The sequence below is a fragment of the Grus americana genome, chromosome 1 (assembly GCF_028858705.1).
Source record: "Grus americana isolate bGruAme1 chromosome 1, bGruAme1.mat, whole genome shotgun sequence".
NCBI lineage: Eukaryota > Metazoa > Chordata > Aves > Gruiformes > Gruidae > Grus > Grus americana.
The window spans coordinates 35,964,560-36,036,648 of NC_072852.1; the positions used below are offsets into that span (position 1 = coordinate 35,964,560).

The 72,089-nt window shown below is 40.0% G+C and overlaps 1 protein-coding gene across 1 annotated transcript; it reads right to left on the bottom strand.

Moving 5' to 3' along the window:
• Positions 1 to 5,266: 5,266 nt before the first annotated feature.
• LRIG3 (leucine rich repeats and immunoglobulin like domains 3) lies at positions 5,267 to 50,138 on the bottom strand. Its single transcript, XM_054835975.1, has 19 exons — positions 49,726 to 50,138; positions 42,345 to 42,416; positions 41,997 to 42,071; positions 27,319 to 27,453; positions 26,547 to 26,690; positions 24,204 to 24,347; positions 23,738 to 23,881; positions 23,181 to 23,324; positions 21,741 to 21,821; positions 21,012 to 21,083; positions 20,577 to 20,648; positions 17,946 to 18,109; positions 12,915 to 13,235; positions 12,121 to 12,402; positions 11,061 to 11,513; positions 10,693 to 10,851; positions 9,456 to 9,599; positions 9,088 to 9,363; positions 5,267 to 5,974 (listed from the first exon to the last, which is right to left on the bottom strand). Exons 1-19 carry the CDS (start codon positions 49,911 to 49,913, stop codon positions 5,730 to 5,732), a joined length of 3,315 nt encoding a protein of 1,104 aa, XP_054691950.1. The 5' UTR covers positions 49,914 to 50,138; the 3' UTR covers positions 5,267 to 5,729.
• Between the last annotated feature and the right edge of the window lie 21,951 nt (positions 50,139 to 72,089).

The following is a 72,089-nucleotide window of genomic DNA, read 5'->3' on the forward strand; positions in this document are numbered from 1 at the left end:
ACAAGTAACTCACCAAGTATCTGCAGCTCAAACGTACCCTGCGTCCTGCAGAAAATGGCACAGCTGCCCCATTCAAGGGCTGATAGAGTGGCAGCTCTAACTCCTTGATAAACTTACTGAACCATGTTACGAGGAGTAAACATTAAAATCTGCACGAGTTATTCCCTTGGAACAAGGGGATTATTCCAAACCACTTCACGATATGACAGGAACTCCAGCCTTCCTCCCCTGCATTCACTTTAGAGTATCTCTGTAGCTCTGACCTACAGTAGCTCTGACTACTTCCCTTAGATGTGGTGTGCCAGCACATTAGCAGCAGGACAGAATTAGATATGCCTTTAAGTCCTGGCACATCTAAGAAAATCAGCATGAAACCCCACCATTTATTGATGAACGGAGGCCAGAGCCCCAAATTCTCCATGTTACAGCAATGCAAAACAGAAGAGAGAGGCATAACCAAAACCTAAGGACATCAGTGTCACTATCTCCGTTACGGTCTTTTTCAGTAGATTTCTAGAATAAAAGTAGACTGGACACCAGGATTAGTGCCAAAAGTAATTTCTTTAACTAGATAGGAACTGATGTGGTTTTGCATCATTTTGCTGTAAAAGACACTGAAGCCTCACTGTTCAAGATGTTATTTCAAATGGCTCTATAATCAATATCTGGATTTTGATTATCCAGCAGTGGACCCAAACCATAAGTCACAGCTTCCCCATGCACATCTACAAAGGAAATGCTGAAAATAAGTAGGATGCACACTGCTATGGCAAATGAAGAGGTCTTTAGACCATGCTGCATACAAGGCTTTTGAAGCAAAGGCCCACAAAATCTCAAAGCTTGTCTTATATTTGGGGGATCTTATCACCTCTGTCAAGTAAGTAAAACCTTAATTTCCAGTGCTATCATATTTGAAATTCACAGGGTTTAAAACTGGTCCCCATTCATGTCAGAACACAGAGCATACAGGTGCTCAGACCAACTGCTGCATTGCATTTGTTGGTGAAGAGCCCATGGTCAGTGGGTATAACATGAAAGCACTCGTTGATGGCTGAGGAAAAGCGATCACGCTGAAGTGCTATCAGTAGTCCGTAATCTAGAGTAATTTATGGTTCTGTTCTCTGTTGTGTGGGAAATAAAATCCTGGACTCAAGTCACAAAGCCTAAATTTGTTTTACAAGCAGTGAACTTAAATTACTACCAACTTCGCTCTCAGGTCCTGTTGTCCCAAGGCATTCTTGAGTCACATTGATCACAGACATTCCGACACAGTGGACCCCATGGACCACACGACTCTGGGAAACTATGCATTGCACCAGCAATATTTAGTTTTGAACACAAACACAGCATAACAAATGGATTTTGGTTTTTGTCTACCAGAAAAGGAGATTTTTAGATGCAGTAAGACACAGCTCTCCAGGTGACATGCTCTCTGGTGCATAGCTGCTTTTGGCATTTTAGAGCACAGAGGGTAAGTGGAATTAAATACACAACAAGTATTGTGAAGAGCATGGGAATACCTTTGTTGTATTACAAATATATTGTATGTTTCCTCAATTACGCATTTGCTGCATATTCATGCCAAGAGCCTCCTGAAGCTGTGGCTAGCCTATCTCCCCTCCGGCACCCAACCACTACTGACTTACTGCCTTCAGCTACGCTGTGCTCTGCCAACCGAAGGTGTTTGTCCAGCCTGTAACCAGAATGAGAGGGCAAATAAAGAAACTGGAAACAGAGTAGTGTGGGTCACCACAGAGAGTCCCCAAAGTACATGGGAGCGGTGTTGAGCCGCAAGAGAAAAAAACAAGAAAGGGAGAGGGCTCCTCTGCCTTTTGGTAAGCAATAGGATGCGCACGTGCTGTTTCGGCCCAACTGCTGAACCCGAGTTCTTAGGCACAACCACCATGGGAAGCACTTCTCACCACAGCTGGGTGAGCAAAGGCACTATGGCTTTTGTTCCCTGCTGTTAACACTTCCCCAAAATATAACCAAGGAAGGTATCTGGTAAGATCTTCATCTGAGTAAAACTGTACGCACAAGAACTGCACCTTGTTATACATCGGTTCCCTCCCTTCACTGAACAGGTTGAGGCTCTCCAGTCCCCCCTTATTTTCTGAATAAAATAATTTCACATAGCTGCTAAACTAACATCCAACCAGCCAGGCACATTCTCTGTGACAAAGCAATATGCAAAGTTAGAAAAAAAGGGAGAAGACTTCCCCGAGAAAGTAAAACTTGTCACATCCGTGACAAGTCTTGCAAGTAACAAGTAAAAATTCTGCTTACATTTATACTTGAAAAGAAACAGGCTCCCCAATTATGGTCCTGGCTTGTGAGATTGGCAGAACACAAATGTTTGCAGTGTAAATCTTTGCAAATGTTTAATGGCTCTTGAATCTTAAGTCTTATTTTTAAGCTTCTTTGAAACAGTTCAAGGAATAAGACTTAAATGTTCAAGAGATCCCCGAGACTGAAGAAATGTTTGGAGACACTAATGGGTCCTCAGTTGGAAAAGTAGCAATCTTCTTCAGCAGAAAGCTTGGGCCTGACTCTTTGCCATTGTGGCACAGTCAAGATCCATTTACAGTTAAGTAAAGAACTCTATATGAAAGCATTTAGTCTGAAATACTCTAGCGTTCCTTAAGGTTTTATGTATTTGAAATAAAGAAATTTCAGTAAAGAAACTACGCAGGTATCCCCCAGTGCCATCTCAGAGACACCATTTAGGTTATTCAGTTAGGAAATGTCTGCTCCAGAGAGATTCTGGTAAACAAATAACTCCATTTATCTAAGATTATTACAATTATTATTCAGGGCCTGGAGAAACTAAACCTCAGCAATTGTTTGTATGAATTCACTAGGTAAAACATTTTGTTGCATGAAGAGGATGCTGCCTTTAAAGACCATTTCCCAAGCTTTAAGTCAGCCCATGACAAGATTCCAGTTGCCGCTGGTCACAAAACTGCAAAATGTCCGTTTTGTCATTCAGCAACACTTGTTTCTCATTCTGAGACTCTGAGATGCAGCGTAAGCTTTACTCAGTGAGACCGCAATTTAATTCCCCATCACATCAACTTACAATTTGGCTTTCAGCTGTGTAAATATCAAACTACCAGCTCCCTGACGCCTGGATCTTCAGAGGGGGAAAGAGGGGAAAAAAAAAAAAAAAAAAAAGAAACAAACACTTGCAAGCCTTTAAAACAGATGTTCGGTTACATCAGCGGTCTTAAAAAGAACTACTAAGATACTGCAAATATCTTGCAATTTACAGATTGCCACTGTATTTAAGCACAATCAACTTTACTAAAGATGAAAACTCACGCTGGCAGAAAAGAGGACTCGGGAGCGTTCCTTTCCATTTCTGGGTATTTAAGGCATCAAATCAAATTTTAGTCATTTGTATTTTTAGGATGCTAAATGAAACTTGATGGGAAGCGTTTAAAATTCAGTCACTGACCCTGAACATGTATTTGGGTACAGAGATCCATGTCCTTGGAAGATTAGGATCTTTATACTCTCAAACAGCAAGTCAAGAAAGTGTCTTTACGGGAGAAAATGAAAAAGGAATAAAATGACATTGCCACTGTTCCCAACCTTCCCCCACTACAGAAAATAAATTTAAAGCTTGTTTTTCATGATAGACCTTTAACATGGAGTCTTAAGGATAAACATTAATTCTGGAATGAAAGATGTGCTTACTGTTTTTAACTCGCTTTGGTTTTATAGATATGTCAAAAAGCAATCTCTGGTTACAAACACAAGCTATCACGGCCCCAGCTCTCCTACCCCTAAAAAGGCTAGGGTCACTGCGGGGGGAAGAAAAAGGAGAATTATTGAGTTAATCAAATTTAAGATTTCTTGCCTTATTGACTTATAGCTTTGTGCTTAACTCAGGAAAAATTAATCTCTTTCAAAATGCACTTAATTATAATCAAATACCCGTATCAATGTCTGTCACCGCATCAGCACATCTGGCAGCAATGAAGACAAATTAACAGTAAGAGTCAGAAAATCTGGCAATATGATCAACTAAAGCACGCAAAATCCATTCTCTGCACTTAGACCACCAGTGACTAAGGATGGATTAACTTCCTGTCTCTAATACTGGCGCCTAAATTAAAGGGAAATTGCATCGCAATCTGGGTACCAGGTTTCTGGCTACAAACAACAAAAAGCCCTTAGCTCAGCTCCACCAGGCAGCAAAACCTTTGCTCTAGCTTCAGCCATGATGTCAGTGATGGCCTACTCTAACAGCCGCTTTTAATTTAGTTTAAAAGAAATGATTTGGCAGCCATGTAAGTTTGCACCTTCAAAGCAGACAGATGTAAAAAAACAATGTCCTGTAATATTAACCATTTTGGAGTCTTGCTGCTTTAATGCAGCGACGACAAGAGGATTCACAGCTTTTTAAAATAGTAAGCATCTGTACATAGAAAACCAAAATACAGTGTTTTACTTAGTTTTAATTACCATTTTATAGTAAGCAATCCTCTCTGACTTCGTATCGTTAAAGGCATTGGGTTTGTTACTGCAAATTTAATCCAGCAAGAATTTACAATTGCTCAACTTGAGTGAGCAATTGAATAAAGCGCAGATCTCATCTATAACCAGAAAAGGGCAGCTGAATAAGGATCAGAAAAATGAGTTAAACCAAAGAGAACATTATGTTGCTCTTGGATTACCTTCTTATGTTGGGCGTGGAAGTGGTTGCAGAAGCAAAAAAGAAGGAGAAAGGGTATGGGAAAGCAAAGACTGGGGCATGCTCTGCATATTTGGCAAATGCTTAACAGTAAGCCACTTAGAAAAAGAGTGATGCTACCAGGCAGACATCCAGTCCCTTTTTCCTTCTTTTACTAAATAGCTTGATACGGATTTGTGCACCTACTGTGCATACCCTCCACCAGATGCACGCACACTATTTGCACACAGGCATGGGGAGAGTGTTGGTACTACAGCCTCGTGTGCATGAAAACTGAGAACACGTGCACACACATCTGATAGTGGGAATTCACGAAAGTGGAAGATTCGCGTACTTCTTGTGGCACAAAGAGAGCTTCAACCCACCTTACCAGCCACCAGAAGCTGTGGCAGGACCACACCTGCTCTTAGAAGCAGAACATACTTAACACAGTAAATCCAGAGATACAAGTCTTAGTCAAATAAAGGTGTAAACATGCAACAGAAGGCACCTAAAAATGCAACATTCCTCTATCTACAAACATAATTCACATTTTTCACTCTTCATACACTAATGTGGGCCACAGACCACATGGCAGCATATTTTATTAAAAGTAATGTGCAAATAAGATGCATGATACCTGCAAAGAGCATGGAGTTTCCATTTGTAAAAAGGTACAAGTAACAGTACAAAATTAGAATGATTACTACTCGTTTCAATAAAATGAAGTCTGACATAGAAATACATATGCTGTATTATTTACACCATTAATTTACAAAAGATATTATTTGCATAAAACAAAGCTATAAAATAATTAGAAATATAGTATTTTTATAAGGAATGTTCTCCCTGTATAAAAACATAGAGCATTTTGGCAATTATGCTTTATTTGAATAAAAATGCATTTATTTGTTCTGAATTCATAGCATCATGTGGTTTCTTTCTTCCCTTCTTCCTTTCCTTATTCCCTTTTAAATAAAATTCCACACTGAGGTAGTAGTATGTCAAAATATTTTTTGGTTCCAGAAATCAATGGCAGGTCCAAAAGGAGCTATGTATCCAAATCACAGGATTGGAAAGTTGAAGTCCTAAAGTTTTCAAAGGACTGTTTGTAAGTATAAATGCTATTTTCTCCTCTAGAAACTGTCCTTTCCTTTCCATCTTCATGTGCCTCTGCATTGAAGTCCAGTGAGGCATGAGGATTATTATGGGAGGTTTTTGGTTGGCAATTTGCTGGTTGTCTACAACTTGAAAGAGAGTCCAGCTGAGGCCTCCATAAAGGCTTTCCAAATGTTCCTGAAAGACAGTAAATGAGTAAGTACATACAGAAATACTGATGCTAACAGTTTTGTGTCTCACTCAGGGCTGCACACTAGAATGCAAGCCAAGGATAGATACAAGCAAAAGTTCACCAAAGTTTGATTTTACTTAACTGTTGTTTTACACCTTAAAAGAAAATATCCGTGTGATCACAAGCATAAGGCAACATTCTGCCACTCGAGACATTAAAAGCATTTCCAAAGTAAATGTATAGCCACACTCAACTTCATTACTTTTGTTTTAGTGACTACTCCCATGATCATTTTCCTTAGGCGAAGGTGGTGAGGGGGGGGAGGTGGGCACATGGACCAAACTGCAAACGTATCACCAGACACTTTATAATGCAAAAGTCAGAACAGACTTCCTATTTTGTTCTTCTGTGAACGAATGGCACGTGAAATGTGCCACGCAGTTCAGCAAAAATTAAAAAAAAATGAAAAAAACCAACCTGTATAGGATTATACCACATCCTCCCACTGCACAATCAGAATGCTAAAACAATCTTTTTCTCGCTAGCATCCCTCATTAATAATAAAGGTCCCACCAGCCAAATTCTCTATTCACACCTGTTCATGTCTTTGCCCACAACTGGCTAGAACAGACGTAGCCCAAAGAGAATTTGGCATTTCAATTGAATCTTTATTAATAATTGCCTGGATTCACTAGCCAGAAAACAATTAGTGTGCCTGTCACTCTTCACCACTGGGAAGGTATTAGAGTCAACCCCTCTGCAAGAAGGGCCTTCTCTTTTTTCACTGAAGATATGGCCGTTGCAAGTCATCGTGTCTGTAAGTGACACTCAGAAGACCTACTTTCAGAGGACAATGTGCCGCAGGCTGATTTTGAAGAACTCAGTTTTTATTAATAACTCAACACTACAATCATTAATAAATTTTGCACCCAAAAAGCCATATTTCAAATTTTGCTTAGCTGCTAGAAGCAAAGGTCTCACGTAAAACTGTAATCTGAGAAGTTACTAAAAATGGATTTGGACAAGGTCCGTATTTGCATCAATGGTTTGCAGAGCAATTTTGCTCCTAACACAACATGAAAGGATGTGCCTCGCAGCACCAAAACTACAAATGAATTCTGTCTTATAAAAAAAGTATTAAAAAAAAATCCAAGCTGTGAACTTTCTGGCTTATGTATCAACAGTGATGTTAATGCGAGCTGTCTTCTTCATTGTGATTGTAAAGGCCAAAGGGGGGCTGAATTTGAAGACAATGCTGAAGAAGCAAATCCACAACAAATTTATCAAGACTTCTTCCACATCCACCACCTCCAAGATCTAACCATAGGCCCTTTGAGTGAAGAGTGCTAACGATTACGAAGCATCCAAAGCAATGATGATGAAAGTTGGGTGGGGTACTAGCTCACAGAACTGACAAAAAAAGTAGCTCTGCATAGATTTTTGGGGCAGAAAGGGGAATATGAGCCCTTGAGGTTGCATTAACTCCTGGGTATACCCACATAGAGTGGAACTACTTTCTGCAGGAGACGTGGTAAAGCCCTATCTGCACAGTCCCACCACAGCAATAGTGGCAGGCAGCCAGGAGAACGTGTGTAGTCCCAGGGCCTCTGCCAGATGTCATGGCATCTGCAATGTTTTACAGTCCAAACATCTGGCTTTCGAAGGGGGAAAACTTCAGAGCTTCTACCTCCCTCCCCACCCCCTGAGAACAAAGAGCCCAGTGATGCACGTTCCCCCAGGTCCCCTCACACAGCCAGCAGACCCAGGCCTTGATCGACCACGCTGACACCAGCTGGGAGATGATCCACAGTACCAGGGCTGTACTTGGCGCTCAGATATCACAGGGATGAAAGCAGTATGTGGGTTTATATGCGTTTTAAACCAACACCCCAAATTTCGGGAGCTTCAAAGGTAAAGCAACACTTTTCTCCTTCCCCCAAACCTCTCCCTGCAATCTGGATTGAAGTTGTAAACCCTGAATTAAGCTTCAGGAACTCTCTTGTCATACACACCACGAGAAAAGAAGATAAAGAAGGGGTAGAGAGGGCATTTTTCCACAGTGCCTTACTTTGAAGGGTAAATAGTTCTGGCTCACTGTGTTATACAATATATCCTCATACACTGGAGTTCAAGTCTCCTCACCTGCCCTGAGCCCTCCTGGGACCCTGCACACCTTTTGCCTGTCAGGCAAAACTTCTGGTATGCCTGAAGTTTGTTAAGGTGTATTTAAGTAAGTATCCTAACATTTATGGAAATCTGCCAGCTGTATTAAGACAAAAGATAAGAATCATACCACTGATGAGATTTTTATGTAAGCGTGAGCTATTAAGATCTCCTGGTAATCTAAATATGCTTGTTACACAGTTTTACTGTAATCACTTTTCTGTTCCTGAATTTCAAACATTTGGGACATTGTATCTAATGGTCCTTAGAAGTCATGTTTCCTGAGAAGCAGCAGCAGGCTCACAGTTACATCCAGAGGGGAACCACCTCACCAGACTACCACATTTGACCTGAGGACTCCTTCAATGTATGTCAGTTCTGCTTCTGACCAAGCCCCAAGCTGCGCCCTTTGTAACACAGGACAAGGCCCATCTCCTGTCTAACTCCTGGTAGGATCCAGAGGGCACCCTGAGTTCTGGGGTACACAACTGTCCTCATGCACTGCAGTGGAGAGTGAGCCTATGTGTATAGTTCAGTTGTGCGAGCCTTAAAAAAAAAAGGATACTGCAGTATCGCAAGTTACTCAGGGACAAAGAGGGAGGAAGAAAACAAAAAGACAGGAACACATGCAGAACGTCACGGACAACTGTCCAACTGCCTTTCTTCAGAGACTTCCTGACTCTCCTCTCCTCCTTTCTAAAGTATTTACGTTCCACATGCTGTATTATCTTACTAAATTCACAGACACCAGCAAAGAGAAGCCCACTGAAAATTGCACAAAATTTTTTTTTTTCACAATGCTAGCTATATGAGTATCTAAACACTACTACAGAATTACCTACTGTAGGAGTGGGAAAGAAAAAGCTGAGAAATCAGTTTTGCTTAGTGTTGGAAGTAGGAAGCAAGACAGCAAGGATACCAGCAGCTTGAATAAAAAACAATAAGCAGAACATACCCATGAAAGTGCTGTTACTGATAATAGATGAGGGTTCCAAGCTTCTGTTTAAATCAAATGTGTCCAAGTTTAGACTTTTGCTTTTCAGTCCAGTTCCTTCATTTTGAGTATAAATGGAGTTAATCAATTTGCTACTTGTAGCCTGCATCCCAATTATGCCAACACACTGATCAAAGGTATCTTCCAGTGGAGGTGAGTATTGACAGCATTCCTTTTTCTTTAGATATCCAGACTCATAAGGGTCCAGGCATGCTGTTCTTTGGTCAGGGCTGCAACCTAAAGAAAATGAAAAATTGTTTTTACATAGATTCATCATAGCACAAGATCAAATTAGGACTAAAACTTTCCCCTCCCCGCCCCCAACTTACTTGCACTGTATGCTTCAAAGGCTTCAGAGCCATATGTGTTTCCTTTTAAGTACAAAGTCCCCGAAGTGCCCAGATAGTGGCATAGGAAAGGATCTGCCACACCCTCCAGGTCTGTTTCACTGCCGTTATCTAGATGGCAAATACCTTAAAAATAAAATCGACATGTCACCGTATGGTCTTTTCTTAAGCTTCAGCTTACGGTTTCTTGAGTTAAGTCTTGTTCTTATAAGAACCCCGTCTGTTCAACTAAATTTCATGGTGTAGAGCTTGCTTAAGTTTAACCTAACCTTTTGATGACAACTCCAATTCTAGCAAGTGTTCAATTAATCAGCTTGACAGAGAACATGTCACACTTTGCTTCATTATACAGTTTCTGGATAACAGAACAAACCCAGTCACAGTGATCAGAACCAGGGACTGACTTCCTCTCAAGCATGGGCAGCCAGGCTCATGCACTTTCACACAGCCACCTTTCAGAGCACAGAGCACTAATGAGAAAGTCCCAGGTGGAGGAGCCTGAGGAGTCACTGCCTGCTCGAACAGCGATACTGATTTTCAGCTCAATGGTTCCTGAAAGCTGCAGACACGCTCCACAAAGAGGCTGCTCCTCTCACTACCCTACAACTGCAGAACAATCTCATCACTGCTCCATTCCCACCTGCCCCAGCTCCTGACTGTATCTTGACACCAACCCCTTTCCAGCAAAGTACCTTTTCCTCACTAAACCAGGTATGTTCTGGATTCCTGGGGGCCAGATGTACAAATATTAAGTACTGCAGCTTTTAACTCGCAGCCACCTTAAATCCTTTATTGACTTGACCCTAATGGCTTTTTTACCAGGGAAGTTTAATCAGTTATGTTATACCAAAGTTACACATGCTATTACCACCCATCCCTGCATTCCATTACAAGCATCCTTTTCAAGCTGTAACAGAGGAAGACATGCTGTTGTAATTCCTTTTGGACACTCTGTTATGGAAAGGTGATCGTCAGTTTAAATTTACCCTTGAAACTAGAGAAAATCTTCATAATTTAAGCAAAGCCATAACGTCATTTGGATGAACAGAACCAAATTTATGTTATTATCTCATTGAAGCAATCCTAAGCAATAAATTTCACACCCTCTCTAACTTCAGTGAAGACATTTATTTAGTGTTATTTCTATTAGTTAGAAAGACAATAGCAAACTGCAGCTACTTGAGCAACATGGAAAATCTGCTTAACATTTTACACCTACCATTACTGTCCCTCTGCTGCAAGAAATACCCTCCCACAGAAGATGTGAGGAACTGATGATGACTGCCATTTTCGGATGAACCGTATCCATCCTGCCTTTCGGCCAGCGTCCCCTGGGATGACAGGTAACTTGGAATGTCAGCAGGCAAATTTGTTTCATCTGTGGGGTAGCAGAACACACACCAAAGCCATCAGCATACTTTAGTTTGCAGAAGCATTTTTAAACCTGTCAGCAAAGTGCTGAAGGTAACAAGCAGTTCACTCTTCTGACTCTGAGTCAAAGCACACAAACGTTCCTACAATAAAGTCATTGCAAAGTAACCACAAACATTTTTGTACATTTCCAAGGCAAACCTTCAGTTTACACACCTGTATTTGTGATGCTGCAATCTTCATTTCTCCTTCTGGTGTGGTAGATGATGACCACCCACACCAAGGAAGTGCCCACCACACAGCAAACCACAGCTATGATCACAATGCCAACTGTGGCCCATCCATCATCATCAAGCGATGGGGCAATGTTTTGAGGAGAATCACAGGTGGGAGTAGGAATTACATTAAGACGGATGTTGCCTCGTTCTGTTCCAAGCGTATTCGACATTTCACAAGTGTATTTCCCAGCATCTTCTACATCTGTATCCACAATAATTAGTAACTGATTGCCTGCAGCAAAGAAATGTCTTTCTGTTACCACGAGAGGGCTGTCATCCTTAGTCCAATTCAGTCGGGGTGGAGGGCTACCACCAGCGATACACTGCAAGACTGCAGTTTCACCTTTTGTTACAGTTCGATCCAGCAAAGGCCGCAAAAATGACGGTGTTTCTGAAAAGAAAGCATAAGCCTTATATTCTAAATGACCTTGCAAGAATGGGAACATGTCCCTTCACAGCTCAAGAGGAAAAGCTAAATTAAATGCATCAGTAAGGCCTAATGAAGCTTACTCTCATTCTCAGAAAAAACACATTGAAGGAATTTGAACTTAGAGCCTGCAGTTTACTTGTCAATTGATCAGACCTAGACGCTTGATTACCTTAGAAGGCAAAAAGGCCAAATCATACTTGCTCAAGACTGCAGAGAACTAGATTAAAAATGGTTAACAAAATGTCACGAAATTAAAAGTTAAACAAAATATCCTGCCTCTAAACAAAAATAACAGCCCCTTTTTTCCCCCCCGCATATCAGACATTGTATACACACTGAGAAATGTAACTAATTTTTATTATTTTGCATCATAATAGTGACTGTGTGCTAGAGTACATATTCCTAATCTATCTATCCGTGTCTACCAACACAAATTATTTCAGAGCATTTTTATGTCTATACGGCACTTTCATAACAATGCTGGTCTTAATCAGCTGATGCTTTTAGAAGTGCTTAGCAACAGCTCTGTTCAAGGAGAATATGCCATCAAGGATTGCCACTGTCTTACCTAGCACTGTTAATGTTGCGTTAGCTGAAATGCTTCCAGCAGTGTTTTGAGCTGTACAGCTATAAACACCTGTGTCCTCGATCTTTACATCAACAATGAAGAATACGTCATCTTCAGGCATTACATGCATGCGCCTCTTGCGTGCTGCAGGAAAATCTGTTCCACCATCTTTCTGCCAAGCAATCTGTGGGACAGGATGCCCAACTGCAGCACATTCCAAACGTGCCATTGCCCCAGCACGAATCGTTAAGTCCATCGGGATCTTTGTAAACGAAGGCAGCACTAAAGAAAAGTTAGTGACACCAAAATGAGTAAGTGAAACATACTTTTCCTTTTTTGCACAGCATACTCTTAACATCCTTCTTGGGCCTAAAAATGTGGGAGAAGTATACAACCTAAATTTATCAGTAGCCAAAGAGAAAGGGAGGGAGCTGTGAAGTATGTTAGACTACCTAGGTCTTACATGACCTTTCCATAGTACCTTGAAACAGAGTATACACTTAACCTCCTGTGAAGAAAAGATCAGAATTTTCCCACCTTTTTACACAGATTTTGTCAGATTTACTATAAATTGGGTTTGTTATTTGTTTTTTCCTATACTATGGTTCAGCACAATGGGGCCAGATGTAAAACTGAATGGTGATCTTGGAACTAGATACATTTTAAGAAATAATCTCAGCTTATTAAGGGATCTTCTAAAAGACGCAGATGATGAGAATAGAAAAACCTGTGTTTACATATCTTGATTAAAATCATTCTACTTTAAGTCCACAAGCAAAAAGTAACATACTTACTGTTTACTGTAAGTTTGGCTTTGACGGAATAGGATGATCCGAAATGATTTGAAATAACACACTGGTATTTCCCTTCATTACTGAATTCAACATTACGCAGTCGAAGGATGGTAGTGTACTCCATCACTTCACCGCCCTGTGCCCGGAGGTGTGCATAATTCTCCATTTCAGCATCTTGCAGTAATTCATTGTCTTTCTTCCATGCAAAAGTCATTGGGGAATCACTGCTGCTGGCTGCTGAACATACAAAACTCAAATTGGAGCCTTTGATTGCTGACTGGGTTTCTGGCTGGACAGTGATCTGTGGTTTAGGAAAATCATCTGCACAGAAAGCAGAAAAAGTAACACAGAAGAAGAGAGAAGAAATATATGTGAGGCCCAAGGACTCTATTTAGAAAGAGTTTGTAAGTCTTGTTTTATAGGTTGGAGAGAAACAGTCAGATAAGTATTTATTGAAGGGATACATGATGCTTTCATTTTAAATTTCGCTAGCCTTAGGGCATTTAAAGGTGCCATATTTATGAGTTTATTGTGCCAAGTCATCTCTTATTGAAAAGAAAGCACATTTGAAAGCAGACTGTGTGTACAGTTTGTTCAACAGCAGCACTAAAGAGGAGAGAACTACCCCTGACATCCGTAAGAACTATACTGAATGTCAGTCATGAAGCCTGCCCTTCATCTTTACACCACCTCAGGCTGTTCTGAGTTTTTCTTTATTGAAAGCATAGTTCTTCTGCCATCACAAACTGCAAGTTAAAGTTGAGGGTTTTCCCCAAACCCACAAAAAACAATCATGTACAAAAGTCATTGCTCCAGTGATTTGTGGCTGTTTCGTCCACCCTACAAATGCAGCAGTGCTGAAAATCCCTTAAGCAGGGCAGCACACAAGAACTTCAAGACATTAGTTTCAGGAGGTCCCTTTACTATTGGAAAGTTACCTTCAAAGTGCCGTTTTGTGAGTTTACAGAATTAGTTGCCTTCTGAACTATTTATTCTGTCAACTGCATGTACAAAAGGAGTGGGCAATTAAATACTTGGTCTCCCAAAAGCAAAAGCCTCAGAATATTCTCAACCTTCAAAGATGTCTCCTATCCTCTGGCAAAGACACAGGCCCAAACTTCAGAGGCACTGCAGGAAAATCCCCAGGCCCCAAATACTCCTTAGTGCAGCCCCTGCCTGCACTGCAGGGCCAGGCTTTACCTAGCCGCTTTACCTCCTTACATCTCTCTCGTTTGGGAACAACATATCAGGGTCAAAGCATTATTCCCTTGAAGAACCTCCACGCTCCACATTGCAAAAAAACCTGAGATGTGCAGATAGCCTGAACCTGAGCTGCCTGCAGAACACTTGCAAGTCTGGAGCTGCGCTCCAGCGCCAGGGCAACACAGATCCCCTGATCTGGGACCCTAAGCATGGGCCTTCAGAGCCTCCCAGCCCGTTTGGTTTTCATGCTTTGTACCCATGCCTTAAGTCCTCCGTGACAAACTGTATTTGCAAATAGTTGCAAACTACTTTGGCAAATTGAGTTGATGCTTTCGCTGACGTTGCACAGGATAACTAAGTAAAACACTGTAAATACTTAAATTAGCCTTGTGAAAGAACAGGCGAACATACGTCATTCTGGTTTAGTTGTACTATCAATCGAATAATAAAATATTTTCAAATCTTAATTATTTTGGCAGGAAGGGGGGGATGGGTGAGGAAGGGTCACTCAAATAAGCAGATACTACAGAATACAGAAGAACACTCTAGGATAAGACTGGCAATGTCTTTTGTCAGAATCAAATAATTTAAGAGTATATTTTAATACTTGCACCACAGAAATGCACACACACATATATACACACACACTCTGAGAAATATATTTCTCATTTTATAGAACCACTTGACTACTATATATAGAAGCCACTTGACTACTATGTAACAAAACAAGCTAGTCATCACCTAGATGGCACTATTTTAGCATCACTATGTTAAACTGAAGTAATTAATACAAATAAAAAAAGCATCCATTCTATTTTTCTTCCACAGTTATCTTGAGTACAGAAATGTGTCATGATTTGTTTCAGCTTGGAAGACATGATCTTAGGAAGCACAAATTACATGGATTCTTCTATTTTTTATTTTTTTTTTTTAGTTTCACAGCTATGGAACCCTTGCCTGACACATGCCTGCCTTTAACAAACTTAGGATGACTCCCACCTATCTCCCAGCTGTTTTCAGAAATGTAACTTGGCATGATTTGGACGATTTATACACTCATTTAAATTATATGTAATAGATTATTTTTTTAATCTCAGACAGGACTTAACACACTCCTCTTGAAAACTCTATAAAAGCAAAGGTGGCCACTGTAAATTTCTAAGGCAAGGTGTGTACACCCAAACATCTAGTGATGGCACACTTTAAAGATTTAATAAACAGTGAAACACTCACTGATTGAATTAAGAGATTCTAGTTACTTCTGCATGACAATTATTTTACATACTAAATGTAACAACTTACTCTTAGTAGTACATCCCTTTTTGCTAATATATCTTAAAGGTTTTGAATTTAATTCATTAAAAATAGCATTCAGCAGCTAAAAGAAAGATCATGATCCCCATGGTTTAACAAGTGAGAGATATATACCTAAATCCCCCAATTTAATTTCTTGCCAGAATGAGTTTCTCATAAATAAGGATATATACTTCATATATACTCCATTAGCTATTGAGCAATCCGTAATTTCTTGCACTATGTCAACTTCTTTTCAGCAGTAGCCAGATTATGCACCATCTACTCATTATTTAGCATTACTATATTAAACATTTGACTGCTAATAGGATGGGAGAAAATAACATTTTTGTACACTAATTTATATTCTGTGCCTGCCTTCCCACTGAAAAAAGGGTAGGAGTGAGAACAGTAAAAATTAAGCAGTCATATTTGCTATGAGTGGAAAGTTATTCAGCAGATAAATATGGTTACTGTTTTGTCTCTGAAGAATATAAAGTTTGAATTTTCTTGTATACAACAAAAATACAGGAAATTCAGTTAGCTTTCAATTTCCTGATATTTTCAAAGTTCCCACTTAATGTATCAGAGTACTCAAACACACATCTTTACTCTAAATGCTTAGCTTCACTTTGCTTTAGAGAGCATAACATATAGGTGATAATGAATGTTACTAAACACATATAGAGAAGTTTCACTTTTAAGGCAGATGCTATCACTTCAAATTCTCAAGTTTTAAAATAACAGTATTTTACTAGCATTTACTATCTGATGTACTGAAATACAAAATATCAGTAGCATAACTGGCGATCGGATGTTTTAAAATACCATTTATATACAGGCAGGAACTTACATGGTCCATATAATTTTTAAAGTAGACAACAAGCACACATAAAAAAGGTCAGAGCTGAGGTCAGTATGGCCATTTTACCTTCAAATTTTCTCAGCTCTGAAATAACCTCAAGATTGATACAGTATGAAAATAATTGTATTGGGTTGGGGTGGCAAGATTTTAGTAGCAGAGGGGCTACAGGGGTGGCTTCTGTAAGAAGCTGCTAGAAGCTTCCCCCCATGTCCGACAGAGCCAATGCCAGCTGGCTCCAAGACAGACCCACCGCTGGCCAAGGCCGAGCCCATCAATGATGGTGGTAGTGCCTCTGGGGTAATGGAGCTAAGAAGGTGAAAAAAACCACTAAGGGCAATTGCAGCCAGAGAGAGGAGTGAGAATATGTGAGAAGAACAACTGCAGACACCAGGTCAGTGCAGAAGGAGGGGGAGGAGGAGCTCCAGGCGCCAGAGCAGAGATCCCCCTGCAGCCTGTGGAGAATACCATGGTGAGGCAGGCTGTCCCCCTGCAGCCCATGGAGGTCGATGGTGGAGCAGATATCCATCTGCAACCCATGGAAGAACCCACGCCAGAGCAGGTGGAGACACCTGAAGGAGGCTGTGACCCCGTGGGAAGCCCGCACTGGAGCAGGCTCCTGGCAGGACCTGTGGCCCCGTGGAGAGAGGAGCCCACGCTGGAGCAGGTTTGCTGGCAGGACTTGTGACCCCGTGGGGGACCCACACTGGATCAGTCTAGTCCTGAAGGGCTGCACCCTGTGGAAGGGACCCACGCTGGAGCAGTTGGTGAAGAACTCTAGCTCATGGGAAGGACTCACATCGGAGAAGTTGGTGGAGGACTGTCTCCCATGACAGGGACCCCATGCTGGAGCAGGGGCAGAGTGTGAGGAGCCCTCCCCCTGAGGAGGAAGGAACGGCAGAGACAATGTGTGACGAACTGACCACAACCCCCATTCCCCGTCCCCCTGTGCCACTGGTGGGGGAGGAGGGAGAGAAATTGGGAGTGAAGTTGAGCCCGGGAAGAAGAGAGGGGTGGGGGGAAGGTGTTTTAAAAGTTAGGTTTTATTTCTCATTATCCCACTCTGATTTGATGACTAATAAATTAAATTAATTTTTTTTGCAAGTTGAGTCTGTTTTGCCCGTGACGGTAATTGGTGAGTGATCTCTCCCTGTCCTTATCTCGACCCACGAGCCTTTTGTTATATTTTCTCTTCCCTGTCCAGCTGAGGAGGGCAGTGATAGAGCGGTTTTGGTGGGCACCTGGCCTCTAGCCAAGGTCAACTCACCACAATAATTTACAAATAATCAAAGCCAAAAATTGCATCTTAAGTTTGCCAAAATATGTCTCACTTAAAAATGATAGTTATCCAAACAATATCCATCTTTTAAATCTAGACACATATACATTTACCACCACAAATTGTTGAGCTTTCCCTTGCACGTTATGCTATGTACTATGTAAACAAGCTGTTCATGAAATAGAAGTTAGAGAACTGTCACTCCCCATCTTGTACAAAGCCACAAGCTTTGAGCATCTACATCACAGTTTGGGAACAGAGAAGGAAATGTTAACAAATATGAAATCCTCTCCATTTTATTAGAGAAATCAAAACATATCAAAGAAACCACAACAAAAATCAATGCATTCAGCAAAATTTGTTCTATGGAATGAGGAATAGAGGCTATACTCACCACAGACAAACCCATCCAGGCTGACAGCAAAAATACTTCTCCCTTTTAGCAGCTGAGGATGGGCACAACTGGCATTTACAAAGCTCTGAAAATTGTTCTCTGACATCCACTGTGGTAGCCATTTTAACTGGCAATCACACAAAAGACTCGATGTGTTTAAGTGCCTGAAAAAAAAAGCAATTACATTCAAAGCCTGTCTGCTTGTTTCTTCTGTTTGTAATGCAGATCTATATGAGCACGTCAGTAACAAAACTAAATTTTTAGGCTAAATACATATATCACAAGAGAAAGACGGCAATATTATTAGGCTCAGATGTGGTGACACTGTTGTCATGACTCCTACATTCTACAAAACAGACATGTTACCCCAAACTCCCAGCATCTGCTACAAATACGAGTCCAGGCAGTCAGGCATGTTTGTAGTGTCTCAAGTACAAAACTACAGTCAGCAGTAGGACCCATAGAATGGGCATGTAGGAGAACAGTCCAAAAGGGAGGTGCTCTGGAAGCTAACATCAAAAAATTCTGAGACAATTTCATTTCCTCATTTCCATTTCAGTCAGAATTTATCTTGAGGAAGATATTGAAAGAGGGGAGTGAGGAGACAAAAAATAGTCGTGTGGAAATAACAAGTGCAGAAGTGGTTATCAGCTTACCTAACCTATGCAAATAGCTACATTCACAGAGGGGAGCAAGGAATAAGAAAGCAAGGGGATACTCTGTAAAGCATCAAGAATCTGGAATTGAAGTAGGAAGAGTTCTCAGTTTTGGCTGAAAACTCAGAATCACCCATAAAAAAAAAAGTATTAAAAAACACAGCCAGTAATAAAATTTGTCTCTTCAAATCTTACCTGTTCTTGGAGGAAAAGCAAAAATAATTTATGGATCCAGGGAGAGAAACAGCTTTAAAGATAAATGAAGACATACTAATTCTTGATTATTTGAAGAAAAAGAAGAGCATCTCTGCTTTTTTTTTCCCCACACTAACACTGCATGGATAAAACCTATCAATGCCAGCTCACCAGTTCACATTGAGATGAAACGGGTCATCTTTCACTGAAGTTCTATGAGCATTCTTGTTATTCTTAGGAGGCAGAGAAATCACAGCGTTTTTTGCTACCCTGATGCAGTGGGTATCTCTTACATTATTTTCAGATCTACTCTCTAGGGGCCTCAGAATAGAATTACTAGATGCACATTTAGTAAGTACTTTCTACCATCTGTCTGCATCTTCCTCAGACATAAGGATGTCTACTAAGTGTTTCAAGAAAAGTACAGGAAAACACCCCAACAAATCTCAAATAGTTGTTTCATTGAAGTGTTCAGTCTGGTATCTTGTAGCATCTTACATCTCCTGGAGCAGTGTTAGCCTGTCATTCCATCACGTTTGATCACTCGTCAAATCATCTATATCAATCCCTAATTGTCAGCACTGTGCTCCCACCACTTCCCTTGTGCCAAATCTAGGAATTGCCCTGCAGCTGGCTGAGCGAGTTCAGCAAACTAATCAAGCAATACAACCAGATCCAACTCAAGGAAGAGAAAAGGCAGAAAGCCTCTGGCTATGGGTAGAGACATGGCTGCTGCTTTCTAGAGCAGCTGCAGCTACACCAGGATATGGGTAACATGAAACTGAACTTTGAATGAATCAAATATTGTCTAGATACAAGAAAGAAATATTTTACAGTATGAACAATCACATACTGGAACAACCTCCCCAGGGATGTGGTGGAGTCCTCCAGCACTGTAGGTTTTCAAGACATGACTGGACAGGGTGCTAGATAATCTCATCTAGGCTCCCTTTTCCACAAAAGGTTGGACCAGATGACCTTTTAAGGTTCCTTCAAACCTGAGCTGTGATACTTGATAGGAGTCTAGAGAACACAAATGAAAAGCTCCAGACAAGCTCCAGGAAGTTTCTACTCATTATGAGAGCAACATCTTTTTGTTATTCTGTAGTTTGTTGACCGATTATCCATAGAACAGCTCAAAGAACAGATCTGACTAGAGAAGGCTGATATCAACAGAGGAGACCATATATGCAAGAGGAAGAATTAGCTGAGCTCAAAACATAGGGAACAGTGACAGCGTTTTTCTGTATTGATCAAAAAGAGGCTAAGCGCACAAAAAAACCCCCAAAACTCACTAGAAGAATACCTTCTTCCCAGTGACCGCTTCATGACTTCTCTGAAGATCTGCCCCTTTGCTACTACAGGATAGAAGGACCCAATTACAAGCACTGACAACCAGGTCTTTACAAAAGAATTACAGCACTGCATTTCACTGGTCCAGTAAGCTTTAGCTCAGTGATAGCACTGCTGATCTTATAGCACTTTACATCAAAGTCTCCCTTATCTAATACCTATTAGAGATCAGCCAATTTAAAATAAGGACTCTAGACACCAAATGTAGCAGAAAATGAACGCCTCCTATCCTACACTATCTCACTTAAATATAGTCATCACATAAAAAATAAAAGACAAAACACTGACATACCCTTTTTACATGAGTTCAGAGAGATTACAGTGGGAGTTTATCACTGCATCAGGCAGCATCTTACAAGCCTTTTATTTATATATTTATATGGATTTATATATTTAATAGAGATGATGTCTTTAGATAGAAACTTACAATTCTTTGAGTTTCTTCATTTGTGAAAATGCATTTCCTTGAACTGACATAATTGCATTGTTACTTAGATCTCTAGGAAAAAAAATAAAAATAACATTAGAGAAGGAAAGAATAATTTAAACTGGATGTATTTAAGACTCAAGGAATAGTTTGCTACCTTAGTGATATACAAAGAATACCCTAACTCAAAAACTAGAGACAGGATTAAGGACTTTTAAAACATGTTTAATACATAACACTTTCTGCATTGATTCCAAAATTTATATTCAGCATAACTCCAAAATAAAAGAACCTTCTCAAGATCACAGTAGCAACCAGGGTAAGTCTATTTCATTCAAAGTCATAAGTAAAGCTTGTTAGTCCTATTTTTATTTCAATTAGTATCAAAATTCCTTTTTTACAAAGTTAGGTTAAATGTGAATTTCTACTACTTACAGGTGTTCAAGTGCATCCAAACCAGAAAATGCTTTCTTTGTAATGGATCTAATCCTGTTTCCTTGGAGTATCCTGAAAAATATACATACCTAATGTAAAAAAGATGCAATAAAGTAGAAGCATTTTTTGAGCTGAACAATTGCATTTTTGGCATTTATTTCTAAACTGTGACTAATATTCACCATTCAACCTACCCCAATGCCACAAAATGTCTCACCTTTAAAAGATACCCATTTATTCCCCTTGAGTAAACACCTAGATTTTACAATGATTTTAGAAGACGTTTAATGTGTACAGTTCAGTGATATGGATTATTCTAAATGTATACACATAAGCATCTTTTTATTTCATAGATGTACATTTGAAAATTTCAATGGCATGAAGCCACTTCCATTGGATGCTGCATTACTTTAAAGACTATCTCTGTCACTATCCCATTGCAAGATAATGTGCTTATCACTTCCTATTATGAGAAACCTTCATTCTTTGAGAAACGTTTCCATAAATAGTAATAATACTTCAGATTAGTTTGACTTGAAAAATCTGGAATTTCTTTTACAGAAAAGGTACATTTTACAGAGGACAAAATGATAACGGAGGGGAAAAAAAAATCTCAACTATGGACAATATAACATTATTAAGTGTTGGTTTCAAGTGTCCCTTGAAACACACATTCTAACATAATTTTTTTAAGGAATGATGAGATACAAATGTTGTAGCAATACTCACAGCTTCCTAAGTTTATCTAGGCCAGAGAAGGCACCATTCATATCTTCAATAGTCCATGATATTTCATTGTTTTTCAGATCCCTGTTTAAAAGGGGATGGGAAAACAAACCACATGAGCTATTAAAAAAACCAAGGTACATACTTCAAGAGCATGTATTATTTAAAGCAATTTCTAAAATAGCTTTCTGGTAGGTTGTTTTTTGTTTGTTTGGGGTTTTTTTTGTTATTTGTTTTTTTTAAGAGAAGCTTTTCCTGATTAGCTATTTTCATTTCTATTTTTACTGAGAGACTTTGAAGACTATTAGTACTTTTTCCAGTGATAATTAAAAGGATCACAAACCCAACAATTTTAAGAATCATTAGAAAACAAAACCACGTTCCTCTGTAAGGGTATTCAGATACAGGACTACCATCAGAGAAGGAGTGTCATACAATGGGAAAGGATCAACTGTTGCCCCTTCAAAACAAAATACAGTCATGCCTTTGTAAGTTTATAATATTAACAAACAGAGAACACACAGAGATTTATTAATAAAAATGAATCACTTCTGCATCCTACAACTTCCACAACACTAGCTTAATTATCTGTGAAGCATAAAGAGATTAGAGATTTGTGAAAATAATGGCGTGTCAGCAAAGAATCAACAGAGTAGGGCTACAGAAGAAAAAAAAATCTAGCAGGAAAAGTCTAACACTTAATTCCTAGACACCTCGCAAGTCTCTGACTTCCTCTCTTTAAGATCGATAGCTCTCTGTATACTTAAACATAGCATACACCCCTCTGAATTTCATCTTTGCTAGATGCCCAAAGTGTGAGTATATGAGCAAACCTCTGAAAGTAAAATGCGAACACCCTTTTCAAAGCCTGGAAGGAAAGTCAACCATTTCATTCATCTGACTAACAGATGGGCCAGTGGTATGCAATTGGGAGATTTTAATGAAGTAGAGTATATTTAGATTACTTCTTTCTTCCCCTTCCATTAAGAAATGCTATTTCAAACAAAGCCTAAATGCTTAAAGCAATTGCTCAGTCATGACAAGCATCAGCATCCATAGTAATACATAGTTTTGAGTTTTGTCTTCTTATTTCTACCATGAGGGAAAATGTTGATTCAGTTAAGACACAACTATGATCCAGACCCCTAAAGCTGTGGGTAGCGGTGCTGCTTGCTGCCTTTGAATGGAGACATGCCTTTCCCATAATAATGCTACTGAAAGTTCGTATCCTAATTACCACCATCCATTGTGCACAACTTTAATGAAAGAAGAAGTCTTCCTTCTCCCAACTATTCTGAAAAAAATCCTACTGTAAGAAAAACATATGCTGATCTGGGAAAGTTAACAAAAGCTTCTTGTATATTTCATAAGAAGAAATAAGTATAAACACTGAGGGTTCTTCTTAACGTTTTTTTACCTTGAAAAATGAGTTTGTTAACTTACAAAGTCTGTAGACTGGAAAGTCCCCGGAAGGCACAATCGGCAATGTAGTTTACTTTGTTGTTTCCAATGTACAGTCCAATCAGGACACTTAAACCAACGAAGCTTGAATCATCTAACCTTGCTAAGTGATTGAACGTCAAATCTCTGCATATTCAAGGAAAGAATGTATTTTAATGTTTGTGCTGCAGTGCTTATGACTCAAGTTCAACCCAGGTGAATTTGGGGGGGAGGGGAAGTTTTTTCCCCTTACAACTATCACAAAATCTACTACATTTTTGATCACACAGCTTATGCATCATTTCCGATAATTCACAAATTACTGGAAAATGAATTTCTTTAATTTGAAAATGACTGTGTTACAGTTTAAGTACAGCTGCCACAGTGAAATGAAGCTGTCATGGTTGGCTCCAACTTCTTTCAACAAAACGTAACTGTCCCACATACAAAAAAGTTGTTGTCACCTTGGAAACTTTGTTATGAAAAATTCACAGATCAGTGGTAAGAAGCTTTGGCATGTACCCGGCTTTCAAAACTGGAATAGAATAAAAGCTACTCACAGCTCACTGAGCTTTTGGCAAAATTCCCAGGCATCAGGACTGATCCTGCTGATGGCATTTTGGCTGAGATGGAGTTGCTGCAGCATCAGCAAGCCATAAAGCCAGCCTTTGGTTACCTCTGTTAAGTTGTTATGGTCCAGCTGCCTACAAACACACACAAACACATACAAACAGATAAAAGACATAAGGTTCAGAAACTCAGCGGCGTGCGTGCTTTGCCACGTGTCCACATCTGGCTTCATGATACTGGCTAGATAGCTGCAGCCTCTACACTTAGAGTTGTGTGCATGCATTCAGAATGTGCTGTGCTACAAATTCACCAATGGCTGCTTGCTGCTTTTCAAACCAAACTAGAACAATTTAATTCAAAAACATCTTTAAATTTTATCAAGTAATTCTATTCATTTTGCACAATTCTACTTAACATGTTATCAGCAGAACCTATCAGGAAGAAATTGATACTTACAAGACTTCCATGTTGGTTAACCCCCAGAAAGCGCCATCCATGAGCCTAGTAACCCCGTTTCTCTGCAGTTTTAATGATTTCAAAGCTGGAAGTCCTTGGAAAGTAAGCCCATCTATTTTTTTAATTTTGTTGCGATTCAGTTCCCTGCATCAATGAAATTTATAGTTACAGCAGAGTAAGTTTACCCACATGCCAACAACCTTTCTTCCCTCTCTGGTAACAAATCTTATTTAAATGCTTTTCTTGCACATAAAACAACAGAAACAAGATGTAATAAAAATCAAACATTTTACTGTAATACATTATGTTTAACCATGCTAATACTGTTCTGCCTTTCTGATACTCAGGACAAGCATTTGGTTAATTCCTTGATTTTCAGATTTAAAGAATCCTTGTAGACCTAGAATGTCATATTTAGTCTTGTTCGCATATTCAAAAGCAAAAGCAAGTTCAATAACCAGTCACAGAGGAAAAGTTAAAATTTTCAGTTGTGATAACTAGGAAAAATTAAATACCCTGGCTGATCCATCTCTTTCTTAATCTGGAGTCAAGCATTCTTTACACATTGCTCCCTCATTCTGCACAACTAGTTACAAATTGGTCCTTCCCTCTTTCTCAAGTGGTCTTGGCACTCACCCGTCTGCCACTACACACACCCCTTGTAGGTCAGAAGCTGGGACCCATGTGTGTTCTGGAAGGGAGTTATAAGGCATACCTGGCTGGAGGGCAAGCTGCAGTGACAGTAGCACTCAGTATTTTCTATTTTCTTGCTCTCCACAACACTTCCTTGAAAAAAGTGAACGCTGCACCAACCCCAAGCAGCTTTCCGACTTTCTGAGCTAAGTGAAAGGAACGTTTAGCCTCACACAGGCACAAAGAACAATGTTAACTCTTGTTGTAACAGTGAATTTTAAACTAGCTATCATTTGCTAAATTAACAGTTATATTTATTAGCAACAATTGATATATAGTATAAAGAGACAGGATTAGACAATACTGAGAAAAGGCCCTCAGACAACGAGTGATCATCTGCCCCTTCAAGAAGGTCTTCGATCTATCAACTTGCAACCTACCAAACCAAGAGGAATGCCTTCCTTCCAAAACTTACTTTCCCATGGGAAGTAAAGACCTAAATAATTCTCTCTCCACGGTTATACCACAATCATTTTTCAGAGTCTCTGTCTTGTAAGAATTCAGCTTTCCTCTCTGGTAGCCTGACATGAACCCTACGTGGTAACAGACACCTCTATGATAGAGAACTCTACTCCTCCTCCTGCATTTAAATGTGCATAAACAGTGAAGAACATGCAGTAAGAACAGCCTTCAGTTCTTCCCCACTCCTCCTCTGAACAGTTCTTTCAGGTGATAAAACAAATTTCTGACCTTCACTACAGCTTAGCTACCTAACATAATCATGTCAGCTTATCAAATAAATTATGAACAAAGAGAACATTTTTAGGCAAGAATTTGCCTAAAATTTCAGTTGAATCTGAAGATCAGAAAGTCTACTAAGATCATTAACAAATCCTGAGCCTTGCAGGACTGCTCTCACACTCTTCTACTGAGGCTTGAGTCAAATGCCTCCTGCATTTGTATACAGAAAAGACACAGTCACTGTTTCCAGATGTGTCAAGCATCCTAACACTTCACTGTTCTTATGACCTTTCACTCTCAAGTTTAACCTAAGAGAGTTCACCGTTTTTAACTCTTGACTGTGTAATATGGAAAATAATTATTCAAGATTTGACAAAGTGCAGTCCTAGCCCATCCCCTTGTCAACTTCCTGCACTCTTTAAGTTTTCCAATTAAAAAAAAAAAAGAAAAGAAAAATATATTTCCCCATCCTCTTCATATAAAATAACTTTATTATTTATTAGGTAAAACATTTATAGACACCATTGTATCAGTGAAGCTGATAGAGGTCTATTTACTCAAGCATATTGCTTATTCATACCTCCTGAAAGCAAATTAATTCCTTTTATTTCACTGTGAAAGCACAAAATAAAAGAGACTGCTGTAGTGAACTACATAAGTTTACTTCACTTCATATTTTTCCAATGCTTTCTTACAGATATTTCTTACTGCTATTACCCCTTCTCTAGCCTTTTCCTTTTTTTTTTTCCTTTTAATAGGCAGACACAATTTTAAACACAAAGACTATTCACATCTCACCAATATATAAGACTAGTTTTGTTCAGTACAAAGCTGCAGTTAGTAAGGGTTGTAGTAATGTTTTCTGTGTCTGTCTCACTCTGCCTCTGGTTAAATTAAAGGTTAAAGTTCAAGCACTGCCAGTGCTTTGGAAAACCTGAAAACAATTAGTCAATTGTAGGTTGCACTTACAGGTGCTGCAGATGGGAGAGTTTAAACATCTTTTGAGGGATTGCTGAAATTTTGTTCCTGTTCAGTTTCAATACTTGAAGTGTGGTAGACAAATTGTCAAAGGTACCAGGCTCCATGGAGGTTATTCGGTTACTGTTAATGTACCTGTTGAAACAATGTCTAGAAGGTTAAATTTACAGTTATTTAATAAATTCTTAATACCACGTAGTGAAACACAAAGCTCTTGCACTGCCTACTCCTTGATAAATGAAATTTCATTTATCATATTAATTAGAGCTCTTGACAGCTCAGTCTATGGTCAAGTAGTATTTCACCACCACCATTTTGCTCTGCTCTGCAGGAGTGTATTATTGGCAGATGATAGCATGTTGCAACCCCATTACTTTCTCAATCAGTACAGCTCTGGCTTTGTAGTATTACTGAATACGGATTAAGGTAGATTCAGAAAAGTCCAGCAAACTCCTTGTAAGTCAAGACTAGCCCAACCATGGGGAACTTAAGTTTGTTTTGTTACACAATTATTTCTCTCAAGAGACACATCTATTTGTTTCAGGATAATGACCTTCACTTTTATGAAGCAAAACATCTCATTGCAGCAACTCAGACATTCAAATTAGCAGCTTAAACTCAACAGGTGAAAGTAAGAATAAATATTTAATGTATGTCTAACTGAAAAAAAGATTTAGTACCTTAATAAACAGCCAAACTAAGTTTTCCAGCAAGTTTTTTGAGAGTAACCTGAAAGAAAAAAGTAATACTAATTTTTACTTACAGATACTTGAGTTGTAACGATGGAAATGATGATATTTTTAGCTCTGATATGTTGTTGTTGCTCAAGTCCAAAGTTTCTAGATTCTGAAATGGCTTCAGATGTTCAGACAAGATGTTGCCAATCTTGTTACTGGTCCTGAAATTTAAGGACAGTAGTCAAAAGACTGTCATTTCCAGAGTAAACACTTGTTAACTACACATAACTGACGAAAGTTAGTTCTTAATTCCTCCACTTGAAAATAGTTTCTAGTTAAAGAAAACCAATAAAGTATGTTCTCTAGACATAACATTCATTTCTAGCCATCCCACATCACAAATTGGAATGCTCTAAGTAAATGTGTTCATCAATGTTTCTTAAAACATATTCCCAGCAAACAAGATGAAAAAAATCGCATTATAATCCAATTACTGCCATTCATGGCTTTTAAAACAAGATGTAAAACTATGATCATCCATTTCTGAACCGCAGAAGTACCTGGTATTTGCATTGAACAGTATGTCACAGTATCATAACAAAATGAGACTGGAGTTATTTTCTATTTTTACCAAGTTAGCATCATAGTAGCTAGGCATTGGGTTTTGTTTTTTTGAAAACTCCTAAAGCATGAAAATCAGGCTGAATTTCCAGAAAAACAGAGCTAGATTAGAAGAGACAGGTTGACAGTGTCCCCCTTCAGAAAGACATTCTCTAATTTTAGTATTTCATCCTATAGATTCTTCTAGTAAATTTCTGCTTCTACCAGTTCATTGTAGAGATTCTGGACTTCATGTGTGGTCAGATTTCAGCTAAGCATCACACCCAATTCCACAACACAAATTGTGCAACTGTTTAAAGACATGGGTATCCTAGTCTACTATAAGGAACACCCCCTTCTTTCACTTCCAGTGAAATGTATTTTTTCCAGTGATCATATTTCATGCTCATACCCAGCAACCTACCAGGTTTTCCCTCACAGTCACATAATGTACAGAATCATTACATCACGTAATGTTGCACATTAGCAACATTAATAGGGTTATTCGTTTGGGGCTAATGGTACCTCACGACCAATTAAATGAACGTAACCCAAAATGATCCTTGTTACCTTGGGAAGTTCAAGTCAGTTCTGGCTGTGGTACATTCTGTACCTAGTATGATGAATGATCAAAATTTAGGAGCTCTCCCCAGCTCCTAGAGATTGCAGGCAACGGCAGTTTCAGTAAAACTATCAACAAGAATGTTGATTCCGGAAAGTGTTTGCCTTTATTAGAAATGCTTGCTCTGGATCAAATAGCAAGCCACACATTTAGGATAGCATGAACAACCCTCACATATTCCAGGGGTGTGGGGGGGATTACTGCTCAAGACAAAAAAGTCCTGACTCAAAAACTGCACCAGAAGGTAGATTAATGGGCCTTCTGACCACATGTGGGAACGGGTAAGTGATCTTGCAGCCCCTCCAACGCTGCGCTTGTATCGTGTTTCATTCCTCAGGCTGTCTGGTAGAGGTATGCTGCATTTTTTTAACTCTTAGCTGAAAGTATTTATAATAAATGGAAACAAATTACTTTAATAAAAAACAACAACAAACACCACCACCATGTGTCAGTTCCACTGGCCATATAAGACTGTGAGTTAGATAACAGGTCATAGAGCCTCGCCTTTATGCATTAGTTTGTTTATAAGGTAATTACTAACAAGGTATTAAAACTGTCAATTACTTGAGTGATGAATAAAATTTTCCTTGCAGTAAAAGTGTGCTCCAGCAGAAGCCAGCAATTTCCTGAACTGCACGCCTCCTAAATTGCAGTGTGAAAGTGTTCAGTTATAGAGACGGCTTGCACAGTGCTGTCTTTGTGTCAGCATTGCTCCATAAAACAGAAATTCCTCACAACTGGCAGGATAATAGCCCCTGTATTACAAAGTTTAGCTGGACCTAATGGAACCGAATAAAACTCTTATATAGCCTTCAGATTAGCACTTAAACTAACTGGCAAATTACCTAACACAGACCAGGTTACAACAAAAACAAACAAACAAAAAACCCCAGCTTGTTTGTTTCAGGGAACATTTTTCTTTTTTGGTGATGGTAAGATCATACAGTAGGGAGAAAGCAACCTCTTTTGTTCACCAGAAGAGAGCTACACATCAAAGTCACAGAATCATAGAATGGTTTGGGTTGGAAGGGACCTCAAAGATCATCTAGTTCCACCCCCCCTGCCATGGCAGGGACACCCTCCACTAGACCAGGTTGCCCAAAGCCCCATCCAACCTGGCCTTGAACACTTCTAGGGATGGGGCCTCCACAACCTCTCTGGGCAACCTGTTCCAGTGTCTCACCACCCTCACAGTCAAGAATTTCTTCGTAACATCTAACCTAAATCTACACTCTTTCAGTTTAAATCCTAGTCCATCTCACAACGAAAACAAAACCAGCCCTCACTGCACCTTCCTACTTACTCATATTTGTAGAAGCTACTCAAATGCAAAATATCTGAATGGTTCACTCCTTACTGCCCCAACCTTCTAGTCCATTTTTCTCTTAAAAAAAAAAAAGTGCCATAATTCACACCTAGAAGATTATCCAGTGCTGAACATATCCAAATAGTTCTACTTTAAGGCCCAACTTTAGTTAGAATGAGAAAGTTTAATTCTAATCTGATTTTTCTTTACAATCACTTAAGTAAATCAAATAAAAACGTATCTGCTTCCTCATAACTGCCAAATCACTGTCAAAATTAGTCAAGAAGGATGTGTTTGAAAATGCAAGCCTATCTAATTGTCAAGGCAGAACCAAACAGTATCCTTTGTGTCAGCACAATGGCATACAAGTTTGTTCACTGTGCAAAAAAACCTCTCAACTTTCCAGCGAAGTGCCGTTATTACTGTGCTCAGACAAAAGGAGCTGCACGCACCGCACGGGTTTCATCTCACAGACCCTCAAGGAGAAATCAGAGCAACAGAGATCCCCTGCAACAAGAGAACCAGCGCATCAAGTTCTCACAGAAGTAGACCTGCAGCAATCCCATCACAATTTCTTCACGTGCAAGAAACAGCAACACGCTCCAGCTTCCTTGCAACTTCCCCTGTTACAGCTAAAGCAGCAGGAGCACCGAGAAACACAGATAAAACCATCAAAAATACCTGCATAAATTTGAACATGCCCTTTGCAATTTGAGTGCCTACACCCTGGCTTGCAGCAAAAAACCCCCAACAGCCCCAGTGTGCACGCAGACTGATTTAATTATTTTTACATAAGCCTGTGTGAATACCAGCTTAAGACAGCATATCAGTTTTCCATTACGGTATGAGAAACCTTAGCTTTCTGTCTCAGCATTCATGACTTTAACCACACCACTAGGCCAAAACATCTATAACAGCCCTATCAATCGTGATCTCAAGATTCACTCTATGAAAACAACAGCTACAATATACCTGACATATCGAGTTATACTTTCCTTGCCTCTGGGGAAAGGACAGCAACTTCTATATCCATTTGTTAAGGATCTACTGAACACCATTTAGACACAATAGTCCTTATGTGTCAAAAAACCCACCATTTTTTAAAGATCTGAGATAGTATGACTAAATATCTTTTGATAAAGATTGTCAATACGTAATGTTTTCTAAGTAAGAAATATCTATGCAAGCTTCATTACTCTGGTCCTATCACATGGAAGCCCCAACTCTGAAACAGATTAAGACATAAATTCCTATCTTTTGTTTCTATTCAAAACCTCAGCACAAAAAATACTCTTGCACTTCCTTCTCCAGCGTAACTCTTTCTTCCAGGTAGATCTTGATCTGCTGTGTTTTGAGAACCTCTTAATCTTACCTTGCACCATGATCCTGACAAGGAGCATGTGTAGGGAGTCTGGATTTGGAACAACCTGGTAAAAAACAAGTTGTCTGGAAAGATAATTTTGGAGAGCTGTGTCTGTGCAGCCTGTTCTCTGAAACTGCTAGATGTAAAATAACTGTTTTAACATCTGTGTGATTCTGGACTAAGATGGTATCTCCTGTCCCTCCAGTAAGCCCTGAGAGGCAGGATATATTGAATTTGCCTCACAAACAGGCAAATGAAATCATAGTAGAGTCTCTTGCTAGAGACTAAGAGGATAAGTAAAGAGAAAAAAGCACTCTTCTAGAGGTAGATATATCTTTCTCAGCAGTGCTGAAGCCAAGGCGCAGGGGTTCACAGATGTTTAGTTTGACTGTCCTGTGCTTACATGGCTTCCAGATCAGAGCTGGCTTCGAGGCCGCCATGTCAGAGCATAGGCAAAGCAGATGCGACTGTCCACATCCGAGCATGTACCGGGTGGTCTCTGCTACGTGCCACTGCAGCTCACAGCCTCCTTTTTCACATTTCCTCAAATCTTTGTGGTTGCTTCACCTGTTCTTCCCTCCCCTCACCCACTGACATCATACGACTCCTGGCATATCATTTATTGTTTCTTGCACTCCCCCTCCTGCCCTCCCAAACTCCTGTGGACTGCTGGAGCTCTTCTAAGAAACAATGATGTAAGGACACTGAGTGGAAGAAAATTTAAGCAAAAAGAAAAAAAATGGCTAGTAAAGGTGAAAGATCAGTACTGTAATAAACTTCCTCAGAAAGTGCTGGAAGACTCATGTTTTGTGGCTTTTAGGATAAAGCTGGACAACTTTAGCACATACCAGAACAAAAAGACTCAGTAACTCCTACAAAAAGAGACAAAAAAGATCTTTTTTTTTTTTCTCTTCAATTTCTACTCATTTGACTACTAAAATTATCCAGACTGTAATGAACAATTACATCATTTAAAATATTTTAATTATGGTTTCAAGCTGAACATTACCCTTACAAAAATCCTCTGATACGAACGGGACTACGTGCTCTTCTCACCATTAGACACCCAACTGCACTGAATTAAGAACCCTTTTTTTTTTTTTTTTTTAATCTTTGCAACTGTTAGATACAGAAATATTTTAAGTGAAACTGTTTTTCTCTAAGATGAAGATGCCAGATACTGAGCCAGGATTCTGGCTCACTTCCAGTCCTACTGGTAGGTCCACAGGTCTCCTTCACACACAGGCTTCTCACGTTCCTTGTGGCAAGCAGCTGTTCCTTCTTTTGAAGATCTCCTTCATTCCAAGATCCATTCCTGTCGTTGCTCTTTCAAGCCAGGTATCAGCAAGTCTCTCCTCTTATTTTTTTCTGCTTTTTGTGGTATACAGGCACAAAGCAGAAAATGAAAACTCAGAACTCTGTAGGCTACTGATACCCTGTCCAAAACTTGACACCAAAGGTTTATTGATTTCTAAACCAAACATAAACTGGGAAAAGGGGAAGAGAAAGATGCAGAATGAAACAACTCTGGGATCAGAGATGTTTTCATCATCAAAAAGAAGACAGAGGTAAATCCAAACTTCCAAACATGTGACACTTCCGTAGCAATTCTCTCTTGATTCCAGTCATAGTACAAGTATGTATGTAATTAATTAAACTTTCCTTCCAAACTATCTTCTTCATACCTTGAAGTCTGTTTCCCATTACACTTTCTGGCCTTTCCAAAATAATGACAAGTTACTTAGCACATGACAGCCAAGTGAATATGTGAGTTCATTAACTTTATTTTAAAGAAGGTAAACAAAAGCAATGCAGGCATAGCTATTTCAGCATGAGCTGACAACAGGAATAATAACCCATTGCAGACTTGGTGCACTCTGTGACTGTTAGTTCATGCTAAATTCTTGGACAATTATAAGTAGGGCCTAGATTAAATCCAGCATAATCTTATATTATTCTATTTATAATATTATATTAATCTATATTAAAATATTATATTTACATTATATTTATAATATTATAAATCGTATTTCTAATCTTATGTATGGACTCGTTAAGTAAAAACACCTATTCTTTATTGTTACAGAACCAAGCCTCCCTTTTGGAGAGTGTAGACCAAAGTCTAGGCACTTCAGACTGCACACCCTTCTAGATGTACTCCTAATCTCAACTGTCAGTACAAATTGGGAGATGTTCTCCTGTCCACTTCTATTTCACTCATTGTATTTCACTGCTCTATTGCAGTAACCACCTACCACTTCTTTAAGATATAACCTTAATACTTATGCCTGACCTCTTAACTTCATTCTGACTTCCTTCATTTTCTGTACTGTATGCCCTACAACTTGGCACCTACACCTTGGTAAAATTTCCTACCATTCTTCCATTTTGTCACACAGGAACAGCGTTCTCTATTTTTCTGACCCACTGTTATTCTTTTTAATTCATCTTTTTCTTTAACACTGTTGATCAGAAAATCATGCCAATTTTGTCCACTTCAAATAGCTCATAAAATTTGCATTCTTTTCCATTCTCATTGCAAAAGCATTCGTCTAGGCTCTCACTACTTTATGTTTTTGATACAACAAACTCTGGGTTTCTACATACTTCTTCCCTTTCCCATCATTCAGCCTAAATTGCTGCCATAAAAATCTAGTTTCCATGTCTGCAAGTCTGACTAAGACAGGTTCCTTTTCAAATTCTTTCATTTACTTCCTCTTAGTCTCCACACCAAATGTCAAAGACTGCAAGAACTAATTCCAGTAAGTTTCTTTGCTCTAGCTTTTTGCTCACAACATCAGCCCAAGTCACACATGGTTTACCACCACTCTCATTTTTGGGACTTTCTCCAAGTAGCCTTATGCCTGAAGCCCAGTCTGGCATTCCTCTATCCTTTTTTTCAATCCTTCTTCAAAACAAACTCTTCCAGGCAGCATCCAAATCTTAATCCTTCCCATAATAAAGTGGTAGCTGAAGAGATGACAAGGATGTAAAATATTTGACCAACATTTTCTTAATATTGGGAGCCAGACTTCAGTTTAGTATGCTAGCTTTATAAACACACAATACCACTTTCTCTGGCAAGCGTAGAAGGAAAAGGCATCCACTCCTACTGAATGTAAGCTTTCATTTTCAGGAGTTGCGTCTAAACTTCTTTCTTGTGACTGTGGCGTTCTAAATACGAACTGAGACAGCGTTCTCTGGATTTTACAGGCAGCTTCCACTCCCAGCCTACTGTGAGATGACGAAGAGCCAGATTTCTCGTACCTACCCCAAATAATCTTGCAAACAAGGATTACGAAAAAAACTTCTATCTCTACAGAAGGCACTTCACAGGAGTTTTCCTTATTAAGATACTGCCACAGTGCAAACTATCACTCGTATTTCTACATTGCCAGCTGGGGCAAATGTATAATCAATTTTGCACGTTTCCTTCAATTAATTGAATTTTACTTCTCCAGATGACTATCTGAAGCATGATCTGGGACGCCCATTATCGCAAAACTTATTTAAATATACTTTTCCACATTTTAAACAGAAATGGACACACAATACTACAATAAAATCCCTTCTAAATAGCGTAAGAGATTAACCACCACTTTTCTTCATTAGCTACATTTGTGCATAAAGTTAGATAGGTATTTAAGCTGTATGTTGATTAATCAAAGCTAGAATGCAACAGTGCATGCTCGAATTTTGTCAGAAATTTTGTTTTAACCAAGAATGAAAATCAGTGACCAGTATATGCTCTATTATTCCCCTCCAACTGAAGTAGGTAAGACTCTTTTATTCTTCCCAGTAAGGAGAATGGATGCAAGACAAAGCTGGCCAAAATACAGCTGAATTTACAAATCTTTAGTCATAAGCTCAGCATCTTGTTTAGCAAAGATCTATGAGAAACCACTTCAACTTAAGAGTTAGTTTACTTAGTTTTAAGAGCTATAAAGAAAAATCCTTTTTCAGATTATATATTTAAATTAAGTAGCACGAACAATCCCATTCACCCTGAAAGCCTTATAAGTAAAGATAGTGACACTACGGTATCATAAGCTCCACATACTAAAGGTTTGTATCACATCAGAGTTAGCTCTGTCTCCACTGCCCGACAGGACAACGCTTTGCCAATCTCAGGAAACAACCTGTTGTAACCAGGTCTTTCATCAACAGAATTTTATTCAGATTGGAACAAAGCATGCTGTCCACTGAAGAAATTTTACTGATGACTGAAATCAGGATTAATGAGCAAATAAGCAAGGTAGCAGGAAGGAGCTAATATAGGAAGACAGAAAGCTAAACCTGGGCTCTTCTAATTTTAAAATTTTAGAGCTTATTTATGAAGCCCAGTATACACTAAAACTTGCAGAACTTCTTCTCCAATAAATTCCCTGCTGCAGCTGTGTGGGTTAGATGAGCAACACATAGAACCTCTCATTCAAAGCACACACTACCATCTGAACCTGAAAAAACTTTTTTGGCATTCCCTGGGGTTTGGTTTGTTTTCAGTGATCAAAATAATCATTTTTTTAAACAAGTCATTCTTGATGGCTTAGAGAATTTTGCTATTTATTTTTCCTTTGAAGAGAATGACTTTGTACTTTTTCAGTACAGCAATTCACTTTTAGCTTTTAGGTTTGCTTTGCAGAAGTGTTCACTGAACACCAAAGGCCCAAGATTAATAATCAAGTAATCATAACCAAGTAATCAGAGTCATTTTACAGTGGCTGATCAGAAAGCTACATTTAAAGTTGAAAGAATTTTGCTTGCTATGAAAACTTGTGACCTCTGCAGTCACCTAAGACTGGCTTCTTTACAGTTTTTGTCCTGTTTTTATCTCCTGACCAATCTTTTTTGTTAATACTTTTTGTTCATTTACGTTTTTAAACATCCAGGACACAAGAGAGATGTCTTCAAAGCCAATGCATTTAAAATCAGCATATACTGACAGAAAGACATTACAAACAGAAGGCTCTAGAAAGGCTTCTGAAAAGTGACTTGTGGATTAAGATCCAGCACCTAACAAAACAAGTGGGTGCATTTCAAGAAACCTCCTCAATACTGGCAACATTTTTCATCGTCTCAACACTCCAAAGTCAATGGCTATGTGATTCCTTGTTTTAACTGCCTTAAAGCCTTTCTGTTCAGATGGGGTTGGAGGGTCCTCTCAGGGTAGCAGAGGAAAACCTGTACCGTGTTGCATATGTCTCATGAAAAGAAGATTTCACATTCAGAAAAAAGTGGGAACCTAATACAAATTACATATTAATGTAAAACTTGAAAAACATGACTGAACTGTGAATCATTCATGCTCCTTTTACTTCTGCACTATGAACTTTGTATTTTCCATTCTGGTTTTAGTAAGACTGAATATTTGTGTTCTAGGCTAAAACTTAAATCTTTACAACATAAGCTACAAGGGTATTTCCATCTAAATCACCTACACCGTATGTACCAGTGCATTTTAATAAAATAATTTCTATTCAATAAAATGTAAAATCACAAGTTTATTTAAAACACTCCATTGTTTAAAGCTAGCCTAACCTTAGAATTTCACTATACACACTAGAGACTTTGGCATGTACAGCTTTTCAGGTCCCTACAGACAGCAAGATGATTACTATATAACATATCCTTGGTGTGGGTAATAAGAAACATGAGGTTTTAGTATTAAGTCTAGTTCTACATATACATTTTAATAAGAACAGTAAAATTTAGTTGGAAAGACAGGATACTTTCATACTCAAAGCTGTTCTGTCTCTTTAAAGTCACTGCTGCCTTCCATTTTCCACAGTACTCAAGGACGGATGTTGGATGGTGTCTACAATTATGTATTTTTAAAAATTTTGCAAGTAAAGTAGCATGGTTTCTTATTTAAACTTTAAAACTTCTTATTTAAAACAAAACCTTCAGTAATGTCACAGCATTTGCAAATCAGTGTCTTCATTACAAAGCACTAATCACACTAAAAGTAGTTAACATTCTCCCAAGAGTTTTAAAGTAAAACTTTAAACTTTTAACTTGTTGGTAGTTGGTAGTTAAACACCATGCAGGACTTCTATACAAGGTTATTGTACTTAAATTACTTGGTTTCAATATATTTCTGGATTCAACCTAGGTACAAAACTTTACAGCAATGACAGCCCTAAAAGGCAATACTAGTTTTCTTCCAACAGATCAACATCACAGATTCTAGCAGATTTTCAGGATAAATAGAGCAGGACTGGTACATCTCGGATAAGGAATGTCATTAGAATGGGAACCAAATTCAGAAACTTTGCGTATTCTCCTAGAACAAGGGCATTAGGGCCCATTTCTCTACCTGACATGAAAGCAATCCACCTATCTAGAAACAATGAAAACTAACTTGTTTATTCTCCCAGAACTGCAGAATTTTCTACCACAACCATTTAAAGCAATTCTATGTTAATTTAACTGTTTTTACAAGCACTTCAGGAATGCAAATTAGGAAATATTAACATATTTTACTTCTAGGGATAAATACACCTACATTACTGTGCATGGTGTCTGTACTTTATATATTTGTGGTAATCAGTTGTTAAATCCAGTATTCTCCCCAAAAGCTTATGCTGTTCAGCACTTGGGAGGACCCAGGCTCCTGGCTAGAGCTACTGTGATGACTGGAGAGCTGGCAATCTCTGGCAAATGGCTGAACTTCTTACTTTCTGCCCCAATAAACTGCTCTCTTCCTGCCTTCTCCCACAGAAGACAGAGAAAAGGGCCCAGTGACTAAGCAAAAGGAACACCCTGAAATTTCAAGTAATTGACTTAAATGGTCAAACATGCTTAAAGATCCAATCAGACCTTTGCAAGTAACATCACTGTAAGACAGGCATGCCCAAGTACATTGGCTAGACATTTCAAAAGAAACCTAACTTTAGACATCTAAAAGTTAGTTTAAAATAGGTATCCATATGGGCTTCAGTAGGAAAGTCATCTGAACTATCTTGGGGAACACAAATCACTTCAGAGAGAGCCTTTTGTTCTCCATTCATCCTGAAGAAGATCTAGAGTTAGTAACTCATACTTACAATGTCAAACTTTCAAGAATTTAGGGTAGGGATGATGAATCCTACTCTTTGCTCTGTCTGGAACGTATTGTATCTGTTAGTGTCAGGCAAGCCACCATAGCTTCACAATCTAAGGCCTCGTGACCAGATTTAGCCCAAAGCACCACCCATTTAGTTCACAGCAGTTTCCAGATTCCCAGGAAGCTCAGAAGCTCTCCTGGGCCATGTGACAAGATACACACTCATCACATGAATAAAATCATAGATGCATCTCCAGCCATGTAATGAGAGCGTGCCTGCATTTGCTTGCATACTCCTTCACAAAGACACATGGTCTTTCCAGGGGGGTGGTGGTGGCTGTGCCTGCCTGACATGTTTCTCTCCCATGGTGTTCAACTTTCAACTGGCATCCGTAAAAATAAAATGCTGGTATCGTCATTTCATGTTACCAACAGACCATGACCATGAGACTGGGAACATCTACTGCTCTGAGTATGTTTACCCTGCATAATTCAACAGTATGTAAATATCTAAGGTAGATAAATATCAATTAGATAGCTAGAAATGAGGTAGCTCCAGAAATGGAAACTACACTAACACGATAATCCACCCATGCTTGTTTACACTGCTCAAAGAATTTAGACATACAGTGCTGTATGGAGATAGCTGCACTATTATTCACTGTAGACATACCAGCAGTGTAATTTCCTTTACAGGGCAAGAAAATTCTTGCAGAACAGGTAAAATTCTAAGGCTCCAGAGCTGAGTGACAAGTACTAAGAAGTGGGAAAAATAATTCTTGCAAGAAGAGTGTTTCTTCAACAATGAAGATTTTGGCAAGAAAGCAGTGCACCACTTCCACAGCATTCGTTGAAGACCCCTGGCTTTTCATCTGACAGTAATGAACCAACATATATGTATCTCATCAGAAACGTAATCAAATCAAGTTTCAGAAGACTATCATCCTCTTTTCTGCTATTATTTGAAAATCAGAACAAAGACTCAAAAAGGAAACAGTGGTTTGTTCTGGAAAGGCTCCACAAACTCCTTTCATATAAAAGTTTAAAATCCTGAAGAAAGTCATCAGATGTTTCAAGTACTGCTATTATTTGAAGAGTGGTTCTAAAAATTATATTCTAATTGTTCCATATGTATTCTCTTCGCATGACATATATATATTAACTCAGTTTAATTCAACCCCTCCAAATAATATCCAACACAGAAAAAATAAGTGAAATTTTTTTTCCCTTCTAAGAAAAATAATGTATCATTAGACTGAATGTTTTTTGCATCTTTGATACCACTATATTACATATATTTTTATGCCAGACGACTGATGTATGTGAATTCCTCTTTATTTATATTCTTTTATGTAAAATGAGATTTAACATCTTTACACAAATAACTTCCAACGTGTAAGAAAAGAAGGCTGAGGGGAGACCTTACCGCTCTCTACAACTACCTGAAAGGAGGTTGTAGCCGGGTGGGTGTTGGTCTCTTCTCCCAAGTAGCAAGTGATAGGACAAGAGGAAATGGCCTCAAGTTGCACCAGGGGAGGTTTAGGTTGGATATTAGGAGAAATTCCCTCACTGAAAGGGCTGTCAAGCACTGGAACAGGCTGCCCAGGGAAGTGGTTGAGTCACCGTCCCTGGAGGTATTTAAAAGATGTGTAGATGTGGTGCTTAGGGACATGGTTTAGTGGTGGACTTGCCAGTGTTAGGTTTAATGGTTGGACTTGATGATCTTAAAGGTCTTTTCCAACCAAAACGATTCTATGATTCTATTCTATGTTTTAAAGAGAAACCTTTGCAAAAGAAACAAAATGCTTTATTTTTTGAACAATGCAATACCACACTCTAATTTTAACTTCTGTGTACATCTGCTTTGATATGGAACAAACAAGTGTCTTAACTATTATACACTGATATTGATAAGTTAACGTAAAACTTTTATATTGCTTAATGAATGATTTTTACCATATTAATCTCAAGGAATCTCTGCTGTGGTCATAGAATAGGTATTAAATCTCAGCTGGAGCACACTTATATTCAGTAATCTCCCAACGCCACACAGAAGTAATGGAAATTACAGTGAGAAGAAGCCAGCACCCAACCAGACCAACTTTAACTGCATTGGTAGTATGATAAAAGCTTTTAGAAATACTTTTTTTTCCTTTTAAGTGTCAGTATACATAGTGCAGAGCACAGGTCTAACAAAGGTTTTTCCATATTTGACCACCTGAGTAAATGAACCAAGCTCGTGACCTAAGGATATGGAACAACCAATCCAGCAGTGACTGATTTTAATTTATTCTCTCAAAGGAATACAAAAATCTTTGCACAGCTGCAGAAGGATGATTTTAGGTTTATCTAAACCAGTTAAGTTTCCATGAGAAAGACTAGAGGAGATGCTAAGACAAATTCTCAACTTTGTATTCATCAGAAGTGAGGCAGGAGGTTATAAACCACTTTATTATGGTAGTATTTCCAACTTTGTGGTAAAAAGAACCTCAGCAAGGTGATAAAAGAGAAAATATATTCTTTAGATCAATTAGATTTTTAAACTACAGAATGCTATGGCAGTGTAAAAATAACATCAACACTAATACAAAATAGAAGATACGCTTAAAATCAGCAGTTATTTGTCAGACACCGTCTGCTTTTTCTTTCATTCTTTTCTGATTCTGATCTGTAAGAAACCACATCAGTATCAAATGTCACTTAGTTCTTATTCAAACAGAGCAATCCAGACACAGCGGCTGCACCAGCTGACTTAGCTGACCTGGGCCTAGAGTAAAAACAAACCCCTATAAATCACCAGATGTAAGCAATTGAATAGTGATCAATTTAATTAACTGAACAGCTTTCCAAAGTTTACTGTATTGTTTTAACCATTCAGGCTTCTTCAAGAAAGGTAACTTGCAATTTGTATTCAAGGGCAGGATTTGGCCAGAGGGCTACATATTACTAGCTTTAGACACTTTAGATTCCCATTGATAAAACCCCAATACCACACATGAAAAACAGGTCTTTTCTTTTTTCCAATTAATAGTAACTATTTTTGTTAGCAGTTCCTTCAACATTTTAGAGAAATTAGATCACAGGAAAAATCAAACTGATTTCAAGTGAAAAACCTCAGGAATAAGATTTCCTTTAAAATCAACTGTTTTGGTTATGGGCCCTACATGCCTTTTACAACTTTATACTTGTATTACAGATGCCACATCAAGTAACCTACTAATTTCTTTCAAAGAAAACAATGACCATAGACATAATTGTGTGTCACAATTATATGTATTAACTGCAGCCATAAAAAGAAAAAATATATACCACACATTAAAATGGGCTCAAAAAGACATTTTAAAGATATTGGCAAAACATCTTCTACCCTAGATACTTGTCCTGAAACTGTGTCTCAAGGGGATTTCCTCACGTTGCCCACTGAAATTAAGAGAATTCTGCCATGATTTAACACAAGTGGGATTTCAGCCAAGATGCATAACGACAGAGTATAACTCTTGTTTTAAAGTCTGCATTGTACAAGTTTATATAACGTTTACTAATGTTTGTACAGTACCTAGCACAACAGGGCTGAGGCTTCTGGGCACTACCACAACATAAATTAATTCTAATGCAGTCTTTGTATCTGAGGGAAGCATAAAAACTACAAGGATTAAGCTCAATTATACACGTTTTAAACAACCTGCCAAATAACATGACATAATCAACTTCCTAACCACAAGCTGCTCTATTTCCAATTATTTCACTTTAATCTCCGTAATGTACATATTTCCACGAACCCTGTAGAGTTAGTTCCACTAACTATGGACAAGAGTAAGATCTACTTACAAAGACAGAAGAGTTATATTTGCAGAGACTGGTCCCAGATCTGGAATGATCTCCAGTTCATTGTTGTTCAACTTCCTATTAGTATTAGAAAAGGGAGAGTCAGCTTTGATGTTAATCACAAGTCTGTACATTGGATTTGCTAAATTGCTGAACAGCGTCACCCCAAAATTCAAAAACGTACACTTAACGTAAAATATCAGAACAGCAAACGTGTTGTGCAACCAATTATCCCTACAGAAATAGCTATGCAATTAGCATACACAAACACTGGTTGAGGGTGGGTTTGTTGGTTTTTTTTTTTTGGGGGGGGGGTCTTGATTTTTTTTTTATTAATACAAATTAACTTACACTTCCCGAAGACTATGAAGGTGATCCAAGAGACTGGTCTTGATTGAAGATAATTTGTTGTGACTTAAGTCCCTATAAGGTTACAAAAATAAACAGCCTGTCAGTTTTGCCATAAAATATTGGGCTAAGCAACACAATTCAATCCAAATCACGTTATCATTTCTTTTCAAGTACATAAGAAGATTTTTTTATGTTAGTAAAATTAGAATAGAAACTCATTTGAGTATGTAAGGTATAAGTAAGTATAAATACCATGATCACTGTCAGCAGTGTCAAAGAATTTCCTATACCTCTGAGCAACTTAGAACTGTTCATTGGGGTGTACATAAGAGCCATGAAAAACACCTTAAGATTTTGACTTATATACACCAACAACCACCCCTCTCCCCCATCCCTTCACAACAGAAGATCTGGCTAAAGCAACCTCGTGGTTACAAGGAAAATTCATAAACCAATACTCATTGCAGTCTCATTCCTTGAGTCAATCATAGTATTTGTATCATTTACTCTTCTCATTTACTTGTCTAAAGCAACACACAGATTGTAAGTACACAATGTCCACAAATCCCAATTCTATTTTCATGCTTTCACACAATTCCTATATAACCAAATTTCATGGGGATCTTAACCAAGCAGTATCAGGGGGGAAAAAAAAAAACCAAAACAACAAAACCACACAGGAAGGCCTAATTCTTTTCTGAGCTTTAAGATGTCTGTATACTAGTTACATCAATACCACACTTAATCACACTTGAAGAAGTAGCTTGAACACTTAGCTTGTGCCACTCTGTACTGAAGATCCCAAATATATAAAGATGCAGTTTGTAAGAAGTCTTGTTAGTGTTTTTGCAGTGTTTGCTACAAAACAAGCCAGAGCATTAAGAATACAACACATTTTCTTGACCACTGTCAAGAAATTCTTTTCCCTACAGACACCATGCATCTTTACCATATGTCCTCTCAAACATTTGACAACATCATAAAATAGAGTCCTAAGAAATTTTTGCTGTAGCCTGAGAAGTACTGGAAACATCACAGAAATAAAAGAATGACCATATACTAGAAGGCAGAGAAGCTAATGACAGAAACTCAAACTTGCACGGCTATACAGATCTGCCCAAGTGGTACAGATTCACAACTGATCTTGTAATCATGGCTAACCCTGCTGAAGCCCTCTCCCTTAGTCACTCAGCCACCACAACACGTACCTTCCTGATCCCATACGACAGCCTGTCACTACCTCACCTGCACCGATTCAACCATCTGCAAAGCGCTTGCTGGACATTATAACACTGAGTTTATCCAAGGCAGCAAACAAAAACTGCGCTATTTTTGAAGAGTTCTTAAACTCACTCCAGTGAGAGTCTGCAGTGCAGACCCATGAAGAATTGCGTCAGCATGCTTCAGCAGTGAGCTGCTGTAGCATCAGGGAAAGGCAAAGAAATTTCTCACGCTTCATGACACTTTTCCCCATGTTAATTAAGCACTGAAGAGACATCCAACGTGCCTGGGGTCCTCATCAAGCCATGCGGGCATGAGGTGTATTTCAAGCTGAATCTATGAGGAAACTCTGGGATTCCTTACTTTTTCTGGATAATATGATTCAGTACAGTCACCTATAATGAGCATGCCAAACACAGACCTGACTGCCATGGAGGTGTCCTCTCTACAATTCTGGAAGTGAAGACACCTTATGATCAGCATATCCTGTTGCACACAGACCAGACCTGGCTTAAATTAAGGTCTGTGCTAGAGGTTCTTCTCTGTGACTAAGCCCTGAGCAACTGCAGATCCAGAGAACTCTGGTATCTCTGCATCCACCATTGCAAATCCTCAGACACAGGTGTAATACTGCAACCCAGTCAGGCACCTGTGCTTCTCCCACAGCACATGGGGACAGTAAATCCATGATTCAGACTGCCCCAACTGTTTGGTGCTTTATGCAGTACTTGTTCAATGTTGCCAGGACAATTCCACCTTCTTTTGTCTTTCCCCAGAGTCAGCAGTAAATAATAATAATAATAATCAAACATTAAAAATAATCCCAGGCACGTACGGGCATTACGAGGGGTACTGCTGGTACTCGATTACGAGGTGTGCTCTGAGCCGGCCAACTGGATCAGGCCCAGCCGCGGCACTGGTGCCTGGCTCACAGCCACGGGCAGGGAGGAGACACGCTGCACAGGAGCGTGCACAGGGCAGACCTGCAGGTGCGAAAGGCATTTTCCAGCACAAAAAAGGAGGGGTGAGGGCTGGGGGGAGCCACCAAGGGAAGGGGAACACCCTCTACCACTTTCAGGTGGCCACGGAGGGGATGTTTTCCAAGACTCAGCTCTGGACTCAAGCACCTAATATATATCCCCACCTTCTTCCAGGTATCTAAACCCCTACAGATTTTCCTCTTAAAGATGGAAAACCAATACAGTGTTAACATTTTCAAAAACCCACAAATGTTAGTTTCATCATTATGATTTTGAGCTCTCCTGTAAATGAGGTTAACCATACTTGAGTTAAAGGACTGTATCATTCACTGCTTAAAAATCTAGTGCAAACATTGGCCCAGCCATAGATTGGAGAAAAATCCCATTGTTTAACACCTGCAGACATTAGCTGCATAGATTTGAAATTCTTGTACTGCATTCTTAAACATAGACTGAAAAAGTTTGCTGTTACAAAGATCTAGACAGGAATCTGACTTGGTCCTTTAAAGCAGACAGAGTAGAGACAATTTTTACCCTTAAACTTAATTCAATATTTGGCTTTAGTCTGTAGGGATTATAAGAACTATGCAAATAAACAGCCAAAATTCAGTGAAGTTATGGCTGTTAGTGCCTAATATGTTACTGTTCCTCATGCTTCAGACAAGACTTAGTAATCAACAATTATTTCAACAAAGAGCTTTCAACATTAGTGCTAAAAACCTGCATTTCTTCATTTCATCTAAAAACCCTGCAAAAGGTTTATTTAAAACATGTTTGCCTAAAGGACCTACCAGACAGTAACAGACGTGAGTAGATTTGTTCTGCTGGAGTTATAACATGTTAAAAAAAAAAAAATCTGGCAGAGTCCTTAAACTATAAAAATCCTGCAATTACAACCACTGCTGTGCATGATCACCACACTGGAGCCAGACACTTTCACTCATAGCTCAAGCTCACATCCATCTGGAGTCTATCAAGGCAACCGTGAGCATAACAACTTACACTAGGTTTCAAACTATTTTTTTGTGTTTGTTTTTTAACACTAAAGATACCCTCAGATTTTCCACATAGCACCTACTTTAAAAAAAACCCCACAACATACAAAATCCTCATTCCTGGTTTACTTACAGCAGTTTGTCAAACACAAGTTGCAAAATACCCAAAGCAAACCAACACCAAAAAAACCCCACCCCAGACAATACTAAATTGCCTGTTTCACACAGCTGTATACATGCTTGTCTATCAATTGCTGGATAAAATATAAATTATAAATGTTTTATTAAACATTATTTCAGTGCTACTAGCATGAGAAACTTCACCAAAGAAAAGCCTTGCAAGTTACATTTTTAAGTTAAATCGGAGTGGTTGGAAGTGAACCAAGAGTTAAAATGTTTGTCTTTTACTAACATTCCAAGTGAAGCTTAAACTTATAGAAGTTTCTGAAACTTATAAGCACTGGATCTGAGACATTTTTTAAATATAAAAATCTATCATTGCTGTCACAAAGCTACATTTCAGTCCAATGCATTTCTCAATGTATCTTCAAACAAATGTGAAGAAAAGGTTTCAAAACGAATCAGTATTTTCAAAGAAAAGGAACCGGCAATGTTAAAACACTAAGATTATTACTATGCCTTTTCCATTTCTGAATTTTCCCTGTCTGTTAAAACCACATTACAAGTAGAGAGAAAATCTCCTGTGATTACTTTTGCTACTAGAATTTCAAAAGCCATGAAAGATATAACAGTGAATGCACTCAGAAACTTCAGAAGCCAGATTTATATTAAGAAATTCTTTATAACAATAAAAAGTATATATATCTGTTCTTCACCTCAGATTTCTAATAAAAGAGATTGAGCATTTAAGTAGAATTGCCTCCACTTGAAAAAGCATGCCATAGTTTTTGAGGGTCTTTAAGAACCCATTTTATGAAAGAAACTATTTTCTATATTCCATTATGTTTACATGACCGTCTTTCGTAACTCACAAGTCTATGCGTTAGAAAGCTGAAAGTAACTCTGAACACCAATGTTTGTGTGATAAAGAATTGAAAGGAAGGCCCAATGCATAAAGGGAGAGGGCGAGTGTTTCTTCACACATTTTATAAATATAACTTTTAGACTTTAACTTAATTTACAACACTTAGTCACAATTATCATCTTCTTCCTTAGAGAACTCAGAAACCTGAGCCCCAAGTCAAATTTTAAAATGCAAATCCAGCAACAGCTTCTTAATCAGTCCCACTGGGGCCTATAGAGCTGCTAATTCAGCAGAAATCAGGAGAGCTGAAAAACAAAAAGCCAGGCTGTAGCTGTTTTAAGACACTGATCCAAAGTGACTCATAAATCAGCTTGCTATGTTCAAGTTTTAGTCTGGAAAATATTGAAAAACAGCTGTGAAAACCATATGGCCCTTTTTTCTGGCAATTCTGGTAGAGAACGAGAGGATTTATAAAATGTAACTACTAAAGATGTAATACAAACACAAGTGAAAACCATCTTTCAGACTTTCCCTCCTGCCCCACTGACAGTTTTAGCATTCCTCGGTGAACCTGGCGAGGGGTACAGCAGTGCCACCGGGAGTTTGCACACACGGAGGACACCAGCCAACACTCCAGCACTCTTCCCTCCCTCTCTCACTCCCTCCCTCCGCCTCCAGCTCTGCTACACCAGCTCTAACAAAGCCACATTCTTGCGATCTCAGGACACACATCCTGGAAGTAAATCAAAATCTAACTTCAAAACTATTTGTGTACAAAGGCATTACAAATGTTTATCAGTTTTCCACAGACTGTTACCTTCTATGAAGGTAGGGTTATGGAAGATGGTATTTTTTTGCTAAAATCACAGTAAAGGTGACAATTATAGCCTATTCACCCCACTTTGTGAAGCCACTTCCGTACAAAGCAGTAGCCTCACACTTGCCACCAAAAAGAGGGGGGCATAACTCAGAACTCAGGCTCATCTTCTTTATTTCCCTCCTTGTCTACTCTGAGGTCACGCAGCCTTTCCACATCAGATGCTCTCATTTTATTTCACCAGGGGATCTGAACACAGAAGGCATGAAAGAGTGAAATGGAGCTTCAAAAAACCAACTTCATCCAACTCGCTTTACATCTGGGTGAGTAGACAGATGGGCAGAGGAAGGTGTAAAGCCTAATTCGGGCCTAGACTTTCTCAGGCACAAGAGCTTTCACTCTCCTGCTTGGGAGATCTCGCCTGTGTATGTTGAAAACATGGTGTAATAGTTGTTGTTTTCTAAAGAAGATTGGAAAGCCTGCAGTTAAACTACTAGCCTTTGGCTATACTCACTATGGACTTCCATGGAAAACACAGTACACTTATACCAATAAAATTCATAAACAGTCTTTTACAGTTTGTAAGCGCACAGTTTGTTGCAACAATAATCCAGGCTAGTCAAACCTTTTTTTTTTTTGCATATGTAAAACTGAAATGCATTATAATCTGACAGATTGCGCAATCCCAGCTCCAAATCCTGGAGTAGCTGGAGGTAACAGACAACCCCCGCACTTTTCCTCACTCTCTTATGAAGAAGAGGGGAGAGAAGAAAGAGCAGGGTACTTCTAAGGCATTTGACACAAACAAAAGAAATATTTACACAAAAGCAGCCAGACCACATGGTTTGGTGACACCTACAAAGATGTACTCCTGTGAGTTTAAGAGCGAGTGACACAGCTGTCCAATGAGTAATCACAGCGGGGTTTCTTACAACAGACCAAAGCTTATTTATACAAGTGGAACTTATTTTCTCACACTGTTAAAGGAATGTGAACTTACATAAGGACAATTTACACTACCAAGGGAATTCTAATTAGAAAAACCTCCCTTGTGCTAACAAAAAGCCCTGCATCATGTTTTATTGTCTCTCAGTAACGTAAGTGGAAAAGACAAATTTGGATTACCGCTAATGCAAAATGCTTTTTAAAACAACTCTAAAAATTAAAGTAGTTCAGTGATTTTTCCCCTTGTTTTTCGTTTAGCATGCTGTCATGAATTAACTTAACAGCGCTAGAGCAAGCTAAGCTAAGAAACTAAGCTATGAAGCTTAGCTTATTATCAAAAAAGCCTTAGGTTTCATCAGAAAACTTATGTTAGCGTACTGAAATAGTTCAAAAGAACAGGAGGGATGAAATTTAATAAGAAGCAAAGCCAGTTGTTGAACGTAAAGCAGATCTGGTATTTGATTCGCATGCTTCAATCACGTAAGCCAAAAGAAAAAAAAAAAGGTTTCTTTCCCCTCACACTTTCCTATACCCCTCCTGGAAATATTCATCTCCCAGAGCCATTCCTATGTTCAGTTCCATATGGTGTCAATACAGCCATCCACATTTCATGAGTAAAGCAGCATGACCTCCAGACGAGGCAATTGAACAGAATTAGCCACAACTAATTGAAAGTCTTCCTGTTTACTTTAAAGTCCTTATCTCAATCTGCTTTGGAAATGTAATAGAAAATTAATACGACTAATATAGAAGATCTTTGAGTGACAAGAGATTAAAAACAAATGTGAAAAGTCCCCCAGCTATTTTCAGGCTTTTAGAAAGCTTCCATAATTTATGCTTTGTCCATAAAAGTTTGTCACTGAAAGTAAATTTTCCACAGATGGCATTTCAGTCCGCGTTACTGCGGATGCAGTGAATCCGTGCCACCGGACCGAACGGGGCAAGCTCCTCCGTTAATAAACTCACCAAACTCAAAACTATCGGGGAATGAAGATGAAGAACTGCACAAATAGAACCGAGACCAGTTTTCCCGACACAGAAACCAATATCAACTTGATGATTATAGCACGTTTTCCAAGAAAGTCATCAGAACTTTTTTCCTCCCCCTCTCAAATCTCTGAGCAGCGCTCGCAGGCCCGATTTCAGCCCGGCCGCTTATCGCCGCCACCTCCCGGGGCCGCAGCCCGCCCGAGGGACGCTGTCCCGCCGCCCCCGCCGCGCATGCTGACAGCTCGGCCGCCGGCCCCAGGCGCTGCCCCCCCGCCACCCCGCGACACCTCGCTGCCGGCACCTCCGGCTTCGCTACGGCCACGAAACCCGCCCGCGGACGGGACCGCAGCCCCCGTGGGCACTCCGACCGCCGGGGGAGCAGAAGACGGCGGACGGACCCGGGCCGGTACCCCCAGCCCCTCGCGGTGCCCGCCGCCCCGATACTCACAGCTGCACCGCACCCCGCGGCAGCCGCTCGGGCAGCCGGCTCAGCTCCATGCGGCTGCAGGCGACGAGGTGCCCGGCGCAGCGGCAGGGCGCGGGGCAGCGGGCGGCGCGGCCCCCCAGCAGCAGCGGCGGCAGCAGCAGCAGCAGCGCCAGGAGGGCGGCGGGCGCCGTGCGGGGCCGACGGGGCATGGCGGGCTCGGAGCCGCTGCCGGCGCTCGCGTCCCTGGCGCTCCCTCACTGACAGAGCCGGGCGCGGCGCGACCTCCCGCCTCTCAGCGCGGGTGGCGGCTCCTGCTCATGCCCCGGAGCCGCCGCCAAAGGGGGAAGGCGGCGGGGACGGGGGGGGGGACGAGGGGGGGATGTATGTGTAGAAAAAAAATAAAGGGAGAAAGCGGGAGGGGGGACCGCAGCGCCGCCGGCCGCCAGCCACTCCGCAAACTTTCCGCCGCCTCAGCCCGCCTCCGCGCGGCCGGGAGAGCCCCGAGCGCGGCCCGCCCCGCCGCAGCCCCCTCCCCCTGCCATGTGACAGCCGCAACCCCCGCCCGCCCCGCCGCGGCCCGGGGCGGCTGGCCTGGCCCCGTGGAGTTGGGAGATGTAGGATGGCGGGCCGGGGCGTGGCTGGGTTGGCGTCGCGCCCCGCTGCTGCCAGGCCGCGGCGGTGGCAACCCGGGCCCGCTGCCCGCCCCGGGGGGCGGCCGACGGCAGGCCTCTCAGCACGGCGTGCGCACGTGCGGGCCTTTGCCACCTTCCCCGGCACCTCCGGGGCGGGCGGCAGCGGGCAGAGGGCCCTGGGTGCCTTGAGCCTCGGGCCCTGGGTGCTGAGCATCGGGCCCTGGGTGTCCTGAGCGTCACCCACTGCGCACGGGCCGAGGCGTGAAGGCGAGGGTGCGGATGCCCTGCCCATGGCGGGGTTTCCCTTCACTGTCGCACCAGTTAGCGCGAGTCGGAGCGATCCAGAAGCTGCTCCAGAGGCCCCAACAGGTTCCCAGCCAAGCCTGGGGTCACTGGCATGTAAAAGGTGAGGTGAGGTTAACTCCTGCCTTCCGGGTCCTGCGCGGCTAGTCCAGACACCGTAATTAAGCCCATTATGTTCCCCACAGGATCCCAGCTCCAGAGGTTCAGGGAAGTGGGCAGGGCGTACAGATTCCACATCTCTGAGGTAATCTGTGTAATTTAAGTAAATACCTATTGTTCAAGTTCCATATGTAAGCCTGGATCGTGCGATGGATTCAATTACTGTAGGCTTCACACACCCCTGCTCGGCAGCAGCAGATGTCAGGCTGCTGACGGACACTGCACTTTCTCTCCCACCTTTACATCTATACGTTTCACCTGAAAGATTGTAGGCATCTTAGGCACTGGGAACCTGGACCCTCAAAAGCCTGACAGCTCCGATACCAAGATTTGTAAGGCTGAAACTTTGTCCCTGTTTTTATTGTTCCCATGTGTATCTCAGAGCACAGGTTAAATTAAAGAAATGAAACTACATTTTACTTAAAGTCAGGAATCATGAGTTTGCAAGCCAAGCAGGCAAGTCCTGAGTAACTACAAACATTCACGTGCCACTGTCAACACAACTGTTTCAGGTACATAGGGTGTGCAGAGCCGTGTGGTGTTTTGTCAGCTTGTGCTCCGTTGACCATGGGTGTTCTTTAAGGAAATTACTGTGGGAAAACAAACAAACACTGCAGGAACACACATTTTTTCTACATGTGAAAGCTAGCAAGCAAAGAAACAAAACACAGGATAAAAATTAATTAGTATATATTTACAAGTTACTCTCATTTATTTGTTGTGAATGAAAACCATTGGCAGCATTGGCATGTCATAGTTGTTCACTTTCTTTGTAGCCACCTTCTTCCATTCAAAAGCGTTAGGTTGACATCAGATTAACAAAGCCTGTGAAATGCTGAGCTGGTCTAAATATCCAGTAGGACAGCGCCAAATTCAGCTTTTCAAAACTATCCATCATTAGCCTGTACCTGTTCCATTGAAGTTGGTGGGAAAGCTTCCTTCTGTTTCCAAAGTGCCAGCATTTGTTCTTTCTGTCTAGTTGTTTCACACCATCACACTAAGATACAGAGACACTTGAACATGTTGTGTTTTTATTTAGGCAAAATATGTTATACTCACTACCTTTGCAAAGTTATCAAAAATTCAAGAGGAAGACCTTCAAGTTTATGTTGCTCCAGAGAATTAGTGAGCACCTTACTAAAAATAAAATAAAGTAAGTAAGCCTTGTACTACGGTTCCCAGAGTGCACAGCAAAGGGACTCTTACTTGGGAAAAGTGAGCTTCTCTTGAGTGTTGGCAAGGGCAGTGATTCACTGGTAAGTGGCAACAGAGTCATTAAAATTTTTTAGCATCCAAGGGAATGAAAAAATAGAAACAAAGCATTTTGAACTTATTTTATCTTAGCAGTCAATAATATACATGGTGCATATGTGAACTATGGAACAAGAGAGAATCTGAGAACAGCAGAAAAAAAAAAGATTAAAATGTTGAAAAGGGCAAGAACTTCTGGTTTTGTAATTTTGAAAACTACTCATGCAGTCTTGGAATGCTGTGCCCTTAGAAAAATCTAATGCATATTTAGTGCTAATAATATATGAACCTGTTTTAAATTAAGAAAGGTAAATCAATTGAGAAAATTAATCCATTTGTCTTTGCAGCTTCTTTTCTCAAAATAATAAAACATTTTAAAACTGATTATGAGTTCTAAAATGCTTGTATGCTGTATTTCAGAGCCCATGACAGAAAGTCTTTCTTCCTACAGGGAGATTTGCTCTTTTCAGACTCTCAGGGACCGATTCCATACCCCATAGCAATGCTGCAAGAGCTGGCAGCCCCCAAGCCCACAGGTTTCTTCATCATTAGTTTTAGGTTGAGAGGGCACCATGATTGTGCATAACCAAATATAAAGGTCTCCTTCACAGGTTTGGCTGGACTATATCTGCCCTAAGTGAGCTTATATCAAAATGAAAAGTCTCACATTCCTCTGCCCTGTTGTCTCCACGTGTAGCAAGGGATTTTTGCCGACCCTTGTTTGGCATCAGCACCAGTGTAAATGCATATTCAACATGATTAAGGGGCTGATTTGACTGAAACCCGGTCAAAAATAATAACACACACCCCCTTTAGTTCTGAGTTGGAATAATTCCCTCGTCCGGTTTTCCACGTAGCTGCACAAGGAAGAGGGCTTATTCATGGTGATTACGCAAAGATAGGCCCTTTCCATGGCAGTATGAATATAGGTCAGCCTGAGGGGATGATGTTGAGGAGGGGGAAGCACGCTGCGGAGAAAAGTCCTTGTAAAAGTAGACCCTCGAGCTCTCTCTTTGGCTAATGAGATTAGTTTCCTCCATGGGACTGCGGAATCTGGGTGCGTTGGGAGTGGAGGAAAGGAGGTTGCATAATGAACTGAAGACCCTTCACTGGGATGTTATGGTGTCTTTTTCAGTCCCTGATTATTTTAAATCAGATAAACGTGGGTTTATAGATTCAAGTCCAAACATATGTTGTTTAAAATATGCATTCACTTCAGGCAAAAGACACACCCAGAAGCTGTCTAAGTATGATTTTTTTTTACATATCATTAACGCATTGAAATCAGGCACTGCTTTCAAGTAACCTACCTCCAGAAAAGGTCAACCTTAAATCAGGCTGGGTTTAGCAGATTATTAAAAGTAATTTACCTATTGCTAACTTAAGCAAAACCAAATTAAGATACTATACATTTTCTGTTCTGAGTTAAAATTAGAACATCTGTTATAACATTAGTAACTATAACAGTCTGATTAATCTAAATTAACTTTTTTTTTTTAGTTTTGAAAGGAGTGTCAAACCACTACAAGACACAGTTACATATAGTTGTATGTAGTTATGTATAGTTAAATCTTCAAGATTTATGTCAGAAGGTCAAAAGGAGCGAACAGTTACATCTACTAAACCATTATGTCCATTAAGGCCACCCTAGGAATTGAGAGTCTCCCCATGTACTCCTGGATCACCAGGTAATCCAAATCTGTGCCTAGTATTCGTTTCAGATTTTCTAGTTTTCATGGGTAAATAAAGTGATTTAGGTAGTGTTCAGCAGCAAAGAGCGGAAGCAAAGCCGAGCAACATTGCTTATGCTCTGACACATCTCAGTTCTGATAGAGTGAGATAGAAATCAATGGCCCATCTATCCACCTTCCTATCAGTAAATGGCCCTGTAGGGGTATTGGCAGAATCAGTGTCCTATTTATTCCTAAACCTTCCCAGTTCCATTTTATTTCTAGTCAAAGAAGACATTTAGGACTACCTGGGCGAAGGAAATTAAGAGTCATCCTCTCAAGATCATCACTCTCTGTTGCAGGTTCCCCCATTTTAATCCATTAAAAAATAATCTTAAGGCTAACAAAACTTTTTCTAAAGCCACAGCTGGAGAGAGCTATGAACCAGTGAGACCCATTCTGCTTAAAAAAACAGAAGTGGAGCAGGACATGTTTTTTGTGGAGACTGCTTGCATACACAAGATAGCTTGCAATAGGCAATAGAAGGTTTTGCCTCAGGCACCTGCCTGGAAGTTACTAGAGTCCCTTTTGGATGCAGAAGACCCATTTCACTTCTTCCCTTTGTGTATGTAAACAGGAATCTCATCCAAGATCATTGAATATTTTTCATGGAAATTAGTCTAAATGCAAAAGTTTCCCACCCTCCTTTTCTTCTTCCTATTGGGTACAGCAATTGATATTAATTTTAGTTTAGAATAGCACTGAGACTTCATGACCATTTATTTAAATTCCTGTGATTAACCAGTGCAATTTCACTTGCATTTGAGGAAAACAATAAAATGTTCTTAAATAATTTCGTAGTAATTGTGAATCTCCTACTAGTGTGTCATAAGTCCATGGTGAATATCCCAAGGTGCATACAGAAATTTGTTTTTGGTAGTAATTATACTTGACTTTATGTGATCCAACACTGAAACCATGAAAACCAAATTATGCATAATTTGAATGCTCTGATTACAACCAGAAAAAAACACATGAACTCTTTCTGAAAACTTTGCCTAGGGCAGAAAATGTTCAGCTTTTATAGAATTCATCCAAACAGTGAGTGTTTGCCTCCATTACAAATAAACTTAAACATCCTAAGGCAATCCACATTAGTGACGATTGTTAATGTCTTCAAGTCATGTCCTGCATGGGGCTAAGTGGGAAGTTAAGTGCATGATTGGAAGGACAATTAAACAATCAACATCTACAATGATGTAACTTCAAAGAGGAAGAAAGAAGCGTTAGTTTTATGTCATTAAGCAACACTGAAGTTAAAATGTTGTCAATTTGAATAAAAATAAGTAGATGTAATTTCAGGATGGTGCTACTGTAATAAAACACCTGCCAGATCTGTTCTACTCGTTGTTTTAGTTTGTTGGGTTTTTTTTAAATAATCTCTTAAAGTAAGTAAACGTTTTGTGGTAAGAAAGATCAAGAAGCGGCCAAAAAGGGAATCCGACAGAGATGCACTGTGGAATCTATCAGTGGCTCTCCTGGACAGTAATGTCTTCAGCTTTTCCCTCCTCCCCTTCTTCTGGGTGGAGGGTTGCTGCACCCCAGGCACGAACACTTGTTCCCTTTCACAGTGGGGATGGAAATTTCAGCCAGAGCAGAGGCGTGGGCACTTGAAGGGTATATCTGCTTAGCTCGTCATGGGCAGATTTGGTAAGATTTTTGTCAGTTTTGAGGCCCCAGATGATAAGTATTCACCACGTTTAGGTGTGTAACTTGCATTGCAAAGAATCTCACAGTGAGAAATCAATGGGAGTTAGGGCCTAAATCTCTGAAGAATTTAGGTCTGATTGTTCTAGAGAGGGAACAAGCTGCAGCTGGGACTCATCTTGTGTAATTTTAGCAGTTTGGAAGTTTGGTATCTATTCTAAAGCAGTTGTCTTGGCTTCTCCTGTAGTTAGTGGAGAAAGACACATCCAGAGAGTGATTACTACCTTTCTAAAATAAGCAGTCAAGGCATTGGGAATGAATCAGCCTCTGGAGGATTTTCTCCTTCTCTGTTGACTAGAAAGAGCCTTATGACTAGTTTAGACTAGACCCTGGATTTTTAGATGATTTCCACTCTGTGCCTTCAAACATACACATTAAATATCTAAAAGGACTAACTCGTAAGCATATTTCTCAAACTTTTTCTATTATAGGTACCTTAAATGTCATCCTAACAGTAACAAGCAAAATTTCTCACAAATATGAATTGTTGTAGTTTTTAATTTTATTATACCCCTGTAATAGTTTGCTTTGTTGTCTGCTGATGTAACAAGTTCTGTTAAGGATTTATTAACAGATTAAATCTTGTAAGATTTAGTAAAACAAAAGGGAAGTGCTATGCTTAGGTGAAGTGTCATGTACCAGCACAAAATGAGGACCCTGTGGAAAAGGATCTAATAGTGCATCACAAACTAAGTAAGTGTGTCAACAATGAAACATCAAAGCGGCACGTTGGGGTATTTCAGTTGGAGGTTTCTATGTGAGAGAAAGAAATAATGTTCTGGTGAGGGCTGAGATGAAGTACCGTATCCCATTTTGGGGTCAGATATAAAAGGAGAGGAGTGGAGAGGAATGGAGAGGAGTGAGCTACAGAAAGCCGGTAACAGGCTCAGGAAGACACAGTTTACATCTCTCACAAAATGAATACCCAGCATTGCAGAGCAGCAAGCAGCACTCGAGATTTTACACAAAGCTATCGCGTTGCCATCATTGGGAAACCAGTGAGTCATAGCAGACTGTAGTGTCGTCTGGACTTGCTCCCCCCTTTCTGCTGTCTGCTGCCTGGTGCTTTCCCAATTATCATACAAAACAAAATAAGCAAGCACTGTCCTGGTAAGAAGTTGGCCAAGCACACATTGCACCAGTTCCACAGCTGCTCAAGTGGTTACTTGCGATAGCCGTGTTTGCCAATAAAGTCTGACTTTCTGCGCCGGAGCATCAAAGAGCAGGCTGGATCAGACAGCGGCAGAGACAGCCCGCTGGTCTGGGTGGGCTGGCCGCCAGCCGCAACCCAGCAGGAGCTGCAGAAAGCACCAGCACTGTGCACCAGCTGGCCGGATTGGTGAACAATGGTCTGCAGCACGCTCTTTGCCTTGATCTTGTTAATGTGGAATTGGGAGGTACGGCGAGGGATACTGGTATGAATCCTGTTCATGGCTGTCACGCTTTTTGGGAATCTTACACAAGCAAGACGTTCTATGGCCTTTTACATCTCTCACATTCAGGCAATATGGTTTGGGAAGCCTCTGAAATGCAGATGTCGCCTTCCAAATAGCCCTGTTAGCTGCCAGCTAACACGAGGAGATTGAGGTTTCTCTGTTTCCTAATGGCCGTGGCAGTTCTCTTGGCCCTCAGTGACTTTCTCAAGTGGGTTTTCTGCTAGGTAGGGTAAGCTAAGAGAACCATCGGGGCACACATTTCCATGAACATTGGCTATTGTGAAGTTTTTCCTTTGTTGTTTTCCCTCACAGGTTTGCAGCTTAGTCATCTCCTCTCAGTCACTGCTCCCTTTCACTGGCCCCGCTACACTCTCCCATCTATCAAAGGAAATACTTAGCAGCGCAGAGAGTTGCACGTGTTGAATCTTGAAATACTTTTCTGTTTGTGTGCTGTCATCTCCAAACAAGAAACTTCTGGTTCAGGGACTCTCCTTGCGTTTGTGTTCTCTTGTTGCAGCTTATGGAGAGGAAATCAATAGGATAAAAGGGCGCAATGCTTTAGCAGTGCTACAAGGCAAATAATTCCGTGGGCAGTTCTCTTTGGACTGTACTGACCTTAGCAGCAGAAAAAGCAACCTTCTAGAGAGAAACCAACAATAGCACCAGCATCCTACCACATCCTCGATGCTTAAGAAAACACAGTGCCACGGTGTTATTAGGTGCCTTGGCCCGCATGTACAATACCCAAATCCAAGCGGTACTACCACATACATGGTCAGGCTGGGCACAAGTCTGGCAGCTGTGATTAAGAAACCATGGCTTTCACTGAATTGCAGGCACTCTGTAATTGAGTTATCCTTTGAGTCATTTATAATCAGAAAAGTCTCCGTAAATTTGGCTAAGGTACTTCTACAGTACGAATTTACCAATTTGGGGGGGGGGGGGGAGCTAGAAACTAAAGTAAACAGGAAGAGGTTTGCTGATCATTTTAAACTTTGGGAAAATTCCATCTTATTTTAATCATAATGAAAAAAAAAATCCATCACTAATACACTGCATTACCCACACTAATATTTTTTATTCTGATTTTTTGTTAGGAAAAAAACCTGCTAATGATAAACACAAAATTACTTTCCTAAAATTTTGATAAAATCATACACGCACTCACTGAGTATCACATGTGACTACTAGTTCAGTTATCCCACTGATGTCACTGAGATGGAATTAAAAGTGCTGAAATTTTCAGTGATGGATATTTCACCGCAGCTGTGAGCAATGTGTTCCTCGGAGACTGTAATTCTCCCAGGGCAATGTTAAGCCTTTGGACTTGCATCTTATTAGTAAAATAATACAATTTAAAAATAGTATCAAAAGAGATCTAGCCAAGAAACTCAGCCTTGGTTTTATTTCAGTTCGTATATAAATTAATCTCTTAAATTATAAATAAATGTGCTTTTTACACTGTGTGTCATAAAAAATAAACCATAAAGTATGTTAAAATAAAATCAACAAGAAAAGGGCATTTAGAGTTAAAACTAAAACCAGAATCTCTTACATGGCTTTTGAATGTATGTTGTTGTCTTAAAAATGGCCACAGTTAAATGTGAAGGATTTTTTAAAATTTTTAAGTATAGTTGCCTGACTTCTTTGGCATTTTAAGTCTCTTAAATTCACTCTAATGCTTTCCAAATACTTCATTCTCTAATTAATTTTCTTAAACAGATGTTTTTGTTAGGTATATATTTAATTATAAAATATGTTAGAGCAGCTTACACAAATGAATAATTCTACCAAAGAAGCTACTACTGACTACTTTGCAAGTGCAAACAACCCTTTGTTGTCGTCATTAATTAGTGGCATACGCTGATCTCCAGAGCTGTAATAGACTATTGTGAAAAGTCCTGACTGAGAAGAGCACTGGAGGATGCATTTGAGAAGAAGGTTTGGACACAAAAGGTAAAGCCTGGTGGGGTGGATGATGAGAACCCTTCCGGACCAGGACCCCTGCATGAACTACAAGCATTTGCTAACCATGAGTAGCCCAAAGCTGTCCCTAGCAATATTCCTTCAGCAAATCAGATACGCTTCAATAGCCTTCAGCCGGTGGCCTGAGGACTTTTCCATACCCATGGATGACTTTTCAAGTGGGGAGGATGAGGGAGTGCAGTGCAAATGGAATATCCCCGTGAACGGTACCTCACACCATTTTCTAAGCAGTGGTGGCTTCAGATTTTCCCATCCAGCACACTGCCTGCTCAGACGTGCCCCTACCACCCTTTCCGTGGTGTGAGCACAGCTGCTTGTGGTGACTTACAGGAAGCCAGAGCGTGATTTTTTGTTGGAGTTATTTTTAACCTGGATCTGTTCATTCATTTGGTTTGTCATTTGGCCCCACAAATAATGCTAGGTGCCATAATATAGATCAGGGAACAAGTGGCAAGGCATCAGAGGTCCTGGGTGCACCTTAAGCTGTTGTTACCACTGAAAGCAACATATCAAATAAATTGTGGCCTGAAGAATCTCATTTAATGTGGTGGTAAATCCAGTTTTTGGGCACTGAGTCTGAGATTAGAAACAGCACAACCCCTTGAACTTAAAAAACCTTACTCTGCTTTTTCAAATGCATTCAGTATTTTTTGATCAGTATCTTTGTCCTTGAAGCTCTGCTGGCTCAAATGTTTTAACTTTATGCTGGATAGGAATGGATCTAGCCATAGTTCAAACAAAACTAGTATAAGATACTAGTATAAGATAGCATTAAACATTATACTGTCCAGTTTATCAGAAGGTAATTGCATATTCACACCTGATGTGGCTCCACTTGCATTGACTCCAGTAATGCGCAGGTCGGGTATTAATGATCATAGAACCTGCAGTACAAGAAGAACAAGCTCATTTTCATAAGCCTGACAGATATTCATGTTGCCCATAAAAAATGTGTAGAGCCTTGTCCTGGTTTTAGCTGAGAGGGTTGATTTTCTTCATAGTAGCTAGTGTGAGGATATGTTTTGGATTTGTGCTGGAGACAGTGTTGATAATATAGAGATGTTTTTGTTCTATGGATTTATTGTTGAGCAGTGTTTACACAGGGCCAAGGCCTTTTCTGCTTCTTGCACTGCCCTGCCAGCGGGATGGCTGGGAGTGCACAAGAAGTTGGGAGGAGACAGACAGGACAGGTGACCCAAACTGACCAAAGGGATATTCCATACCATATGACGTCATGCTCAGTTTATAAGGAGCTTGGGGGGAAGAGAAGGGGGGGCGGCGGCGTTCGGAGTGATGGCGTTTGTCTTCCCAAGTAACCGTTACGCGTGACAGGGCCCTGCTTCCCTGGAGATGGCTGAACACCTGCCTGCCCATGGGGAGTGGTGAATGAATTCCTTGCTTTGCTTTGCTTGTGCGCGCGGCTTTTGCTTTACCTATTAAAATGTCTTTATCTCAACCCACGAGTTTTCTCACTTTAACTTTTCCAATTCTCTCCCCCATCCCGATGGGGGGGGGGAGTGAGTGAGCGGCTGCGTGGTGCTTAGCTGCCGGCTGGGGTAAAACCACGACAAGCCTTAAAAACTAGAAAATAGTTGAAATCAAACCAGACAGCACGCATCAGTGCCTGTACTTTACGCTCTTCTTCCATTTCTAGTGCTGTAGAAGCTTGTCTAAAGCCACAAAGTTTGCATGTGTGCTTCAATTCTTTAATACATGTTTTTTAATCCTGCTTTCTTAATTTGAATGATGTGCAGTTAATGCTCAGACCGCCATTTTTTTATTGTATATTCATACACACACATCTATACGTACATATACACACAAATATATTTTATATGTACTTTAACTTTTTGCACACATGATATTTAACTTCACCTACTGCATGCATTTTTTTTCAGGAGGAGTACAGAGGGTTCCAAGCACAGCTAGTGCAGCCTTGAACTGCACTATCTATGGCAGCCTCAGGCTCAACAGCCTGGCAGGAAAACCTGCAAATCCTGCTGCACCCCACAAGTTTCTGGGACTTGCAGTGCTGATAGAAACATCAGCTCTGCTGAGGCGTTGGAAGTTCCCAAATAAGGAACCTTTGCTTCACTCTTTCAAACTCACCAAATTGTTATACAGCTGCAGTTTTCGGTCTCTTTGATGCTAAACTTGGAATATATGTTATTGCCACATATACAGTAAATAAGCATCAAGTAAGGGGGTAACACTGAAGCTAATGGGTGTTTTATTGCATGGCTTTAAAGAGGCTGGCATTTCTCCCCATCAGAAAGACGGTGTTCTTTCCCACAGTAAATAATACCATGCTATATCTCATAGTGTCTAACAGTGACCTTAAATACAGTCCTACAGCTGTCATGGGTTTGGTGAATTATTCTGGGAAGGTATTTGGTCCATTCTAGGAACAGAAGTAGAGCACTCAATACACTGAATCATGAAATCTAATTTATTTATTAATTGATCTGTCACACCAGCTGCAAACTTCAAGAAAGACCCACAAAAGATCTGGAGAGAAATGTCCTGTAGGATCTCAAGGCTTGTATTCCTTGTTTCCATTTGTGTTCTCAACAAACAGTCAAAAAGCGTTTTATGTATATTTATAATTGGTAAACGCTGTAAACACAACAGAGGACAGCAAATAATAAATGCAACCTGGAGATATTAGAAACAGAGACAAGAAGTGATTTAGGCCTCTGTTCTGCAGTTATACACACACTTAATTTCAGGAGTGTGAGTGGTCTTCTAATTTGAGCTGACTTGTCCCGTATCTAAAGTCACACAAAGACATGAGAGCGGTGGGTATGTTTTCTGAAGGAGATTAATCGTAGAAAACGTTCAAGCAATATATATTTATAGTGAATCGTACTCTGAAATTTAGATTGCAATAAAGGAGAATACTTAGAAGGCAGGAAAATTCAGACAAAAGTAGGTGTGCAAGTGAAAGGACACTTCTGAGTGTACCACGCAGCACAGACAGAAGACTCAATCCTGTTTCACCCAACGGGACATTTGACATTTTCCTTTCATTAAATTCGCATAAAGACGTGGGCGTGACAAGCCACTTAAAAGTTAAGAAGCCTTTGCAAATAATTATGTTTACTTGAAAGAAAGAGGCAGAGTGTTCCTCTGTTACATTGAATAGTAATTATAACCGGGCTTTTAATAATGTATTTATCTGCTATTTATTTGCTTTTTGAGGTTGCCTTCGACTGAGAGATCATAAGAAGCTTTCAGGAGCCATTTCCAATGCATAGCACTAATTAGAGCTCGAAAGAGCAGGACCATTAGCACTTACTTTGGCAAAGTGCGAGGCAATTTGAGATGCTGAACGCCCTCGGTCACTTGTCGGTTAGGGGCACGGTGGGGCGGGTGGGCTTACGGGGGTCCGAGCGGCTCTCACCACCCCTCTGCATGTCGGCGACAGGCTCCCGACAGCGCTCTCATTGAAGTCCGCGGGATGTTTGTTGCCCGCTCCTGGGAGAATAAGAAAACGGGTTTTCAGCCAGACAGTACAGGTGGACAATAAATGTGTTACTAAGCACTTTTTCCTTTCCGACAATAATTATATTTGCGCAATTACACACAGTTCAGGTACTAATCACTTTTGATTTTTCAAATATCCCAGCAAGTAAAGACATTCCCTTTACTTGGAAACTCTTACTCAACGATCTTCACTATTTAAAAGCTGATTAATCAGCATATTAAAGGGCACTAATCCTTCTAGAAAGTTCCTTGGTAATTACTTTTTCAGACCATCACCGGCAGTTTCAAGTCTGTTTATTCCTCAGAGCTCGGCAGACCAAAAAGCTTTTAGTATGGCGAAAGGTTTGCGCCTTTTCGTGTCAGCTGAAAGAGGTAATAAAGATGTTTATTGCCCCCCCCCCAAGAAAAAAAAAAAGTCTTTTAACACTTCTCTTTAGATATTATTTCCATTTTAAATCCATTCAGGATAACTATAACATGTTGAAAGGAAATAGAGGAAATTAGACCCAGAAAAATTTTGAAGTCAATAGGGTGATTATCACTGTTAGGAATTTTAAAAATCGTAAACTTGTAGAAAACTTTTTCCTCCTTAAGGAATAGAGCAAAATGGAATAAAACCAACCACATTTATGTACTGAAGGGAGGCACGGCAAAACCAATTGCACTTGAGGACAACAAGGGCTTGACCCTGATAGGTTTAGAGGGAACCTCAAGTAAGAGTTATTGAGGGAAATGATTATTCATATGAAAAACAATCCTATCTCTGGTTGTGCTGGTGGGAAATTGCCAAGGAATGTATTAATCAAGAGTTTTACTTTCCACCATTCTACCACTAAAAGGGGAGGACCTTGTTTAGGGCAACAAGGTTTTGCATTTAAATAATGGGAAAAGAGCACACAGACTTTTGGTAATAAAATCTATTGTTAAAAAACCCCCCACCAATTCAAATGCAACAATGGGAGCCAGTAAGGATCTTGTAGTGCTTTAGTTCAAACTAGTTTATTTCTTTGTTTTGTGATCAAATAATCCTATTGATCTAACAGAGGATGGTGCCTGGGAAACAAATGGAAAACAGATTATAAACCCCTGAGTCTGGAGGATGAATTGTGAATAGGCAGATGCCCATTTGCCTCACACAGGTTTTTGTGAATGCTCAGACTTTTGAAAGGGTGGAACTCATGGCAGGACTAAGGCCTGTGTGCTTTAGAGCTAGTGATTTCATAGGAAACTTGTCAAAGCTGAACAAAATGGTTGTAATTCCTCCATCAAACACATTTTAAGCCTTCTGAATGAAACAAGCAATAAAAGTAACTTCCTTTGCTGTTTCTGAGTTGAAATTCAGTAACTGAAGTAGTGGGACATATTTTTTTCAAACTAAACAAGACCCATTCCCCATTGCCTGCAGAATAAATGTGGTAATTTTCAAGCCAAGGCAAGTCAAAGGTATAAACCAGCTTAAAAAAGACCTTCATAATGGATGCAAACCTAATTACAGTAGTCTATTGCCTCTCCAAAATAAACACGTAATAAAATAATAAGTAATAAATATGTAATAATTACCTCATACCTATGTATAATAAATCAGGTATTTCAGTGCAGTGACTGATGGTGCTGTCTGGGAATCACGTAGCCTGTGGAGGTGTAAGTTTATTTCTGGAATAATTTTGTCAAATTTCAATAACAGAAGGTTGTGCTTTGTTTATATTTAGAAGTAGGTAGGTATTTTGTGATTCTTTGATTCACAGGAACGAGGAAATCTAGGGTCCGGTTTAGAGCCTGTTTATCACGGTGCCCAGCGTAGTCCCTGCAGCATGGCCACACAAGCTGGCTGCCACATGCGAAGACCCCCGGCAGCTCCGGGTTGCAGCCAAGTAGTGTGGAAGCAAAGTTATCTGTGCCTCAGGCTTTGAAGCAGACATTAACTCTTCCTTGGGTTTCCAAGTGGAAATATGTGGGGTCAGCAGGGGAAGCTCCTGTGGCTAGCAGATGGGCTCCCTCTCCTGCTTTCCGTCTCTAAAACTTTGTGTTATCCAAAAGCAGGAGCTTCCACCAAGTGAAGAGACATAAGGTTGTGGAGATACTATAGATATCTGTAGAAAGATCCAATAGGTCTCAGCTGGCTCCCTTACATAAGCAGAAAAGACTGTCTTGGCATCAGGCAAAATCGATGTTACAAGTTGATCAAAATTTTATGTACAGAAAAGTAGAATCTGTATTTGCAAAATAATTTTGAAAGGGAAGTACTGATGTCCTCCTCCTCTTCCCTCTCTCCCTCCCTTTCTTTCTCTCCCAAAAACCTAAAAAAAAAAAACAAACCCCACATCAAAGTATAGAACACTCTCAGAAAAAAAGGCAAAGAGAGTTTATCTCCGCTTTAAGATAAGCAAGGACACTGTTCCACGTATATTTTCTAGATGATGAACTTGGTAATTTCAGTTTCCATTCAGTCACATGAGAATGGCCTTGGCACAGAGTTCTAGCATGTAAGTCAAAACTCAGTTTCCAACTCTGCCATTGACTTCAAAAACACCTTTGAATAAGTGACTTAGGACCACAGAAGCAGTCAGGTACTGTAAGTTAAAATTAAGTTCCTAATCCCAAGACTAGTGTTATCAAAATTCTGCCTAGATTTTGATCGCTGGAGTTCCCTAGTGCACACTGCCTAGAGCGGCATGCTAAGAACAGTTACTTACTTTGCAAGCAGTTAATTCACCAAGCAAGTATTCAGAGATTCTTAAATAATACAGTTACTTGTAGACAAACATCTGCAGCCAACATTTCAAAAACTTTTTAACCATTTCCCTGTATCTGTCAGCACTCCCTTAATTGATTTCCTCATTTGGTTGCTGTAAATCTGCTTCAATGTAATGTAAATCCGAACACATATATCAATAATTTACTCTGTTTTAATAAGGGATGCTCTCACACTATTTCTTTTCACCTCCAGATGAAGAAGGAAAAGTGCTAGCTGCCTCCTAGCTGACCATCAGAACTGTCTGGAGAATTTGATGGACAGACCCAGAGAAAATCCTCTCGTAGCACTAATGTGGAGTGTGATGTCTGGATTGGAGGTGTTTCGGAGAAGATGTTTTTGGAGAATGCACATCTTAATACCAATCAGTTTTCTGAGAAAATATAAACAGTCCTCACTGCATGTTGTTTATAACTTATCCCAACTGAGTGAGTATGAGCTCATCATATTTTCCTTGAACAGCTTTGCCATAAGAGAACCTCTCTCTACAGCTTAAGAAGCGGCTAATGAACAGTTGCAGGCCGTATCCCTCTCTCTGAGTTGTACATACAAGTTCCTTTGGTAACTATTGTGTGTTCTCTGGGAAAGCCATTCTTGACTTGCTGGGCCCAGACGTCTGCAGTGTGCAGGTGTTCTGGGAAGCCATCCTGTCCCTTCATGCCATCATGGTGTTACTAGTCTTTTCTATATGCTTGGTTTGGGTTCTATTTAATGTAGCCTTCGGCTTGCTCCTGATGTTGTTTGCTATTATCTGATGCTTTTTGCAAGCCTTGCAGAAAAATCAGAAGTGTTGGGTGTCACTGATCATTGAGATTCTTGTTAAGTTCAGATCCTGGCCTTGGCCTAACTACATATGAGAAGACCAATCACTGATAACTCTTCATTGCTTGCCTTGCCTACTGCAGGGCAATCTGCCACGTGTCTCCCATGTTCTCTGTTCCCGTGCAGCCCCGGCTTTTGCGTTTTCCCATTCCTTGAGGGCTGTACCCAGATCTGCTGACCTGAGTACACTGGCCTTGGATCTTTGGAACATTACCGTCCCCTATCATTTACTGCTTTTTTGTTCTGTCATTCAATCTTCTGCTAGAGTGTGAAACAAAACATTGTTCTTTGATGCATCCTTTTCTGAGGTCCCTCCTTGTATGGTTGATAACTGCTGTGACACTCTAGGATGTCTTGCAACTCTGTCTTCATTTGCTTTCAAAGCACCTATTAGATGATAATTTGTGCTTAAGTTCCTAATTGACACTGATTTGTGTTCTACCCGGGGGCATGGAGGCCTGTTGTCTCAACAAGTCAGGTTTGCTACACATCTTTCAAAGATCAAAAAGAGTCTCTGCCTGAATTTGTGTGTAAGCTGAGAATCGGTGCACACAATTAGAAATGATGACAGGGAAGTGCAAAGAAGCAATAAGAAACTCTTGGTCAGTGTGGTGTTAGTGGTCCCAACAAAATCAGAGCAACCAGTTGACAGCCTTTATAAGCATCACAGACGTTTTTTGCTTGTGACCTTAGTTTTGCCTTCTATTCACTTCCTAGAAAATGGAGTACTATTCTGTTGCTATCTTATAATTTCTGTAACTTTTAATACCAAAAAGATCTATTAGAGATCTGCTGGTTCTGTTGATTGCTGAACGATGAATATTTTTTCATAGATCTACGTATAAATGATGTAGCATTTCTGCTTGTGAAGTAGTTGTTCCTCCAGCTCGTCTCAGACATGTCTCTTTCTCCACATGTGATGAATGCATTTGTGCCAACTTCCAAATCGTCTGGAACTACTGCTTTATCCCTACCTTTTTAAACAAAACTCCATCTTGTAGCTTTGTCTCCAATAGGGACTAACTTCCTGAGGCATTTGTTCCTTGAGACATGGCTAGGTCTGGAGAACAAACTTTTCTGCTGTCTGCCATTCTCAACACTCGCAAAAGAGAAACAAAAGTATTGCATTTTGCATATATTTTCTGTTTTATAGAGCTGGAAGAATACTTGTCTCCAGAAGGCATGCTTTGATGTGTATCTCTGTCATTAGTAATGCTGCTAGTGAGTTGTTCCTTATCCTTGGAGCATAAGGCGCCAGGGTCTCAGTAACATGTATTGTGCTCAGTCTTGCAGCATGCGGTGTTTTCTTTGTGATGGTTACTGGTGATGAGACCACGCATCCCACTAACTCATCCCTTTCCAGAGAACGTGGCCTCGGGTTTTCACGCGGTGCTAATACAGCTTTGGGCAGTGCAGTTCTAGCTGTCCTGTAGGGACTGTGCACCTCAGGACTAACACTTTGCTTATGTTCTGTTCTTGTGTCTCTGTCTGCTTTGCACCACATAATTAATTGCCTGAAGGATACATTGATTTCTCATAGGTAATTTCAGTATCTGAAAAGATACATCACCACGGTCTGTTTTCATTTTTTTCTTCTGGGCACCGCACTCATGGCTTTCCGTGTCTCAGTGTCTAACTGGAACCTGAATATAATTTTCCCCCAGTTTGCTTTCAGCCTGGTATTTCTACCTCAGCACCTGTGTAGGCATCTGCTGAAGCCTGATGCCGTGATCTGGGCTGCTTCTCCACAGACCTCTCTCTTCCAGTAATGAGAATGTTCCCAGCTGCTGTCTCGATTCGTGGGAGTCCCCTTGATGCCTGCTTCAGTTTACAGTGAACACCTTCCGGGGCTGGGATGATGCCCGTTGGCATTCATACCAAGTGCTACCTGCCAAAAAGGGTGGGAAAGGTTGTCAGGTGGTGGGGTGGCTCATCTGGCCTGACAAACAAGAGCCCGTTCTTGATGAGAGCTGGTTGGGAATTTTCCAGTGAAACTTGCTTTGTTGGAAAATATAGAAACTGGTATGTATCGACCAGGTGGCATGTGTGGTCAAAACTGAAGGCCAAGAGACCCACCACAGAACAGTCTGGCTGGTAACGCAGCAGTGTAGAAGAATGGCATTCATACCCACGCTTTGCACAGCTCGTTCTTTGCGCAAGCCCATGGATGTCTTAACCACAGGATCACCGAGTCACACCTCTCAGCCCCTCATGGTGTAGCTGCTCAAGTTTGTATAAGCAGTTCAGGAACGTAAATCCAGAGCTCTTATGCCTTACTTACCTCTCGCAGCTACTGGCTGCTCTGCTGTCTTTTTTATGCTTGTTTTGATCAAAAACTCCATGCTGAAAAACTCCCCCTTAAAAGCTTTTAGATAAAACTTCATTTTCTCTCTCAAGAAAGATCAGAAACTGTATGATATCTTCTGAAAAATCATGTGAAAATCTAAAGATCTAAAAATTCCAGATGAAATCTATCAGTGCCCTCATCACTGGAGGCATTCTAAACTCATTAAGATATTAAGATATAATGGAGTTCTGGTTTTCATAGTTTTAGTATAGGTCTTTTTTTTTTTTTTCTTTGTTTTGCTTTCCACAATATGGAATTGTACCATCCTAGCCAAGACATTTGCAGTCAGACTGTCTCTGTCTTGCATTCTTTTATCCTTGGTTCTTCACTAGGAATAACTTCAAACTGGAAATTGAGGAAGGCAAGTTTGTTCCTTGATTGAAACAATTTGTGTTATTTTCTCAGATAGATCAAGAAATCATGTCATTTGATAAGAGTAAAATTTGTTAATGTCATCACTTCCAGACTGATCCATAATACTTTATTCTTACATAAATTATGTATTTAGAAGAGATACTTTCTCTGTCATCCTCTAGCATATGAACTGCTGCTGACAGAAGCTCGGGAAAACCAAATACAGTGAAACTTTTCAATCATGCACTAACATATTTTCTAATTCCAGAGGGAAGTGGCAGAAGTGCCTTTACTGTGGTATATGAAACTGTAACATACAGCAGTAACGATTCCATTTTCCATGCAGGATATGCTTCCAGGACTTTGCTCTCTCCGGGGGTAGCTGCAGTTCTCAGATGGAACTGGCAATTTTAAATTTTTTATATTTTTCTGGTTTTGTTGTTTCACTTAATGTAAAATGACTTATTCTAGAAAAGAAAATATTGTCTCTTTTTCTCTGTGGAAAACATAACACTTCACATTTTCTTTAAGTTTGGAAACACTGAGCTGTTATTTGAACTTGTTTAATAAAGGGGAATTTCTGATACTGGCAGAGAATAACGCTGTGGAAATATCTTTCTCTCTGCGGTAATCTTTAAGGATTTAAATCGCCCAAGACACTCAATACTTTTGAAGTACCATTAGCATTTTCAGTTTTTAGATTTCCATTTGTGTGAATACGAGCAAATGAAGGAATGCCTTTGTCTGGTTTATTCCTTCGCAAAATTTCAGTGCCTCTTTGCTTCAGCTCTGTTCTTTTAGCTCTGTTTGCCCGTGTAACTTAAAACCAAAATGGAAGTGAATGGTTTGAAAGAAAGATATTTGCTTAACAGCTAGTGGCTCCAGCTAAAAAAATCTGCAGAGTCCCATTGCTCTCACACCTCTGGGTGAGGCAGCCAGGGTTTGACAGCAAAGCTTATAAAGCATTGGGTATTTCTTGTTTAAAGTAGTTACCTTTTTTGAGTCTTCTGCTGAAATTTTGGTGATGTTTTTGATGCTTTAGACTTTGTTTTCCTAAAGAAATGAAGTTTAGAGGATTGAGCAGTCCTGCATTTTTGCCTGTCAGATCATGCCCTATCATTTTTTAACCTACTATCACTATCAGTTTTAACCGAGACAGAGGAGCAGCAGGTTATATGCCATGAAGCTTCCAGAAAACAGAGGAAGATGAGAGGGACCATTTTGAAAGGAATGAAGAGAATGGTTGAGGAAGTAGTTTACATTCAGTAGGTACGGGAGAACTCACACAGGGCAATGCAGCTAGACGCTGTTAGACAGCATCCTCATCTTCTGAGATGGAAAACATGGCATTTGCCTTCCTCAGTTTACAAAGTTACAGTATGCTCCTCACGTCAAACTCTCACTACAGTCAACAGGGAAAAATAAGCATTCACGGCGCTAGACTCCATTGATTTTGTTGACTAGATCTCCACTAATCATAAGGAGTGCGCGTTTGCCCCCACTTTCCCTGCCTTAGTTCGCATTGCAGATGTATTCCAGGAATGCTCCCGGGAGGCTCCAGTTGTTTAATGGGCATTCAGTACACAGGGCCAGACTAGAAGTAGTCCAAAATAAACACCTCTGAAATACATACAGCACCAGCTTGCATCTACTGGTCCACATTACTTGCTCTTGTAGCATAAATGTAGAATACAGGTTCTTCTTTAATAAATTATTGCAAAGGCATCCTTTTTGGGCTCTCTTTGTTGCTAGATCATGTCAATTTATGAGCAATGTGTAATAGTGTTCTGCTACGTTCGTTCTACCCAGCATCAAGCAAATCAATTGCAGTTAAACTCTCAGTATTGGGGTATTTTCTCATTTTCTGTTGCTTTGCTGCAATTGCTATAGCAACAGAGGGTATGTTAAAGTGGTCCAATTAAAAAGATTTTAACCACTTTCTATGCTCTAAATGAATTTTATGGTAACAAATTTGAGGTCCATTTATTATAACTCTTCCACTATTGCTACTGTAACAGAACAAAACCAAATTATTCTACTGTCAACAGTCTGTGATTATGGTGTGGAAGAGACTTTTCCATCATAAAAAGTCTGAGATTTGTTGTGTTTTTCATTCAAAAAGAGACCCCGGGGGGTTCTGCAGAGCTGATTTTTGACTGTTTGAAGTATCTAGCTTGGGTGTGATTCAAAGCTACACACTGAAAGTGAAAGAAGCCTAAATTTGTTACAATTAATGTAACATCTTAAGAGAGTTACTCAAATCACTTCTATTAGCCTCCATTCTCATACAAGGAACATACGATGGAGAAGGGCCATCTGGCTCTGCTCGGATGCAGCTGAACATAGATTTACTCAGCCCCCAGTTTCTGAGTCCTCAAATAAATTTTCATAGAGTCAGATGTTTAGGCTCTTGAGAAATTGGTGACTTGAACTTTTTCTTCTTTCTATTAAAGAGATGCAGATGCATCGTTGTCTATGTATATACCTAGAAGTCTTGTATGATGCAGGCACGGGTCACCAAAGCTTTTCTTGTTATTTGCCGCCACTGGCAGCAGGACGTCAGGGTATGTCACATGTAGCGGGGGCAGCTCTGCGCGCTGTGCCTGCATGTATGATAACTTCAACACGTGTGACTCATGGATCGTGTCCATACTGCAGCTTGATTTATGCTGTACAGTGGGAAAACCCCTACTTCTCTGGTGCAAGTTTATAATGACTCCACGCATTTCAAAAGAGGAAAATAGTTGCCAATGCAATTTAGAGCAAAATCTGGTTCTTTGCCCTTGGAGTAAAAACAGAATGGCTCATGTTTATAAACTGTTGTTTGGAAAAGTCTGTTGCATTACAGATTAAGTTACATACAATGGAAGTAATGTTCTGCATATACCAAATACCTCTGTGGGCTAGTTAAGGAAAACTAATCAGCAATTTGAACAACGCATTATTTTGACATAGGAGATCTGCTGGTAGGAATGACAAAGAGGTAAATAGCTACCCAATTAATTTTTTTCATTGTAGGGCTTTTATGTTTTTCATGATTAAAATGGGGAGGGTTAAATCACTGGCCTTGAAAAGTAATTAGAATGTAGAATGAAAAAGAATTCAGGGAGAAAATTATGAAAAGAAATTGTTTCTATTATCTGTTCTGAAATCTTCATATATTTCTCTATTATTTTCCAGTTTTCATTACTACTTTTTTTCTAGAGTAAGTTCACTTGACTGTATGTATTGCTGTCATTGATACAATAAAAGGTCAGAAATACCAAAGACCAAATTAATCATTTAGACTGTTCGCTTCACTTGCCCAGTCCATTTATGTGGCAATCTCACCACATGTACATTGTGTGGTTACAGGTAAACAAACAAGCTCCTCTCTAGGTCAAAACATATGTTCAATTAAGCCTGCATTTCAAAATAAAT

What these genes read in the sequence shown, in the direction of transcription:
- LRIG3 (XM_054835975.1), bottom strand. Translation starts at nt 49,913, where the DNA reads ATGCCCCGTCGGCCCCGCACGGCGCCCGCCGCCCTCCTGGCGCTGCTG. An exon ending in TCGTTACAACTCAAGTATCT is followed by an intron (nt 26,691 to 27,318) that starts GTAAGTAAAAAT and finishes TTGTTTCAACAG; the next exon opens with GTACATTAACAGTAACCGAA. An exon ending in CAGTAACAGCACTTTCATGG is followed by an intron (nt 5,975 to 9,087) that starts GTATGTTCTGCT and finishes ACTGTCTTTCAG; the next exon opens with GAACATTTGGAAAGCCTTTA.